Consider the following 70939-nt stretch of genomic DNA (forward strand, 5'->3'; position numbering starts at 1 on the left):
GAAACAGGATTGAGAGAAATTTCTATAATACAATAACAAATCAAAATGAGGCAATTCCACTCCTCCCATGGAGCCAACACCCAGTTTCAGGGCCAAAAAGTTATGGTGGGCTGGCATTCGGTGCTTGGAGGACCCACCATGGGGGGAACATCAAATCCCTGTGCCCAGAAAGGCTTGGGAATGTTGCACCCACACATCCCACACCTTCCTTAGCACCAGGGACAGCATGGAAGTGTCCAGGGCCAGGTTGGACAGGGATGGAGCAACCTGGGCTAGTGCCAGGTGTCCCTGCACAGGGCAGGGGGTGGCACTGGAGGAGCTTTGATCCCTTCCAACCCAAACCATTCCATGATCCCACGATTTCTGAACTCGGCCTTTGGTTCCCATTTTGGTTTCCAGACGTGGTTTTTATGCCAGCACTGAAGTTCTGCCCATAAAAAGCTGCATTTCCAATCTGGAGAATATTGGGTAGAGACAAGTTTAATTTTTCCCTCGAATAAGAAGATCACTAGAAAGCTGCTCTTTGAGCCAAGTGCTTTAACAACACCCCAACTCTCATTTCTGTCATTTGCTTGTGGAAAAAAAAGAGAGGAAACAATGTCTTTGGCATTGCTACATCCCCCCTGACCCCCCCATTGTAACCTCCCATGGGTTTTACACCCTCTGTTAGGAAGATTTGTGTTTAACCAGGTTTTGTTCATGATCCCTTTTTCACACACTAAAATAAAAACAATTTAGAAGAAGAAATAACAAAGTAAACAGCAATTCTTGCACCATCTGCCTACCAGGGCTGAGCCATCTCGTGCACGAATCCACGTGCAGGGAGGCAAAAGGACTTTCCTCTGGCTTTGCTTCTCATGGAAGTGGGTTTTAGCCTGGGCATCAGCCCCAAATTTTTTTAAGCAGCTGCTGATTCTTGTTGCTTCTTCCTCCAGACAAAGGGCCTGGACTGGGGGCACTGGGTCCCTGGTCCTCCCTGTGCCCAGGATGAGCTCCTGTGATCCCAGGATCCATGTCCTCCTGGCACATCCCACAGGCTGCTGATCCCTCTGAGAGAGGGATCCCAAATCAGACTCTGCAGCAAAATACAATCACACAAGACCTGTGGTGGCCTCTGGTACCAACCTGTCCTCAAAAACATCATGGGAGAGATGTGGCTTTTCCTCTGCAAGAAAGGGAGCCCTGGGTATCCTGGGATAATTAATGACCAACCAGAATTTCTCTGTAAGATAATAATGCCCCATTAGGAACAGATCCCATTTTTATTATCCAATTTTTAGCAGAAATTAAAATTAAGTGCCACGTAGTGGAATTCAAAGTCAGCTAATTATAGCTCAGGGAAGGAGGAGCTACTTGCTGTGGACAGATCAGCTCCATTTGATGCAGAAAGAACCATCTCCATCTCCATCCCTTCCCTCCATCCCTTCCAGGTGACTTTTGCCCACCCCAAGCCCCTCAGGTGTCAGGGCAGTGATTGTCCTCCTCCCTACTTACACCAAACCAAGTTTTTAAAGAGTCTTTTTGAGTTCCTGATCAACTAAGAAATAAATATTCACTTTTTCCTGCAAACAAAGCCTGAGCACTGCTCTTTAACACCCAGGGTGAAAACGCTGATTTTTTTTTTTTAAACACCCAGTTTGTTTAAAGGAAGAATAAACTGAATCACTGAGAAATCTGGATTTTTCCAAAGGCTGAACGTTTCTCACCACTGGAGTTGGGCATTGCAGAGGCTGCAGGTGATTGCAGGAGTTAAGTTGCCACATTAAAAGGAGAAAAATCCATCTCAAATAATATCTTTCTAAGCCTTTTCCAAGAAGAGTTTACCAGGCACCATGAAACATTCCCCAGGAGGCTGCACAACTGCCTCCCACCATGTCCCACTAAAGGTGTACATTCATCTGCTCTCGGCCAGAAATCCTCATTTCTGAGCCCAAAGTAAAGATGGAAAGTTCCACAGTTCTTGCCTTGGGCAGCACATTCCTCTGTTCATTCCCAAATCTGATGCCGAGAAAACCACCCCTTGGTGCTTTTTCACATCTCCAAACCCCAGTTCTCCGTGGAGCTCTTTGTTCTCCTGTGCTCCAGCCCCTCTTCCTCACCTCTCCGGGCAGGAAAACCCTCCCTGCCCATCCCAGGAGAGGTGGATGCCCTTCCCTGGGTTCCCAAGAGCTCGTGACCAGCAGCACAACCACGGGCAGAGTTTGCTGGGTGGCCCTGGGAGAGCAGATGGAAAGGAAGCTGAGCTGGTTCCTGCTCGGAGCCTGGGAGAGCAGGAAGGATGCAAACAGCTCTGGCTGGGAAATCCAGGATCTGGGCAAGCTCCTTGGATCCAATCTGCTGCATTCCTACTTGAGCCCTTAAATAATGAGCACTCTCTGCCCAAGCAGCAGATTTGAAAGCAGCCAGTCAGCCAAAACCCAGGAGCTCCTGCATTCCCACCCCTCACCCCAAAACTGCCTGGGAACCCTCTTGTAAACAGCCCTAAAGCCAGGAATTAAATCAACAAAGCTAAAGGAATACTTTTTCTCACCCAGCTAATTAGTGGGACAAGATACACACAGTGTGGTCTGGGAGCTGCACTAAATACACATCCAGCCATACGTGTCTGTACATTGAATTTAAATAGGTTTAAAAACCATTTAAATGGTTTAACCAGCTCCTTCTGGAGGAGCAGTTCTCATCTGCTGAATATATAATAAAAGAAATAAAATACAGCCATATTTTTGCTGCTTTTTCTGAGCTTTGGCCCTTGGTTGTCTGATCAGGGATTGAGAAAGGTGGTCCAGCCAGACCAAGGGACAAGAGCTGGGCACATCTCCTGCCTCTTCTCCAGGGCACATCTGCAGTGGAGGCAACTCCTCCTGAGCCACAACCAGGGCACAATCTGCCTCCTGTCAAAGAAAAGGTATTTTAAGGTCTGTCCTTGGGTCAGACCTTAAGGTCTCCCATCAGAGGGATGTGTTTTGTGCACGTTGTGTCATCACATCCCCCAAAATCGAGGTTCTGTCATGAATTCTTTAAGGCTTTTGAGCAGCACTGGGCTAACAAGAGTCTTTTCCCTGTAATCTGATTTTGTGAAGCCTGAAAGGGTGGGTAAAACACCCCCACTGTGCACTGAGAGGGTTTTTGTACCCCAGAAACAGCAGATTCCTCATTGCTGGGGATCAGCTCCAGCTCGGGATTTGAAGCTCTGCACTCCCAGAATGCCAATGGAAGGAAGAGCAAAGCTGGCTCCCTGTGCTCCCATCCCATCCCTGGGGAGCTAATTAGTGTGGAAACACTTGCTGGAAGTGCTCAACCATCTCAGAGTGCTGGGCCTGGATGAGATTCCAACTCTTGGATCAAAAGCTCCGGGGCAGCTTTGACAGCCTTCCCCAAATTCCCAGGAACAGACTCCAAGATATTTAAGAATGCAATCACTAAACTGCCTCACTCAAATATTGGATTAAGCAGGAGTTGTCTCATCCAGCCCCCCATGCTCAGTTCTGTTATCCAACGGAAAAGGAATCCGGGATGGGGCTGTGGGCTTATCAGTCTGTAGGAAATGTTAATTCCTCTCGATTTTAAGCCTGGAAAACTGTTTCCAAGCATCCAGGAAGATGGGAAAACATGGCTCCTGCTTTTAAAAGGGGAAGAATGGAAAACCCAGTGAGCCTCAACTGTGTACAGGTGGGATTAAGGTGGGATATTGGGAAGGAATTCTTGGCTGGGAGGGGCCCTGGCACAGGTTGCCCAGAGAAGCTGTGGCTGCCCCTGGATCCCTGGAAGTGTCCAAGGCCAGGTTGGAGCAATCTGGGATAGTGGAAGGTGTCCCAGCCCTGGGACTGGATGGGCTTTAAGGTCCTTCCAACCCAAACCATCCCATGATTCTATGATAAGATGGGGATATCAGCTCTAATTTTTCCAGGGAAGGTGGTACATCCAAACCCATGTTTCCTGGTAGGACACATCCTGCCCAGGCAGCAGAGCCCCATCCCAGCTCCCCCAGGACTCACCACTCACTTGCAGCCTCAGATTTTCCTTGTCTGGACGGAAATGAAGAACTCCCCTTTCATCTACAAGACAAAAGCCTTTGTGTATTCGAATAAGATTTTATGCTCAATTATTATTTGATAATGTCAAATTATCAGATTATTTTAAAATAAAACCATTTCAGTAATTCCAAATTATTAAATAATTTTAAAGCAAAACCATCCCCTATAGAAACACCTGGAAAATACTGGATTTAGACATGAAAGCACCTGGAGATGACTTTGGATTCTCCCACCCCCATCAGCACTTCAGGGCCTGTGAAATCCCCCCTTCAGTCCTACCTGCTAATTAGCAAAACCCAATGTCCAAAAAAACCCCATTTGAACGGCTTAAGGAGCAACTGGTTTTTCTCCAAAGAAAATAAATTCCCTGGAATTTGGTGTTTAAGAGCAGAGGGAAGTGGCTGCAGCCCCAGTTTGGGCTCAGCCTGATGGATGTGCAGGGAAAGATTTACAATGCAAAGCAAAGAAGGGCTGATTAAAGTGGGATCTGCAGCATTTCGGGGCCTTAATGAGCCGTTGGAGAAAATTAATTTCCATGTTTTAATATGTGCAGAGACGGGGAGGAAATGTGAGAATTTAATTAATCCGGGTGTAAAAAAAGTTATTGGCTATAATTGTAAGTAAATATTGCTTAATTATTCTTCTAATACCAGCAACTCATTTAGGACTCATTTCCCCCCGTTCCTGCTCCTGGTTCTCTCTGCTGAAGATTTATTGGCCCAACTGCAGCTTCCACTCTTTTTTTGAAATAATGGTGTATTTTCTGTGTTTAAAACCAACACATTTGGGGCACAAACCCCCTTTCCTGTCATGGAGCTGTGGTACAAAGCCCAGCCTGGTTGGGAAAAGCAGCAGGAATAATGCAGATTCACATTAATTTCTCCCTCAAGTGGGTGCTGTCATTCCTACTCCTTTATTATCATCCATAATTAACTGCCCTGCCCAGACCTCTTGTATCTATTCTGCCCTTTCCGATTTTATTGGGAATTTTTCCACCATTTAAAGCTTCTTTTTTCCACTCAGGAGTTTTCCCAGAGCACTGACCAACAGTCCTTCGAGTGAATTCTATATTTTAGATCCTCCTTTGTTTCCAAATATTTTATTTTGAATGTTCTTGCACTGTGGAAGCTCTTGGAAAATAGGTTTGTCTTTCCAGGGAGAGCCCCTTGCTCCTTTAAAACCCAATCCTAAGTGACTCCCACAGAGCTTAAATCAAATCCAGACACTGCATCTGTCAGCCTGGAGTAGGAAGGAATGGGAAAATTCCCAAATACCCTCCTGCTTCCTCCTGACACGACTGCAGTGCTTTAAGATGCCCTTTTTCCAGCCTGTTCCTTCAGGAGCACTGGGATTACAGGAGCTCAGACTCCAAAGCCTTGCAAGGGAACATGAAGGATTACGTATGGGGAAAGGTTTGTGGTTCATTAATAAAAGATTTGGGGGTTTGGCTGCTGTTGAGGGATGAAATCCTTGAATAATTGAGTGTATCCAGCCCTGGATAAACGTGGAGGGCAGGTTTGCCATTTCCCCTGGAGCTTCACCAAAACCAACTGCAGGCCAGCATTCTTCTGGAATTTGGAGCCAGAATTACTCTGGAAAAATTAATCATCTTATTTATAAATTAAATCTTTCACCTGAAATAAAAATAGGAACAATTCTGTGTCCTGTGTCAGCCCCTTCCAGGGTTGAATCCAGGCAGGAAATGCTCCTCCAGGTGTTCAGGAGCTCCATTCCTGCTGCCTTGCAGTTTCTCATGGTTTTGTTCCAGTTAATTATGGGTTTTAATTAGTCATTAGTGGTGGCTGGGGAACGAGATAAATGGTCTCTTCTGATTTATAAAATTTCAAGGATTGCACCAACCTAAACAAAGGAAAACCCGGGATTAGCACTAATTGCGGTGGGAGCCTGGGGGGGCATCGAGGGAGCATCCCCCCAAAAAAACAGCCAGGAAAAGGAGCTGTGCTGCCAGCACAGCATTCCAGACATAAAGGAAACTCCCAAAAATAAGGAGCAGGGCAGATTTCCCTGCATTCCTGGAGCACATCCAAGCAGCAAAGCTGGGATGCAAATGGGACCCCGGGCACCGCAGGAATCGGCGTCGGCTCCATGTCTGTGCCTTTCAGGGAGACTTTATGATCCAAGAATTATTTTAAATCAAACCATTCCACATAGAAACACCTGGAAAATACCAGGTTGGGATGACAGAGCACCTGGAGATGACTTTGGATGCTCCCATCTGCATCAGCAGGATCTCAAAGATCCCCGTGTCGGATCAAACAAATTGTCCCGGTGGCCACGTGGAATTAAACCATAAAGTGCCACCAAATTAAACCATAAAGCGCCACCAAAAGCTATCCCAAAAATCCACAGGGCAGGAAAAGGCAGCAAAGTCCCTTTTTGCTGCAGGATGTTCCTGTATTCCCTTTTTTTTTAGCCATCAGCCCCTTCCAAACCTGATTTACCACGATGGCTGTGAGCGACACCAGCACTCGATGCTTAGGGTGGTTACACCAGAAACAAAACTGTTTGGAAGAGGAAAAATAAAATAAATCAAGGGGGTTTTGATGTCAAAAGCAAATTTTTTAGGGGGTGTTATTTTTCCCAACCAGAAACTTGTCTCCTGCCCGGCCCCCATGAGTGCTATCCCCCACCACACATCCATCCTTCCCCATGTCCTTTCTCATGTGCAGCAGAAACAGCTTTTGGGGCAGGAAAAAAAAAATGAAAAATGCAAATGCTCCAGAATAGAGTCTCACCTTAAACAAGAACTTCCAGGTTTGCAAGATCTACAGCACAGATGTTGCAGTCCAGAGTAAGAAAATGACATTTAATTTATGTGAATTTTTTTCTTTACTAAATCCAACACGAGATACTTAGAGTAGAAAATTTTAATAAATCTGCCACTCTGAGATCGCTTTTGCCTGAAAAAACTGATCATTTTTGCCTGAAATTTTGGCAGAGAACCCCAAAAATCCCTGTGAGGAGGCAAAGCCCCTCTTGTCTCACAACAGCACAGCAATGAACCCACTATTTTCACTTCCCATATAAAAGGTGAGTCCCTCTGCAGGTTTTCCAGGAGTCAGAGGGAGGTGGAACAGGAGACAATCCCTCAACAATCCCAGCATTTTCCCCAGCTAAAGCATCAACAGTGGGATTTCACAGGACTATGGAATAAGTGCCAACAGCAACTAAAAACAATTAAAACAATTTAAAACAATTTCACTTTTCAAAGTCTTGAAGAAAAACATCATGTTATTTGTATGGAATTCATGTTTGGTTTTTTTTGAGATTTACTTGGCTGAAAGAGGCTTTTTCACAAAACCTCTCAGCTAAAGACACAAGCACTATATAAATATAAATAATCCCATTTTAAAAGCCTGTCTTTCAGCCCAAGGAAGCACCAGGACTCCTTGGAAATTCCCCGAGGTGAGACTGGGAATATAAAGCCTTGGCTAATATATAAGAGCTGTCTTGCACGTGGAGAGGAAAGAGCCATTTATGGAATTTTAACAGGCAGGAAGACTAACATGGCTATTAAAAGAAAAATGTGAACGCTGGGTCTCTCATCAGGGACTCGTTTAAATGCAATTTTTGCTAAATTAGCTGCACTGAGGAGCCAATGGAGGAAGGGGAATGGTAAACCCAGAGAAAACAGCACTTCTTTGGGAGCAATTCATATTAAAGGACTCCTGTGGGTAAGTCTTTAACAGGTAAACATTTTTTTTAATCCAATATATCCTAAATCAAGGCCAGAACTCAACATTTCCTGCTGTTACCTGGCAAAGTGAGGTTGTATTGAACAATTCCAAAGGCATCATGTCCATCTAAGCCAAGAGGGAAAGAGGTTGGGACCTGTTAGTCTGAGCTCAGACACGTTTGAGACTTCAACAGAGATTTTAGAAGGCAAGAACACCTGGAAAACGGGATATAAAGCAACATGGATTTACCAAATGACTCTAAATTAGCACAGCACCTTCTTTTGATAAATTATTGCTTACCCAGAAGAAATGTCTGCCCTGATAAGGCCAGGGTGGATGGAAAACTCTTTTTCTTAGTCCTTAAGAACTTGCCCCAATCCAGCTGTTTGTGGAGGACAAACATGTGCTAAGAAATCACCAGCAGTGGGAATACCCCATTTCAAATGATGCCGTGGGAAGCTCTCCATGGAAAACAGGAAATCCCAGAGGAGGAGGAAGGAACTGTCACCCACAAGCTTCAGGGAAATGAAAGGGATCCTCCCCAGTGCCCTCCTGGATGGGATTTGTTTTTAACTGGATCATGCTCCTTGGCAGAGGATCCATAATTAACAGGGAGATGACGGAGGAACTTTTTGCAGGATGCAAGGACAGGAGGGAAAATCAGCAGAGCCAAAGGAGGAGGAGGAGGAGGAGGAGGAGGGATCACGGTTTGGGTTGGAAGGGACCTTCAAAGTCACCCAGTTCCACCCCCTGCCTTGGGCAGGGACACTTTCCATAGACCAGGTTGCTCCAAGACACATCCAAATTGTTCTTGGATGCTCCCAGGGAGTGGGAAGCTCCCAGCCCATCACCCAGAGCAGGGAGCAGGAGGGTGCTGGCACATCCCCACTGTGCCAGCAGGACATCAGGGCTGGGCACGTGCCAGGCACCACCTAAAATCCAGAATACCATGAATTCTCAAACATAACTCACCTGGAGATCCATTATCCCCAGGCAAGGCTTCTCCCAGTGCCTCCCAGGCTTGGCAGCTCTAGGGGGGCACCCACAACACACAAACACCACCCAAAACCCCCCTGACAACCACAGTCCAACAGGGGCCTTCCCAAAAACTCTGGGCTGAAGGTTTGGCTTCATTTCCAGCCTGCAGACACCTGCATGACCTCAGACACCCTGGTGAAGAAGGGACACCAAGAGGGGAAGCCCATGGAAGGACACAGGACATCCCCATCTGCTGGAGCACAGAAAGCCCCAACTCCAAATCCACCCCGGTCTCAGGAGGTTTTTCTGGCTAAGGCCACACATATTCGAGCCCTTCCACGTGTTTCCTGAATTAGGGCTCTGAAAACAAGCTTTCAAATATCCTGATTGTTGGGCATTTCAATTATATTTATAATAGATTGGATTTCACTCTTAAGAGAACATTTCCCCTCATCACTTTCTGAAATTTAGAGATGGCAACACTTGGAGACAAAAGGGTTTGTTCAAAGCACTGGACAGTTACTAATGATAATCACATAGAATTAAATTTGCAACATAATTAGCCAGTGACAGGTCAATAAAATCCCTAGGCCAGATGGCTTCTTAATTGAGTTTTCAAAGAAATTTGGTAATTATAGGAACCACCCTCAGATCTCCTCAACTTTTCAATGCAGTTGCATAATACCAGGTTATGCAAGAAAGACACTAATGAGTTTTAGCAACCTGGACAAAGCCCTTTGCATCCACTTCTGTCTCTCACTCCATCCCCCTGCCCCTGCAAGGAGCTCTCCCGTTATCCAAGGCTAAAATCCATACTTTAATCCATGTAGATCAGCCTGGATTAACAGCAGAGGCTGCTTTCACATCACACCCCTGAGTTCTTCCCAGAGCGAATCTGTTACTACAAATTTTGTGATGGGTTAAAAAAAATAATCATCATTTCAGCTGGGTAAAAACTGGGTGGTTTGAGTTGAATACAAACCTGTAAAATCACAGCACCTCTCCAGAGGGGTTCGACCTTTCAGCCATGAATGTCTCAGTTGGAATTGTCCTTCCAAGCCAAGCCTCCTGTCCCAGGGCTGCAGCTCCAGGTGGGACAGGAACGTTCCTGACCCCACCTGAACGTGTCACACCAGCAACAATTCCACTAACACAGAGCAAAACCAGACATGAGCAATTCACTGCACCTTGTTTTACGATATAATGGATGAGGAAACCCTGAATTTATTATTTTTCATGTAAATTAAATGTCACCCAGGGAAAAACTGTGATTTCTGCTCTAATTCAGAAAAATACTGATAAGCCATTTTTTGAGCTGCAGTAACATCTTTTCTAATTCAAGTCTTGCTCAGCGTTCAACAACATGTAATAATCTCCCATTAGGACATTCCCCCCGAGGCTCTTTTGATTTCTTGAACTAAACTCAGCTCCCAAGCTGGAACCTGCTGCTCAGCACCTCCCACCAGCACAGCAGTGGGCTCTCAAAGAAATATCTCATCTAAATCAACCCTTTTTTAGTTTAAAACCACTCCTCCTTGGCCTGGCCCAGCAGGCCCTGCTAAAAAATCTGTCCCCACCTCTAAATGAAGTTGGAGGAGCCACAGGAATAAACATAGGAATTAATGCACGCCCACAAATTAATGTGAGCTCAAATGCAGGCTCTCTAATTGTTCTCCCTGCCCAACAGGGTGCAGGGTCTGGAGGAGAAGCCAAGTGAGGAGAATCCTGGAGAAGACTCAGGGGAGACTCCTCAGGGTCTGCAGTTCCTCAGAGGGGTAGCCCCTCTCTCTGCTCTGTGTGACCCAAGGGAATGGCTGGAGCTGTGCCAGGGGAGGGTCAGGTTGGATTTTAGGGAAAGCTTCTTCCCCCAGAGGGTGGTTGGCACTGCCCAGGCTCCCCAGGGCAGTGGGCACAGCCCCAAGGCTGCCAGAGCTCCAGGAGGGTTTGGACAACGCTCTGAGGGACAGGGTGGGGTTGTTGGGGTGTCTGTGCAGGGACAGGAGTTGGATGGATAGTCCTTGGGGGTCCCTTCCAACCCAGCATATTCTCAGCAGCAGCTGGAATAAAACGTCCCCCTAAAGCCCAATTAAAGCCACAGCCCCTCATGTTTGGTCTAAAATGCTGATTTTGGACTTCACAGCCTCCCCAGGAATGAACTCTTGAGCACACAGGGAGCTCCAGGGCTGCCCAGCTTGGACCCCTGGCCTGGAGGGACCTGCTCCCAGCTCTGCTCCTCAGCATCTCCTCCAACATCCACCCTCCAGCACTTAAAGCCCTGTTTAAAATTACCCACTGGCATATTATCCACTATATTCCTGACTTTCTACCAGCTCCAGTACTTACAGTGAAGAATCTGCCCTTTCTCTGCACAACTCTCTTTACAGAGTCCTGGATTATTTTTTATTATTATTATTATTTTCATTCTGAGGCTGCTTTATCATCTCCCCACCAGACTGGCCTGCTGTGCCCGTGTTGTTGAGCAATCCCTCACCAAGTTAGAGATGAAATCATCCGTTGGAAGGATTTGGATGAGAGCCACAGACAAGGGGACAAAGTCTCTCCAAAGTCAAGCACAGCAAACCAGCCTTGGGAGGGATTAATTGCTTTCAAAATTCATAGACAACAGAGTGAAGATGATACATCAAATCAGAGATTGACAGAATTGAAAAGGAAGGCCATATTTAAAAATAGGCTCTTCATTCTGTGCAAAGAGAGAGTTGGGGATGGGGTTGAATTAAAATGTCTGTGGATGGTTCTGAACAGAAACCACCTCGGAGGAGAACATGCAGAATAAATGTTAAATAACCAGTTAATTCATGTATCAAAGGAAACTGTGAGAGCTCCTTTATTACCTTGATATCTTAACTCATTAAGGAACCCACCTCTTCCTCGGTGCTGCATTTATTGGGGCTGACATTCCATCAATGCCAAGGTGAACTGAGATCTCACTCCCGCAAATCCCCACAGCTCTCATTAGTTGATGATAAGGGTTCCTACACAAACCTACAAGTGTCTGGAAGGAATAAGATCCCTGATGAACTGTGGCTCATCAAATTATTTGAACAATAAATCTCTGCCTGCCTGGTGACAGTTTGACTGTTGTATTGAAACAGGGCTTTATAAAAAAATGCAAAAGCCCTGTAATGACAGCAAGTGTCACTGACAGACTGAGGGACAACAGAATTTGGTTCAATTCACATAATTTGTAAGCCAGTGGGGAAGATCAAAAAGCAGTTTATGTTCATCCTACTGCTTCCTGTCACATCATTTATTAACTTTTCCCTGGGAACAGAGAGGACCTGCCCCCCATTCCTGACTCTGTTCCCAGCCCCACTTCCCGTTTCCCAGCACTTGATCTGCTTCCCAGCCATGGAGGTGCCAGGAAGGAAAGGAAAAACATGCAAATGGGCTCCTGCTGCCAGCCCAGGATGCTGGAGCTGCAGATGCCACTCGGGGCTCCCAGGCCAGCTGGAGTCAAACAGCACTGAAACATTGGGCAGGAAACCCATTTCAATCCCCAAAAAGTGAAATCAGTGCCCTGTTAAAGATAGATGTGCATGGAAATTCTTTTTTCATCAATTTTAAATGCTTGCAATGCAGCCACAACCAGCAGTGCAGACGAGCAGCACTTCAGTGAGATCAGCAAAATAAGGATGAAAATAAGCCCCCAAAGCCAAGCTGTGATCTCAAACACCACCAGCATTCCCAGTCTCCTGATCTGCCTCTGTCTCCTGAATAAATGTGCATAAATTCTATCCCAGGGAAATAAAAAGCTGCATATTCCTTCAGTTTTCCCCTCCAGAAGGAGTCCTGCACATCCTTCAGCACCTCCCAGCCAGCCCCAAGTGCAACACGAGGCTTCAAAAGCACTCGGGGAAAAAAGTTGTGGGAAAAGAATGGGACAGAGCAAAGGAGGGAACAGAGTCTCTGTCAGGAGGCTGTTTAGGAAACCTCATTCAGAGCTGGGAGGTGACAACAGAAGGTTGGGTGTTCCAGTGCCATGGAACCATGGAATGGTTTGGGTTGGAAGGACCTTAAAGACCACCCGGTGTCCTGCTTGGACACCTCTCACCATCCCAGGTTGCTCCAAGCCCCATCCAACCTGGCCTTGGACACTTCCAGGGATCCAGGGGCAGCCACATGTGTCCTTCCCACACAATATTTTGGATCAGGCCTGAGTCCCACTGGTGATCAGGAAAATCTTCCTGCCTGTCACACACGCAGCCTTGGGGCTTTTATGTTTGGAATCACAACTAACACAAAACCATCCCTTTGGAAGCTTCTGAATGAAAATGCATTTTGCATACAAGGGGGTCCATGAGGAATTTTGCCCAAGCAAAAAGGAAAGATTGAGTCTCTCTAGAGTTCTTTAAATGCTGAAGTCACTGGAAAAGGACAGAAACCAAACACTCTGAGAGCACCTGAATTTCCACAGACAGCCTGGATGTTTTCTGACACCTCTCCTTGTGTTAAGCAGGATTCATCCTCAAGTGATTCACTGAAACCAGGGATTTTAAGTACCTTTAGCATCACTAAAATCATCAAGATCAAAGTCCTCACTCAACACAACTGACTCCAGCCTCTAAATCAGCATATGCTGCTCTCCTGGGGCAGTTTCATCTCCCTGAGAGGTTTTATTCCCTTGATGCCTCTTCCTGAACTTTCTCCCCCTCATTTTTTTTTTAAATTGTTTTTCAACCTTCAAAACTACCCAATTCTACAATTTTTGTCCATTAATTACAGAGCAAAAATAATAATCCAGTAGTTTACATGTATTTTATATGGTTTTCCAGAAGCTGATGCACCATGAACTGTGGCTTCCTCCTCAGCCAGTGTGTCCCACACCAAATCCTCACTGGAGAGATGATGAGCTACCTTTCCATGGGAAAAAGAGTAGAAGGTCTTGGGACCACCCAAATGTCTAAATTACTTCTTTCATCTACAAAACAGAATTTTTGTCCCTTATTAATTATTTTTCATGAAGTCTCTTCCTAATTTCTCCACTGGTTTAAGTCAAGTTTAAGTCAAGTTCTTTTGATTTTCCTCCTCAATTACACTGAGCAATTACCCCTCCAGTGGCCTCCTCAGCCACATAATCATTCTTATCTCCCTTTTGTCCCCGGATCTGATCCTTTTGGCTTTTTTGGAAGCTCACTATTCCCACAGTGCTGCAGCATTTCCCAGGAATGCAGTAGCAATGTGTCACACCAAGGACTGCACAGACATTCCCCTTCCAGCTCATTTACCCTTCAGTTCATTCCAGGGGTGAGGTGCCCTTATCTCCACGTGGATCTCTCACCTCTCAGGGGTCTGGAAAGCTCTGCCATCAAACCTGGGTTTGCTCTGATGTCTGGATTTATAATTCCCCCTCCCAGCTGAAGCACATCCAGTCTCTCCTCTCACAGCGATTAACTCTGGGGCAGAGCCCTCACCCAACAGAGCTGAGCCATTTAACTGCCAAATCCCACCTGGAAAAACCACCCCTTCCCTTCCCTCATAGCAGCTGACAAGGTGAGGATGAAAAATGTGCATTTTTAATGCACCTCAAAGCTTTGGGAGCCCTCAGGAACCTCAAAAGGAAACTTAGTCCTTACCAGGGAGGGGAAAATGCAGAGGGGGGGTTTGCACTGGGACAGAGCTCCTGAAACTGGTTCCAAAATACACACACAGCTCTTCACTAGAGCATCATTTCAACCTCCAGCCTGTGGGACATGGTCCAGCCTGGACAATCACAGGACAAACAGGACCTTGGTAACACATCTGCAAAAAAACCCCACATTACAACAGCTGTTTAATGGCAGCAACTCCTATATTTAAATAGAACCCAGAGTTGACTTCACTCTTTTAAAACAAAGAGCATGTTCTGCCTGTGGTGACAAATAAAACCTCTTCGGAAGCATTAAAGCCATGGTGGAAATTAAAAACATTATTTCCAAGCTTCTACATTTCCACAAGTTTCTTGTTTAAAGGCCCAACGTGTAAAAGGAGTTTTTTAAAAATATAATTGATAACTCAATGTTCATAACAAGGAATTTTGTGGGAGGTCAAGAGTTCATGAGGGAAATGGGATATTTATTCCAAAACAGAACTATTCATCCATCAGATCTTGTTTTCCACTGCTTAGTAAGTGCTAAAAAAAATTACCATTCTGCCTCATTGCTCACATCAAGTCCATAACTTTCAGCATCCACAAAATTCAGGTTTAATTCTGCTGGAAAAAAACAGTTGCAAGCACATCAGCTCCTTCAGAGTGTTGTTGTGCAGAGGAACAGCAGCTCCTTGGTCTGTATTTAACACACTTGAATTGAGATGCCTGAAAAAAAAAAAAGTAATTACAGGAAAAAAGCTGCAGTCTCAAAACCCAGGGGGTTTTCATTCAATATTTAGGGAACGTTTTTACAGAAAAATTGTGTTTCACTGTTTTCTGTTCAACCATTTAGTGCTTTCTCTTCTTTTTCCCCCCTATTTTATCACTGAACATGAAGGACAGGAGGAAAGCAATGACACAGGAGATCCCCAGGAGAGCACACTGCCAGGATTATAATGGACACCTCTCTGCCTGCAGCCAGTTTTCCATTTCCACTGGGCAATTTTAGCTCCAAACATACAGAAGAACCCCAAGAAGTGATTTGGGTGTGTAACCCTACGAGGCACAACCACCCCAAGCATCACCCTGGGACACCTTTCCCACCCAGGACATTCCCACTCCTGTGGGCACAGAAGCTTTGACATTTCAAAAGCAAACACTGATCCCAAATACACAGATTCTGGGATTATGATCAGTAAAAACCATCCCTTCTGTTCTTTACCATCCAATAATTCTTCATCTGAAATAATAATTCCATGAATTGTTTTAAGTACAGTGTTGGATCCAGGAAGAGTTTGGAGTCGCAGCCAATCCATCAGGTAACTTCCTAATTGTTAGAAGGATTTCTGCCAAATAAAAGGTGTTCTTTACACTGGTTAATAATGTTTCTCTGCCCTATATCTCATTAAAAGCATCCTGTTTGCTGTATTCCTTTGTTAATTGTTGGTGTTTTCTCATCCTGCTCCACCCCAAGCCCGCTCCTGTGTCCATGGACATCCAGCCCTGGGAAGAGGCACAGCCTGGGAAGGCCTTTCCAGGGCAGGGCTACATTTCTACAACCACCAGAAGTGGGAAAAAAAAAACAGATTACACCAATTCTGCAATTTCTGAGCTGTTCCCAGGGGTGTGAGAGCAAACAGGAGCTGCTGCTCCCTCCCAAAGGAGGAATTGCTGCAGTGACCTCCATCCTTCAGCTCTGCAAGGAAATTGGGATCATTCAATGTTGTTTCTATAGATTTTCTTTTCCTTTTTTTTTTTTTTTAACCCACAAACCCAGCAATCAACTGATCCAAGAGCTCCACACAGAGAGAGGTTTGATTTCCCACCACACAGAGGCACTGCCAGGTTTTAAGGATAATTTCTCTGAAGAGCTGTTTGTAAGGCAGAGGTGAAGTGCTGCAGCAGGAAGCAAATCAGACACTCTGCTCACCTGATTTTCCAATTACACCTTCCAGCCTTCCCCCTCTTCCTTGATGTCACCCAACCACAACAGGCTGCAGCTCCTGGAGTCAGCCAGGAAGAGGTTTGGAAACACGTGGTGACCTGCATCATTTCCATCTTAAACTAAAACCCTCCTGGTGCTGCTCCCTCTCCCAACACCAGAGGGAAGACAGACCCCAAAGAAGCGGCTCCAAACTGGGGCACGTGTGTGTGTCTGCACACAGAGGGGGAGAAACCCTCATTTTCAGGGAAACCACAGAAGGAAAAATTACCTTGGACCAAATCGAACCCGTTTCTGCAGCCAGACAACAACCCCACAACTTCCCCCCGAGTCAGGTGCTCTCCTCGAGCCACTCACCTGCAGCAGGAAGGAGGATTCTGAGGAGGGAATGCACTTCAGGTGAGGTTCTGTTTGCTGTTCTTGGTATAGGAATATCTTCTGCTCCTTAGAACCACACGCCACCAAATTAATTTAATCCTCCCAAAGCCTTGCAGGGAAATAACTCAGCAATGGTGGGAATTTACAGAAGGTGTAAAAGGCAGCTGTAATCACAGATATCTCAGCAGCAGCAGCACATAATTTCTGTGTCATCTTTCCATCACAGCTCCCTTGATGCCTCCTTGAAAAACAACGACCACATCAGTCATGGCAGATTTAATAGCCAGGTAGATTCAGGCTGGAAGAAAGGCAGAGGCAACTTCACGTGTGAAATAGCAGTGTTTGGGTGATTTGAAAATGCTGGTTTTGTTTTTAAACGGCGTGAACAACCCCAGGAGGTTCTTGCAGGATCACAGACCCTTGTAAGAAAAAATTATCTGCATCTCAGGGTTTTTCAAAAGCACTTCCTCAGATGCAGTTATTAAAATGGAGCTGCATTTTCCACCCTGGCTGTGCTTAGTAAAGAGCAGTGAGTTCATGGGTAGTTCTCGCCTCCCTCAGCTCCGAAGGCACCGACAGGTAACCAGGGACAGCACGAGAAGGAACGGCCTCAAAGTGCACCAGGGGAGGTTTAGGCTGAGATCAGGAAAAATTCCTTCATGGAAAGGGTTGTCCAGCATTGGAACAGACTGCCCAGGGCAGTGGTGGAGTCACCATCAGTGACAGTGTTCAAAAACCACGTGGATGTGGCACTTGAGGTTTAATGGTGAACGAGGTGGTGGGGCTGGGCTGATGAGCTCAGAGGACTTTTCCAAGCTTAACAATTCCATGATTCCAGGATTAAAGCTCAGGACTTGTTGCCCTTGTCCTGGGGACACCTTCCATAACACTCAGGTGGGATTTCCTGGGGGATTTGGTGCCTTTCCCTGTAGGACAAGCCTTGGTGGGTGCAAAGCTCAGCTCAACCTGCACCGAGCCCAGAGGTGGTAAAGCTGAGCTCAACCTGCACCGAGCCCAGAGCTGGGGTAAAGCTGAGCTCAACCTGCACCGAGCCCAGAGCTGGTAAAGCTCAGCTCACCCAGCAACTGGGGCTGCCTTTAAATGTCAGTTTTAATATTTAATCACCCTGGATGGCCTCAATATTTACAGCATAAGCCATTTCATTGGGAAGTTAAATATATAGCCCAGATATTTAAGGGAACTGATTCAGAGGCACAGAAATGTAATTGCACTTAACGTGACCTGGGAATGAAATCACAGCTTTAGGGGCTTTTCTTTTTTCCCTTCTGCAGGATGTTTAAACCCCATTTTTAATACATTATGCTAAAGGAGGCTCTGTCACTGTGTTGCCTGAGTAGATTTCACTAATGCTGAGTGGTGAAAGCAACCCAAATCCCCCCAAAAAAACCCAAAAGGAACAAAGCAACCCAACCCCCCCCAAAAAAAAACAAAACCAAAAAAGGAACAAATTAAAAGTTTTTACTTTACTATTTATATACTTTATATAGGTTATATGTATATAAATTATATATATTGTATTTATATAAATTACAGACATTATTAATTATGATCTATATAATTATTATATGTATGTTTTTATGCTTCACATACCTTATTACTTACACATTTTACTATGCTATTTATTTTGCAAATTAGCACCTGTCTGCTGAAGCAGTCTATTAAAAACGCATTTCCCAGAAAATTAAAAATGCCTTCCCAAAAAAAGGAAAAAAACCCCATAAAGGCAATAAAAAGAGCAGAAAGCAAAAGAAAGGCAAGAAGGAGAAGTAACATATATATTATTTTTGTAATTGTGAAGATACAGAAATATCCTGATATAAAACATTAATTATTTGAGTAGTTTTCTATTATTTGTATCATGGAATCCCAGAATGGTTTGGGTGGGAAGGGACCTTTAAGTCCATCTCATTCCACTCCCTGCCATGGGCAGGGACACCTTCCATAGACCAGGTTGCTCCAAACCCAATTCCATCCATCCATCCATCCATCAATCAATCAATTAAAGTCCTGTATATCAAACTATTTCAACCTTCCTGCTCCCCACAGGACAATCCCTCTTCCCAAGAAGAGGAAAAATCAAGGACTGAAGCAAACACCACCCCCCCCCCCATCTGTGCCAACACAGGGGCTGCACAAGGGTTTGGGAATGATTTCCAGCCCGGGGCTTCCCCCAGCAGTTTAGCACAGGACAGGAAAAATCCCAGCCAGAGGTACCCCAGAGTGGATCATTTTTCCCCCCAGGACAGGAAAAACTCCAGCTAAAGGTAACCCAGAGCAGCCCATTTTTCTCCCACCTCTGAATTTCCACAAGAAATATATCCCAGCCTTCTTGCTCCAACCCAATTTATGGGTTGCTTTGTCCCATAAATCCCTCAGGAATGGCAGGGGAGCAGCCAGGTTTTTTTGCCCTGAGGGACAGCACCATTCCCAGCAGGATGTGGGAGGGAGCTGAGCTCCCAGCACGGAGCCGGCCCTTCCCACTGCCCTGGAGGAATCCAGACAAGAGGAAGGAGCACAACAGGAGCCCTTTTTTCCAGGGATAACAAATGGAAGCAGAGGGGTATTTTTTTTTTCCTCCTCCTGAGCTGACAACCCAATAACACAAAACCACAGGCACAAATCATGGCTCCAAATAGGGGGATGTCTCACTCTGCCACAGCTCTGCTCCCTTTGGGAAGCTGCACGGATCATATGGATGACACCTCTCAGCTTATGCCACAAAGAGTCATTTTTTTGGGGATCAGAAAAAAAAATACCATCACATTTTTGACCCACTGTTCTGCCACAGCTCAAGGAACATGTTTAATCTTTTCTTCTCCATATCAAAGCCAAAGAAGTCCAGTGGAGTGGATGATTCCTATATTTTTGGGGAGGTAGGGAAGGAATTAAGGTTCGTGGAGGAGCCTCAGACACGCTGGGCTGGACACACAGGACCTCCCTGGAAAAATCACTGCAGGAGCTGTAACAGCAACCAAAGGCTTCCAAAACCATTCCCAGTATTTGTGAGGAGGGGCTGGGAAACCACGTTATCACCTCTCACATCTGAGAGAGGCTCAGGTTGAAAAACAACTGGAAGCGACTCTGGATGATTTACTGTCCCTGGGGTTTATTTAATGGGGACGTGGAAAACTCTCCAATGGTTCATCATCCGTGGAAGCCCAGGCATGATCCATGTTGATATCAGCCCCAGATTATAATGCAATAGGAGAAAGTGTTATTGGAAGGAGAATGGAAGCTGGAAATCTTGGCTGGGCCATCAGTCCTGCCTGTGTAATGAGTTTCTGGTGCAGGAGGGGTGAAATTGGGAGCCAAAGCCCAGGGATAATTTATCCCTTGTTTAAACACATCCTGGCAACCCAATTATTATTTTCAGGATGGCAGAGTTTCCCTTCTCAATGTGTTACTGAACAAGAGCTTTCTCTCGTTTCCCAGCCCAGAGCAGAGGGTTGTTCAGTGAGCAGGGAAAGCCAGGGCACAGCACCCATGGGCACCAACACTGGGGTGGGATGGCTGATCCCAGATCCTGCCCCTCCCTGGGATAATGGTGCTCCTGGTCACCATGTGCTGCACGGGGTGTAAGAGCTCGATTTGTGCTGCTGCTGCTTTTGAACCTGAAGGTAACAGAGCTCAGCAGTTGTCAGGGTTATATTCCCCCAAAATGCACAGGTCTGCAGGGAAACTGAATTCCTTGGTCTTCTTGGAAGAAAGTTAACCTTTAAAAACACCCACATAAGCTAATTAATTAATTAATTAATTAATGAGGTTGATTCATGAGAATGACACAGATCCCAAAGAGCCAGACCTTCTGCAGGACACAAACCCCCAGGGCAGCACAACACAGCCCCAACACATGACAGAACCACCATCCCAGACTGGTTTGAGTGGGAAGGGACCTTAAAGCTCATCCAGTGCCACCCCCTGCCATGGGCAGGGACACCTTCCACTGTCCCAGGTTGCTCCAAGCCCTGTCCAACCTGGCCTTGGGCACTTCCAGGGCTGGGGCAGCCACAGCTTCTCTGGGCAACCTGTGCCAGGGCCTCCCCACCCTCCCAGCCAAGAATTCCTTAAAATCTAATCCAAACCTAATCTAATACACAGCCCAAAATTAACTTTACTCCTCAGTTTCTCAATTTTCTTTGTATAAACCAGGCTTTGTACCATTTGATTACCAGTTGTTTGAAGCCAGGACTTTGTTCTTGCTTGTGCTGGTCAGAACAAGAGATCCAGAGCAAGGTGTTCCCACCTGAGCATCACAGGGTCCTGCTGGGTCCACATCCATGGGAGAAGCTGCAATCCCCTGGAAACCAAAGGCACAACCTCCTCTGGCCTCCCCTAAAGATGAGCAGTGGACAGAAGTAAGAGAAATATTAGCCAGCCCTGATATTTCAGCACAGGATAAAAATATAAGGCACATTATTCCCCTGCAACGTTACTATGGTGATTGCACTGAGCAGAGCTGTAGGTATGAACCAAAGCTCACAAGCAAGATCCTAATCTGCCCATTAAACAATCCCAGGGTCGGGAGATAATAATCAAAATAATAATCAAAAGGCAGCAGCACAACAGAGAGACTGTCAGAGCTCACCCTCTGCACGGGAAGGTCAAACACAGCACATCAACTCCCTGAAAACCTGCCCTGGGTGGCCAAAATCATCACTTCTGGTGTGGCAGGAATGAAAAGCTTTTTGCCAGCACTGCCTCATTTCCTTGGGCCAACAGAAATGCTGGGCATGAACAGTGTGTTAAATCACATGCAGGTGGCCTGGGTGTGGTAGATGGAACCATATTAAATTACCATTTCTGAAAGGTAAAAACACAGATCTGCACTTGGACTCTGCTTCCCATACTTTAGAAAGGTGGGGGGAATTTTTCTGATCGTTTGGAGCTTCACATTGTTGAGAGTTTAGGAGCCAAGTGGGCACAGTCTGCCAGTTGCTGCTGGAGATCTTTTTAAGTTTGAGAGCTTCTGCCACACAAGGAAGAAGGGGAAGTTGTATATTTGGCGAAGTAGAGGTTGGAATTTGATGAAAAGAAAAATCCCTGTAAGTCATTTTAGTCTGTGTTCTCTGGTCATTTGGCTGTCACGTAAATAAATCAAAGCCCAAAATCTTTTGAAATACTCCTGACTTCTTTTCTAACCACTGGTGAAGGGAGAAGCTGTTAGAGTGGTGGAAAAATTATCTCCCTATTTATACATCTGTCCTGAGCAGATGTTGGTAAAATACTTGTATATGATACAGCCACTGCTCTGAAAAATATTTACCAAGGGGTAAATATCTCTACAAAACTCCTGGGCAAATTTACAGGTGTCACAAATCCTTCCTCACCAGGAGCAGTGTGTGGGCACAGAGAGGGGGAAACCTGGGCTGCTGCAGGGGCTTCTGTGTGTCAAAAATATAGAGAAAGGAAAAAGCAACTAAGCTCCCAAAGCTCTGGTAGAGCAAAGGGTCTCTTTGCTGAGCTGTTTATCTTATTTTTGAAGGGCCTTATTCTTCTGATCTTTGTTTCATAACTCCTCTTTTCCCAGCTCACAAATTCCATTGGCTTCTCACCCACTGTTGGACATCGAGAAGTGTGAACCAGTGGGAATAAATAGGAGATTTGGGGATAGATGAGATTAGAGGATTATTAAAATAGAGGATTTGGGGCTAAATTAGATGACCATTAAAAGTCCTTTCCAACCCAATCTGTTCTAGGATTCCACAGTTGTCCTGGGAGGAGCAAGAAGTCTGGATTTGGTCACAAACTAAACTGGGATGGGGAGGGAAGAGAAAGGTGCTGCTGGTTTTGTTTAATCCAGATCCAAACCATTTACATCTGATCCATGGAAGAGCATCACCTTGAGCTGGAAAACAGCTCCTGGGTGAGAGGGGAGAGCACAACTGGCAGTGCTAAAGGAGCCCAAAGAGAAAACACAAGAGTGAAACCAAGAGATTTTGTTGGAATTACAGCCTAAAACACAAGCAATGACCTACTATTTTCTTGTCTAACAGAAGCAACTGCTCTGCTACCTTAAAGAATTTCTTTCCCCAAACCTCTGTCCCCCCCATCTCTGCCCCTAATCAATTTTTTTCCAGGGAGATGCAGGTTTGGAGTGCCTAGGCTCAGAGTAAGGAGCTTCCTCATCCTGGGGAGACGACACCAAGCCAAGGATAAATTCCTTCCCAGCCAAAACAGATGTGATTTCATTACCTGAGTGACAGAAACCTCCTCACTGTTTACACCAGGCCTGCTATTAAAGCAATTATTGGGGATCGATGCGAGACAGCAGCAGGATTTAAATCTTGCCAAGCAGCCAGGCAAGGGAACAGCTCCTCCAGACAGGTCAAACTCGTAACACTTTGTTCCCAGCAGAGCAAACAACAACCTCTGGGAAGTCCTTGGCAAGGGATCTCCCCAGCTGGACCATATGGATGCTGCTCACATCCTTCCCAGCATCACATCACAATTTACAGGCAGCTTTTGGGATGATGCCCTGGAAACAACCTGGGCTGTGGAAGGTGTCCCACCCATGGCAGGGGTTTGGAATGAGAGGAGCTTTAAGGTCCCTTCCAATCCAAACAAGTGTGGGATTCTGTGATCCTGGGAAATGCCAGGTTCTGTGCTTCCCAGCTTTCTCCCAGGAAAGCTCAGGAGCTCAGCCCATGGCACTTCTATTATTTTAAATCCAGTTCCTGCTCTGCTGATCCCAGGCTGGGCCTCACCTTCCTATTTCAAAATTCATTTCTCACCTAGAGGGGCTCTGCGAATTCTGAAGTATTCAAACCTGCACACCCAGCTCCAGCCCAGAAACTGGATCCAATATCCCTGGATTTGTCCCTCCAGCTCTAACATGGAGCATGGAAAGCTGCTTGCTACCATTTTTCAAATGCTGCTGCAAGTAAAGATGACATTTCCCTGGTGTTGAAGCTGCAGGTGAAGGCAGGACAGACACCTGGTAATTGGGAAAGGGGAACTATTTCTATTTGGGGGCTGATGGGGGCTCTAATTAGCTCAGAACACTTCTTACAACAGGACACAGTGAAGACCCTTCTATTTAACAAAGAGTCACAACACAGGTAGAGGAAAAGCAGAAAAATTCGTGGGATTCCTGTGCAATTCCCAACCAAGAGGATTTTATCCTGGAGGAGGACACCCTCCCATCTGGCACAGGGTGTCCCTGCAGGGCTGGACACCCACATCATTTCAGGTGTCAGACCAAACCAGGGGTGTTCTGGGCTCCCAGGTCATGGAAAAATCTGTAGATGGACAAATGCCCGGGGATGAGCTCCATCCCCCCAGGGCTGTCCAGCCTTTCCCTCTCCCTGCACCCACCTTTACTCACACACTTCATTCCACGAGCAGCTGCTCAAAACACACCTGAGCCAACCCCCTGGCCCTGCTCAGGAGGCCACAAGGATGAATTCCTCCTTTCCTGCCCCCTTTCCCACTTATCTCCAAGCCCCAGGGATCCCAGCAGCCTCCAAACCCTTTCAAGTGCAGTATCAGCCCATCTCAGACACGGCACAGGCAGCGAATCCCTTCCATGGGAAAGATCAAGGAGCCTCAAATGGAATCCCACCGGGAGCTTTTCCAGGCTACACTTTATTTTATGATCCTTCTTAAACCAGCCCTGGCACGTTTTCCAACCAGTGACCTTCATTTAATCCTGCCAGGCTTTACAGTTTAAACCAAGATGCAAACACCACCTCCCTGGGAGGGTGAGGGTACCCAGCGTTCCCAGGAATCCCCCACAGGATCTTCCCTCCTGCCACCTCAAGCCAGCACCCCCCAGCTCATCCCAGCAGGACACTGCAGCTCCAACCCCCCCAGTTATCCTTCCCAGCTCGTTTTCCACTCTGACACTCAGCAGATGTCCACCAAAAGCAAGATCCCGGTGCCTGTGCTGTGTACAGGCAAAATTCTCTTTGCCCAAGCCGTGCAGAGAAAAAGGGAGCAGGGGAAAATTCCCTTTAGGAGCCCCCGGTACAGCTTTCTGCCAAGCAAAGCATTTTCCTGGAGAAAGCCGTGGCCTAAGGAGAATGGGAATGATGGGAGGGATGATGGATATCACCCAAACACAACAGCAATGCAGCAAGGGGAGAGGATGAGGGATAGAGTTCCACCAGAGCAGATGGTGCAGATGTTCCCTCTCATCCATCTTCCAGATGTTCCCACTCCAAAAGGAGCGGGCCCCCAGTTTGCTCCAGTTGAAATCCCCCCTTCCAGCACACCCAGGGCACAGAGGGAGCCCCATCCAACATGTCACCCTGCCTTGGGGGTTATTTTTCCAGGGAAAAAAAGCTTTCCTCTGGTTTTTATCCCTGCAGAGGTCAGGAGGAGACTCCTGATTCCCGACTCCATGGGTCAGCACAGCAGCAGGATGGGGATGTGGCACCACCCACCCCTCCCATGGCCTGGCATCACCTGGGCTTCCCTTCCCTCTCACAGAAACCCTGGATAATTCCCACAGCGATCCAGTGATCCAGCCATCCAACCTCCCAGGAAACAAGGGAAACAAAATCAAAGCTAAGCACCACCAGCCCCTGTTCCAAAGCTTCCCATCAGCCAGTGACGGAGGCGAGTGACAGCATGACCCAACTTTAATGGATGCTGGGAATATTCATGTGGGCTCTGTCCACCTGCACAATCCCACTTTAACAGATAATGGGAATATTCATCTGGGCTCTGTCCAATTTACTGCACTTAATACCCTGTGCCTCCTCCACACGGATCGATTTGGGCACCGGGTTTATGAGCAGTAATTAATATTCATTCCGAATGAGATTCCCAATGCATGAAGATGTTTATTATTTATTCATCTTTAAGGCTTGTTAGATTAATCTGGTTTAAATTACCTCCTGCTGCCAGGCACAATTATTGTAATTTATTAGGATAATTCCGGTGCTTTATTTCCCTCTGCTGCAGGAGGTGGGTGATGCTCCTCCAGTGCTCCCAGAAAGCAGCTTGTGCTGCTGCTGGAGCTGCATCCCAGGGATGAAAACCCCCTTCTCCAAAGGGGTCAAACTCTAGATTAGGCTTGAGTCCACACTGATCCTTTTTTTTAAGCAGATAGAAATCATAAATCATGGAATGGTTTGGATGGAAGGGACCTTAAAGCTCATCTCATTCCACCTTCCATTCGCCCAGGTTGCTCCAAGCCCTATCCAGCCTGACCTTGAGCACTTCCAGGGATTTGGCAGCTGTATCTTCTCTGGGGAAAGTCTATGCCAAGATATAGAAATCCTGCATCCCTCAACATCTTCCTGCCTCTCTTTCTTGGGTGTAAATGGCTCCTCCTGAGACATTCCTCAGACTTTCCAGGAAAAGTGAGGGAAACATGGAAATACAGCCTTCAGCTCCCCGCCGAGCAAACGACCTCACCTAAATTTCTCTAAAAAAACCCGTATATTTGCTTAAAAGCTGCAGTTACCACCATCACATTTAATTGATCCCCTCAGGGGCTCAAAGCCAGACAGGCTTTTCTGGAATTTAATTATTTTCCACCAGGGCTTCCGAGGTAAAGGTGCAATTACAGCAGGGAAGGCTGTGCTGACTCCTACAAACTTCATAAGGGGCTGGAGCGTGTCCGGGGAAGGGAATGGAGCTGGGAAGGGGCTGGAGAAGTAGGAGCAGCTGAGGGAGCTGGGGGGGCTCAGCCTGGAGAAAAGGAGGCTCAGGGGGGACCTTCTGGCTCTGCAACCCCCTGACAGGAGGGGGGAGCCGGGGGAGGTGGGGCTCTGCTCCCAGGGAACAAGGGACAGGAGGAGAGGGAACGGCCTCAGGCTGTGCCAGGGGAGGGTCAGGTTGGATATTGGGAGAATTCCTTCATAGAAATAAAAATTTCCTTCATGGAAAGGGCTGTCCAGCCCTGGCACAGCTGCCCAGGGCAGAGGTGGAGGGATTTAAAATCCCTTGGATGTGGCACTTGGGGACATGGGTCAGGGGTGGCCTTGGCAGTGCTGGGAATGGTTGGACTCAGTTACCTTGGAGGGTTTTTCCAACTCCAAAGATTCCATGGCTCTGTTCTGCCCTCCCAGCAATGCCAAGGCCAGCACATCCCCAGCAGGGTGCAGAAAGGGGGATCCCACTCACCCAGGGTGGGCTTTGGGCACGTCCTTCCCACATCCACAAAATCAAGGAATCATCCCCCCGCCCGACAGGCTGGGAATCAACGAGCTGCTCCTTTAAATGACACCACTTTAAATCATTTTTTCTGCCCTTTGAAAGAGCCCCTCACTTCTCCTGAAGCCAGGGAAGAGCATCCAATGTGCTGATGCAGGAGGAATGAAGCAGAGCCTGCTTTGAACCCCCAACACCCCCAGCACCCCTAACGATTCCTTCCCTCCCAAAATGACTCCGCTGTGCAAACGCTTTTGAACTGAAGTGTTTAATCAGAATCTCCCCAGAGTAAAAGCAGCCACGAGGAAAAAAAAAAAAAAGACCAACTTTTTAATAGAGAAAGAAAAAGGGCCTCTTTGGAGTAAAACAAATTATTCTCTAACAAAGAATGTCCCGGGGACAGGAAGACAATGTCGAGCTTTGATGCTACAATTCTGCTCTGGAGATTAATTCAGAGCTCAGGTTTTACCCCAATTATAAATCTCCCACTGCAAGGAAGGAAATAGAATTTAGTCCTCACTAACAGCACACTAAATTTGAGCCATTCTCTGGTAGTTTTCAGATACAGGGCTTAAGAGCAACCTTAACAAAATGATCTCAGTATTCCTTTCATCAAATCTCTATTCTGTGTTATGCCTTTGAGATCCAGGCCCTGCCCTGTCAGCTCTGAGCAAATCAAATCAGGTATTTCCATCCTCCTGCCCTTTAGAGAAACCTCAGTTTCCTCTCCTTTCAGGAACAGTGGGGGGAAAATGCTGGAGTCACCAGGGTCAGTCTCCCAACAGGGAAAAAACCAACCATTAAACTTGAATCCAGCCAGTTCCACAACGACTCGGTGACCTCAGAGCTCTGCTCAGAGCTCCGACTGTGTCCCTGTGGTCTCTCCACCACACTTGGGGATGGAAACATTTCATCTCCATGGATAACCAGGCAATGGTTCCCTTTGCAGCACAGCAGGGAGGCAGCCCCAGGGCCATCCCTGCATTTGAAGCCCCACATTTTTAGTGAAACTACCAAAAAGCAGAAGAAGCAAATGACAGCAGCACAGAGCCAGGGGAACATATCCCTCACACTCCTCCAGTCTTTCCTTGGAAATCCAATTCTCTGCTTTTAACTCCTGGTTTTCCCCACTGGGATGTTTGACCCAGCAAACACAAACCACATCCAGGCTTTTTGACACCTGGCACGTTGCTATTTTAAACACACTTTCAATAAACTACAAAAAGTTGATGCTGTTGGAGCCTGAAAATAAACGAGCTCATTAAAAAAACGCTGGTACTTGGCAGGATCTCTGGTGGCCAATCCCAGCCTGGGGAGGGCTGGAATTTATAACTTTGATCCCCACAGCTAAACCATTTAATCTGATCATAAACATCAATCACTGAGTTTTATTGCAGCATTTTGCAGCCTGAGCAGAAAACCTCGACAAATTAGGCACCCCCAGAGTGACTCTTTGCAAATAAATACTGACTTTAATATTCAACAATATAATTCCCCGGGATCAATTTTTTTATTTAAGAGCTACTGGAGCTCAGGGAAAAAAAAAAGAAAAGTTTCTAATTATAAAAATATCCACCAAGGGCAGTGTAACAGCATCTGGTGAGCAGGGGCAGCTCTGAGATAACACAGACCTTCGGGTCTGTTGTGGCATCAGGAAGTTATTGTGTCCTGATATTCCATGTGATTCCATAAGTCACCTTTAAAAACGGTGCAGATCCCATTGAGCTCCAGTTGGCTCCAGATCCTCATCCAGCACTCGGCAGGCAGGGAATGGAATGGTGGGAATGACACATGGAGCATGTGGGAACTTGCCAGGACAAATCAATCAGAGGGAGCCCGTTAATGAGCAAAGATGCCAAACTGCCATTAATTCAGACACTGTCCAAGCCAAAGAGCCTCTGAAAAGGAAACTGAAATAAGGATTTTCCCTGTGAAGCACTGAAATCCAGCTCAGAGCTGGATGTGGCACTCAGGGGAGCAGCCAGAACATGCTGCAATGGGCTCCTGGAAAAGGGCATTTTCCACTGAGGATATGTTAGAATTAAATTCAATTATCCCTGTCCAAGATGAAGAACATAAAGACTGTCCCAACCTTCTTCACACACACCTGGAAGATCCAAGCAGGTAGGCAGCAGTGAGGGCATCAGAATCTGCTGGTCACACTGGTTTTAACTGGGTTTCTGCTTCAAGGAAGGACTTTTAAATCTAAATTTTGTTGTCCAAGAGTTCACATAATAGAATTATGATCTCTAGGAGGAAAAAAAAAAAAAAAGGTCATTTTTGTCTTCACTTACCACTTCTATTTTTCCCCAAACAGACAAGATAAATGAGTCACAGAATACCCTGAGCTGGAAGGGACCCACCAGGATTGAGTCCAACTCCTGCCCAGACACTCCAACAATCCCACCTTGTCCCTGAGAGCATTGTCCAAACACTGCTGGAGCTCTGGCAGCCTTGGAGCCATGACCACTGCCCTGGGGAGCCTGTGGAAGAGGAGAACAAGGAATATTGGCCTTGAGATGAGTGTCAGGAAGGGCTAAAAATGAGCTTTTACGTTTGTTGTGTTTTAAACCAACATCTACACCAACACCAGAGAAATCTGAGCAAGTGATAAGTTCAGTGGTGGTGTCACCATGCCTGGAAGTGCCCCAAAACCATGTGGATGTGGCACTGGAGGACATGGTTTAGGCTGGTTGATGGTTGGACTTGGTGAGACCTTTTCCAACCTTAACAATTCCATGATTCCATGACTCTATAAAACCATTCCCCGCGTCAACCTCACCCTGAGATCCTGGGAGGTGACTCCAGCAGCAGCTGAGCCAGTCCAGGGACCCAGGCAAGCCAAAACTCAATCCATCACTATTTATTGATCCCTCTTAATTATCTCCCCAGAGCAAACTCAACCCCGGGGAGCTTTGCTCCCATGAAAAATGGATCACCTTTGTCCCAAGCAAGGAAAATACACGAAGGCACTTAAATTCCTGCCTTTCAAGTCCTGCAAATCCATGAATACATTTCAATTCCTGATTACAAGTATTGCAGCTCCTCAAAGTGAACTTTGTCTCTGCTAAACTCTCCGGTGTGTTTATAAAACAGCTTTCCCAGAGACTCACACCAGCAATTTTGGAAGCGTTGCATTAAATCCAGACGGTGTTTTTCATCTCAAGACAGGAAAAAATGCATATTAATCCCCCAGCCAAGCCATGCACTGAGAATTTTAAACATTTCTGTCAGTCTGGGTAAAACCCTGATCCTTTTTTTTTTTTTTTTTTCTAGATGAGCCACTGAATCCTTTTGGTTCATTTGGAGGCCATTTGCTAACTTTATTAGGCAATATTCAGATGATGGATATCAAAAGGATATTCACTGCAAACCAGGCTTTGTTTCTGAGGACAGTAATTAGGTTAAGCTCATGAATAAACCCTTTATAGCAGCAGCCTGTACGAAGGGAGAGTGAAAAAATGCAGGGCAATAGGAGAAAGAAAAGAAATTCTTTCGTGGTCTCCATCTGAGTCCTTTAAACAATTCATACCTGAATAGAAATGTCACAAAAGGTGTGGATTTGGCACTCTGGAAGTGATGCCATAACCATGGAATGGGTTGGGCTGGAGGGACCTTGGAGCTCATCCAGTTCCATCCACGGATCCTTCCACTATCCCAGGTTGCTCCAGCTTGGCCTTGGACACTCCCAGGGATCCAGGGGCAGCCACAGCTTCTCTGGGCAACCTGTGCCAGGGCCTCCCCACCCTCCCAGGGAAGGATTTCTTCCCAATATCCCACCTATCCCTGCCCTCTGGCAGTGGGAAGCCATTCCCTTTGTCCAACCTGCTTTGGAGTGTGGATGCAAGTTTAGGATATTCCAAAACCCCAGGATGTGCTTTCCCCTATTCAGCCTCCCTCTTCCCTGAAAATCCCAAAACAGTTCCAGGACATGGAATGCCCCAAGCCAGGTGAGCTCTGCTGTCCCTCATTTTAGGAGCCATTCCAAAAGGGGAATTTGATGTGATTTCCCCTCCAGCAGAACAAGGTGTTGCATTCCAGCACCAACAGTGGGAGGTTTTTCCTCGACTCAGCTTTAAAATAATATTGACATGGCAATCAATACATTAAATATCACTGTATTTATGTCAGAATCCACTGGCAGGGAAATAAATCCATCTAAATGCAGAGCTCTGGGATTTAAATGGAGCCTGGGAATGCCACAGCTTCAGTTTTCACTCAGCTCCTCAGATGTGTATCCATCACTGCTGACAGATTTCATACACTGGGATATCACCTCTAGTCTCACTAAAAACTGCTCTAAGTGGATTTTAGATAAAAAGACTGGGAAATTTGCTTTAGGGAGCTCTTAGGAGCAATAGAGTTCCTGACAGGCTGGAATGTCAAGTTGTGCTTTTAATCTCATGCTCGTGGTGGGTCTGAAATGCAGGATGGGCAACGAGGGGCACCCCAAAATTTGGGTTAACAGGTTGATTTACCCAAACACATCGACTGTGATCCACAGAATCACAGGCTGGGGGAGGTTGGAAGGTCCCACCTGCTCCAGCAGGGCCATCCCAGAGCACGTGGCACAGAAGAATCCAACAGGGAACACCAGGAAGGCATTTTAGGACACAATTTTCTCCACAGAACTCATCTTGCCCAGCAAATCTAAGCTCGTTTGTTCCCACTGCTGTGTTAGGAAAAAAAAAAACAAACCACACAAACCAAACCCCAAAACTATGTATCTAAAAGCATAAATATATATTACATATTTATATATGATATATACAAAATATAAATATATAAATATTTATTAAATATTTATATAAATATATATAAATAATATTTTTTAAAAGACCTAATGATCACCTGTAGACATTCACTGGGCTGTGAATAAAGCAGATTTTATTTTAGAAGTTCTTAAGTCTTCAGTGTCAAGTAATTTAACCAAAGTCCCACTAGGATGTAAGTGACACCTGGGATTTTCCCATGGATCTGCCCCATTCCTTCCCTCACCTCCACTTGGAGTGGCCCGTCCTGTTCCTTCACCATCCCAGTGAGAGCAGAACTGTGGGAGCTCCAGGCTGAATTCCTGCCATTCACAGCTGCTTTCCAGGCACAGACAGAGCTCTGTCAACACGTAAACAAGGCAATTAATTAAGGCACTGCAATAACATCACTTCAATAATTTGAGGAGCAGCCCGTTGTTTACAGAGCCACAGATGCTTGATGAAAACCCCAGGAAGAGCAGCTTTTCCCTGGGCAGAGGAAACAGGACAGGAACTATTTCCTCCCTTCTGGTTCCTGCAAGGCCCCACCTTTTGCTTGCAGCACAAAGAGATTTCAGCCCCAAATCCCAAAGGGATGAGGAGGTTTTTCTCCAAAGGTCAGCTCCAGCTACAGGACCCAGATGGAGCTGCTTCCAGCTGGGACAGACAAAGCTGCTCCAGGCACCCCAAAACCACTCAGTAACACATGGAATAACCACAGAATTCCAGGATCACCCAGGTTGGAAAAGTCCTCCAAGGTCACCAAGTCACCTGTGCCCCATCCCCACCTTGTTCCCAGCCCAGAGCACTGAGTGTCATGTCCAGGCCTTCCTGGGACATCTCCAGGGATGGGGACACCAAACCTCCCTGGGCAGCCCCCTCCAATGCCTGACCACCCTCTCCAGGGAGAAATTCCTCCTGATGTCCAACCTGAGCCTCCCCTGACAAAACACAACAGAAGACCCAAGAATTTACCCACCTTGGAAATCAGTTCAGCTGAAGGGAACGGAGGGGTTGGGGATGGAACCACCTGGTGGGGTCAGGACTTTGTGCAGCAGGAACTTCTCCATCCTCCTGGAACCCACCAGGGGCTGTGCCAAAGGAATGAGCTCCAAAAAAAAGTGACATTACAAAAACCAAGGAGGTTTTGTGATGGGAACAGCAAGGCCTGGGCAGGGAGGGGTCAGCAGAGCTCCCTGTGCTGGAATACACAGGTGGGTGTGTAAGAAACCACCGAGCACACAGAATGTTTTTCCATGCAGGACATAACTTTGGACTTGGACTGGAAAATTTAGGATATTTTTGACCAGTCTTGGCTTTTCCATCCAATCCAGGGCTCAGAGTTTGCTGCACATCCACCAAAGAGACAACACAATGGCTGTGGGTACATCAGGTGGGACAGCAGCAGCTTCAGGGAGCTCTGCCCTGGGCTGGGTCAGAGTTAACCACCAGAATATCCAACAGAAATATGGGAAACGGGTTTTTTTTCCATGGAATCATAAAATCACAGGATGGTTTGGGTTGGAAGGGACCTTAAAGCCCATCCAGTGCCACCTCTGCCATGGGCTGGGACACCTTCCACTGGCCCAGGTTGCTCCAGCCTGGCCTTGGACACTTCCAGGGATCCAGGGGCAGCCACAGCTTCTCTGTGCCAGGGCCAAGTCATGTAAGGAAGTGCCAGAAGAATGGATCCTTGAAGTGCCAGCAGTTGGATCCTTGAAGGCTCTTCATCCCAATCCAGAAAACATTTCCTCCCCAGCAGCGTTGCAGTGCTGACCTCTAGTGACAGATATCCCAGAAAAAGGAAATAAATGGGAAGGGATAAATGTCCCTCCCCACCTCTGCCCCCCAACCACGATCTCACCCACCTCCCCCAACTTCCAAAAGTGCTCCCAGCCATTTGGGCACTGGCTGCCAGTTAATCCATAAAGCAGATTATGAAGGAAGTGGTGCAATAATTCCAAAACCAAGCAGATTCTGAGATATGTAAGATCAGTAAAATATTTACATCACTACCCAGGGAGGGCTAAACCCCTTTTCCACACTCAGATCGTGCCTGGAGGGGGTTTGCAGCTCACATGGGAAGTTCCCCCACTTGCAGAAGTCCACCCCAGGATTTTAGCAGGATGCTCAAGGGAACAGAATTTAGGAACTGAAAATAAAGCTCAATAAAACATTAAGTCCAGGGTTTCTGCTGTGTCACATGTGAAACATCGACCTGCAGGTGACAGCATAGGGGTTCTACAGCCACACTCAGAATTAGGAACAGGGAGATGCAGAAGAACAAGAAATTAATTAATTCCCATCCTCTCCAAGAAAAATGCATCAGTGGGGGAACCTTTCCCTTTAATTCTCCAAGATCCACTTCCCTCAAACTCTGCACACTCTCAGGTGAAGTAGGAGTTGGGTTTGCTCAGAAAATCCCTGTGTGGGTCTCACCAACCACCAAAGGCAACAACCCACCCCTTTTCAGTCCAGAAAACACAGGTGCCAGTGTCCATTTCAGGTTTTTATTAAAAAAGACCCAGAATTCCCCAGTCTCCAGGGAAACAAAGCAACATGTCCCAGCCATGTCAGAGCTGTCAGAGGTCAGGTCTCAGGGGGAGCCAAGAAAGCACCAGTACAAACCAGCACAGGTCAGGGCACCATTCCCCCTGGGCAGCAAGTTCACAACCTGCTGTTTGTTTCCCTAAATTGTCCCTCAGAATCCAGAATTATCAACCAAAAATACTCCTGGTTTAGTCCTTCAGGGGAGATGATTTTAGTTTTTAAAGAACATAAAAGAATCTCCACTGAAAACTCTCTTAAAACAAAATCTTAAGGCCACGAATTCCAGGTCTGCTTAAATTTACTGTAGGAAAAAGAAACACATATTCTACACATAAAGTAAAATTTTTATTACCTCAAACTATTTCTCTGCAGTCAAACAATTTGCCAAAGGCTCCTGAGCATTTTGTGGCTGGAATCAGCCAAGGAACACATCCCTGCACACCTTGTGCTCCACAAAGCCACACACTCTTGCTTTTTAAGGCAAGATCAGCTCAGTTTAGGAATAGCTTATCCAATTACCTTGATGAGTAATTAAACCCAAGCAAAATGCACCCTGGAGGAGCTCCCAGGAACTCCCTGCTCAGCACTGAGCCCTCCAATGAAACTAAAGGAAAGGGCTGAGTTTTACCACGAAACTGGAAACTTTTCCTACTGGAAGCAAAATTCAGTTCTTGCATTTCACTCTTTTCACAGGATTTTAGGTAGAGCTTCTTAAAAATCCAGCAGTTTTCACATTATTCAGGACTCACATGAGGTTATTGCTAGGGGTAGCTCTTCCTCAACTGGAACTCTGCACTGGGGAGTTTCCTCTCAAAAATGGGAGGTTTTCCTCCCGTTTTTCTACAGGAGGAACCAGAGCATTTCCAGGAGTAGCAAAGGTGTCCCAGGTGAGAGGCTGAACAAGCCCCAGCTCCACCAGGGCTCACCTCACAGCAGTTCCACAGCAGATTTTCACATTTCTGACCCCAAAGAGGTGCAGCCTTGGCTGCTGCTCACAGACAGGAGGTGTAGGAGGTTCTCAGGGCTTCCAGCAAAGAGCCAGATGGTTCCTCATCAGGGTTTCTGCTAATTACCCCCAGTGCCAGGAGGATTTAAGCTGGGTGTTTAAAACTAGGCTCTAGTCTTGCAGCAAGGCACAGGAGCATCGTCCTGCTCCTGCTGGAGGTTGTGTCCCAGGAAACTCGATGCATTCCTGATTTTCCACAGGGACAGGCTGCTATTTCAACACGCTTCTGTGGGCCAGGGTGGATAAATAGGAGGAGTAATTATCTGGGAGCTGCAAAACAATAAAATTAAGACATCATGGATCACGAGAAGTTGCTCCTCAACTTATTTGCTTGGCCAGCCATTGGTTCATTCCCTTCATGAGGTGTTTAATACTATTATTTCTGGATTGCAGGGAGAGGGTGATTTGCTGGCTCTTAGAAACAACATCCAAGTTCTTAAAATAAAGATCTCATTGTTCTATCCTCCTTTCTAACCCCTCTGCTGCGTTATTGATACCTGAGCTCCCAGTCTGGAGAGGTATTTATTCCTTAAACTAAAGTCATCAGCTTTTGGCAGTAATTTAGCCAAGTCATCTTCATTCTGACGTCTGAGTCTCTCCTGTTCTTCTGCTCTGGAAAAGAAAACTGGTTTAAGACATTTGCACTGGCAGTGCAAACCCTGGTGGATGCAGGTTTATTTTTAATACCTATTTTTAATCTAAATATCAGATTAAATGACACTGAGATGTGTCTGGGTAACTCCAATTCCACATAAAGAAAGAGAGAGGCTGTTTTCTGCAGTTTCCTTTTATTCAGACTCCAAGATTTCAGTAGAAAGAGAAACCTTCTGGTTTTTTTCCCCAGATTACAACGTGCTCAGTGAGCTTCTGTAACAGTTTTTACTGGCTATTAAACAAGTTTCACCCCTTCAAATAAAGATTACAATACAAACAGAATCAATTGTCAAGAAGGCAATAAGAGACTGCTCAGCAGCCTGCAGAGTTCTTAAATCTCCTAAAAAAAAAGGCAATTTGACCGGAGCATTTGTAGCTCTTTTTCCATGTGAGTGTTAAAGAGAACCAGACCCCAAGCTGTAAATACACTTCAGACAGTGGTTTGCATTAAGACAGTGACAAAAGCAGCAACAGTGACCCGTTTCCAAGCTCTGGATGAGCTTAATCACAACGAAAAATAACATTTTATGAAGAAATCTCCATCCCACCACCATGTGCAGCACAGAAAGTCTGATAGAAAATGTCCTAAGATGAATGTGTTTGTCTTGGATGGCAGAGCACCAAGGCAGAGCTTCAACACAGTGCAAAAGGCTCTAAACCCAATTAAAAGATGATTTGGCATTAGTTAAAACTGGTTACAAAGCTTAAAAAACGGAGGCATTTGCTGTAACCCCCCCCCCAGAGGGTGGATAATCTTCCCCCAGAACTATGTGCAGGGTGCAAACTAAACACTGGCACTCTTCCAGCTGCCATGGAGCTGAGCAGTGTTCCCCACTCCAGGATGCCATTTGCTATTCAACTTTCTTTTCTGAAAAAAAAGGAAGTATTTATCAAGAAAACCAAGAAAATTCGGTGCTGGAGAGTCCTGCCTGACAACACTGTGTTCCAAGGCAGTAAATCCCACAGCACTCCCAGGAAATCCTGGAGCTGTTGCACACACCCCCCACCTGGGTCAGGCAGGGTGGGAAGCAGCTCTGTTTGGACGTAGAATTCCAGGCTTTGGGGGATTTTTGTTGGATTTGTATTAAAAAGCTTTTGGCTGGAGGATGAGACTCCAACTAAGCTGGAAAACTCAGCAGGTTTTAGTTTTCCCGAGTTTTCCCTGAGACTGGTGTGTGAAAAGAACAAGAAACAAAAGCCTGGTGAAGCCCACAAGTCACCTGGATAGACCTTCCTTTGGGAATTTTGGGATTAACTAAAGCCTCACCATATGGACAGTTACACAGTCCAGTTTTAGAGAAGTCCATAAATCCATTGTCTCGTTAGCAAAGTATTAATCAGGGACAAATACAACATATATATTATATAGTAACATACCAAACATAATATATATATATATTATATAAACACATATAGACTGTAGGAGGTACAATATCTGCAGCTGAGCTGTAGTTACCTATTAAAAAGTAAGGAATTCCAACAACATTAAAGGCAAATGAGCTTCAAGATCTGAGACCTGCTGAGGTGAATTAGGGCAGAACAGAAAGCACTTCAACAGAAAAATCCCTTGTTCTTCTCATCCAACCAGCTGGAATTCCATGGATGGGATCAGCTTTGTCATTTCTTCTAAGGGGAGATCTAGTTTTTGATGCCACTTTTAAAACTGGTCTGTGCTAAACCTGACACTAAAGGCAGCTGATGTTTGCTGCTGCCTGGCTCAGGTACCCACCACAGACATGAAGCACAGTTTTGAACAAGAAATACAACATTTTTTCAACACATTTCATTTGGAAGGCGATTGAAATAAAGGAAAATAGCACGGAAGAGTGCCAGGAAAGGACACCTGATTACTGCCACTTCCTCTAAATGTTCCTTCAGAGCAGGCAGGAATGTGAAATCCTGCTCCTGGCTGGTGAGAAAGAAAATAACATCCAATCCCAACAGCAAAAGGGACTGACTTCAGACAGGGATCTACTTCACCTGTTCAGGTTAAACATTTCATAAGGCCACTGATATCTTTTGGGTTTGACACTTACTCAGAGGCAGCTGCTTTTTGCAGTTTTTCCCTTTTCTTTGCAGACCAGTTGAGGTCACCACCTGCAAGAGGAGAAATGTGCACCTTGAAACCTTTCAGACTGGTCGTTTTTGGTAGCCTGGATATCAAAACTCACTCCAGGAGTTCTCAGAGCACTGCAGGAATCAGGGCTGTGATTTTACAAAAGTATAAATTGAGGTAAAGAGAAAGAGCAGCATGTTCTTAATCATGTGAATAAGCAAAGTTTGGACCCGAACTAAGGAAAGAGCTCAGTTTTTATCTTCATAGATTCAGGTACAGTCAAGCTTGATCAGAAAAAAAAATAGAGATTTTTTTTCCTAATAAAGAAAAACCTGCCAAGTATCCTCCACAGAATTCCAAGGTTTAAAGTGTCCAAGTGAGCCCAAGGGACAGGTACCCTTGAGAACTTCCATAATTATGATTAAAAATGCCAAAAGCAGCTGCAAACACTCACCTGTGAGGTGATTCACAAAATACAGCACAACCACAGCTATCAGTGACACTGGAACAGAAAAGGAACAGTTTTAGCTGACAGTAACTGTACAACAAGGACAGAGGAACAGCTTTGACCTACACCCAAGTAACAATTAAAATTTTTCATGGTAGTTGTAACCAAGAGGAGGTTTTTTCACCAGCATCTCTTAATTACTTTTGAAATTCCCGCCGAATCTGGTAATTCAGAAGGGATTGTTTTAGTTTTAGTTATATTAATAAACAGCCACCATAAACATAAGCTTTGGAAGTATTATTTGTCTACCCTTTTATTACAATTTTTGAAACACAAACCATTACACCAGGTCACCTCAAGAAACCACAAAACACTTTACTAAGTTTGAGTTACTTTCAGCATTGACCCAGTTGAAACTTTAAGAGAGGAGTTATTACTGGTTTAGAGGAAATATTAAGAAATAAAGCTCAATAAAGCCTCCTGAATGCAAAGATCCTGTTTTCAAAGTGTTTAATACTTACAGCAAACACAAGCACTGAAGAAAACTTCCAGAAACAAGTATCCTCTTGTGTCCAGGATCGTTCCAGCTGCTATGGCAATCACTGCCAGCCCCAGGTTCTGGATGGACTGCATGCTGAACACAAACACAGCTTGGTCAGCACTTGGGGGAGATTTATTTTTTTAGGGAAAACTCCTTGGTGGCCCTGAACTACCAAGGAGATGAACTTCCCCCCATTTGTCTGGCACGTGACTGCACAGTTTTGCAGAAGTTTCTGTGCCTCTCCCACCCCCACATCCTCAACTGCACCAGACTTCCTGACCTGCAACAAACTGGGGGAACTGGGACCCACTGATGTGTCACAACTGCTGGATATTCCCTGGCTCAGGAGTACAGGGGCAGGGTCACTGCAGAGAATCATGGAATGGGTTGGGTGGGAAGGGAATTTAAAGGTTACCTGGTGTAACCCCCCTGCCATGGGTAGGGACACCTTCCACTAGCCCAGGGTGCTCCAACCTGGCCTTGGACACTTCCAGGGATGGGGCAGCCACAGCTTCTCTGGGCAATCTGTGCCAGGACCTCCCCACCCTCCCAGCCAGGAATTCCTTCCCAATATCCCACCTATCCCTGCCCTCTGGCAGTTTGAAGCCATTCCCATTGTCCTGTCACTTCATCCCTTGTAAACAGTCTCTCTCCATGTTTCTTGCAGCCCCTTCAGGTCCTGGAAGGTCACAGTCAGGTCACCCTGAAGATCTCCTTTTCCAGGCTGAACAATCCCTACTCTCCCAGCCTTCCCTCAGGGTTCTCCATCCCTCTGGGATCTTGGTGCCCCTCTGGAGTCCCCCAGTGGCACAGACACCCCAGTTCAGGTACTCACAAGCCATAGGCAGTTCCCAGCTGGTGCTCAGGGACAACAAAGGCCACCATGGGCCACAGGGCACAGGCCAGCAGGGAATAGGACACTCCCAGCAGACACTGGGGACACAGGGACAACAAGCACATGTCACATGAGATGCATTTCTGCTGCAAAGTGCTCATAAATTAACATGTTGGTCTTCCCCTTCTCCCAAAAGTGAAAAGCAGAGCTCAAGTAACACTTCTTATAATATCACTGTGAATAAATATGCACATTTAGAAGGAGAGAGAACTTCATCCAGGAGTGACCCACAAACTAAACTCTATTAATTAGCATTAAAGAGTCTATTAATTAGCACTAGAGTGGAAAAGATTAATGCTGCAACTCCATAGAAACAAGGACTTTGTTTTTAAACCCTGACACGGGTGAGCACCATAAACCTCAATTCACAAGCAATTTTTCAGGGAAGCTGCCCTAGGAAGGGGAAATCAGTAATGAAGGTTTTCATTGAGGTTTGCCAGATCCAATACAGCACAGGGGCAGTTTAAATAATACTAATAAGTTTCAGGAATATAATAAAATAGCAAGTTTTAGGAGAAAACTGAGCATGTAGCACAGTGATTTAGTTACAGAGAAAGGAGTCTTTTCCACCTCAAAACACACACAATAATTCAGCATCAACTCCATGGCTTGCTTTATCACATTTAGCTATAAATCTCCAAGAAATAGTTACCATTGCTATCCAGGGGTTCCAGAAGGTAAAAGCCAACATGATGTGAGAGGCCAGTGTGGTTATCACAGCACACAAAACCCAGATGATGTTCTTGCCAAGTTTATCCACCAGAAGGCCAAAGACTGGGGACATGGGGGCTGAGATGATGTACACAATGCTAGAAAAATACAAATTAAAGAGCTGAGCACTCTCTGGTCATGGCAGCTCCAGGTGTTACGTGATACAAGTGTCTCCAGAGAAAATACCAAATTCCCCTGCTACATGTGAGGCCATAAGAGAAAAAAAAAACAAACACCAAAAAAAATCCCAAACAACCAACTCAGGAATTCTGAATTCCCAAAAGGTCTGAGCACATGAAAACACTCAGCATCCAAGGAAAGAGTGACATCCTCAGAGCTCTGGGAATCACACAGCAGCAAGTCTTTTCTTGTTGGGGTTTTGTCACACCACAAATTCATCCTCAAACTACAAAAATTTAGTGTTGTTATTAAACTGCTTTTATCACTCAGAAGAGAATCACTAAATATCAAAATAAAACCCTTCAGACAGAGCTTCTTCTTTCCAGTGTGAACATCTAAGACTTTTCAACAAAAATATACCCACACCTCTCAGTTATTCCCTGGGTCATGGGAAATCTATTTATCCACTTAAATGCACCAGGAGACCCCAAACCTCCTCCCACTGCTCAGGGCCCAAAGATCCATCCTACACCCCTAGAAAGTGTTACTTATTAAATCAGCTTAAATCAACCCCAATCTACCTGTTAATTGCACTTGCTTCTTGAGGTGAGAAGCTGAATTTCTCAATAAAGAAAACCCTGAAGGAAGAAAAAAAAAAGATTTAGGAAAATGCACAATTGAAGGACAAGAAATAAATATTAAGATAGATAAAGACACAGGAACCTAGTTTACAAGAAAATTAAGTATAGCTTTGACATAAATATCACAGATTCTCATTTATAATGAATTTAGGAGCTTTTTAGCAGATTCCACAAGTTTTTGTGTAAGGACCATAGAAATTACACTTTGAGGAAAACAACCAAAGTACAAAACCAACATGGAACCCAAATAATGAGACATGAGCTTATAACTACAGAATGAATTCCACAGGACACCAAATTCCACCCCAAACTCACACCATGTTTTAAACCTGTGTCTAGTTTTAATCAGGAAATAAAACATTCCTCAAGCTTTTTTGTTCAGCAATGGTATTTCCCACAAAGCTCAGCAGAAAAATGTCAAGTTTTTAAGGAATTAGCTAAAATTCTGCCCAGATTCCAGGGGAATGGTTGGATAAGTGAGTGGCACTTACTTCCCAAGTCCTATGAAAGGAAAAACTGCTGCATAGTAACAGACACAGATGACAAATATGAGCCACAAGGACAAGGAGAAATCCTTCACATCCGTGAGCTTGATCACTTCACCTGCAAGAGACAACACTGTGTCAGCCAGCACAGGCAAAATTTGGGATTATCCACACTTAATAAACATCCAGGTGATCCCAAGTCCCTGCTAAAGCACATCCCTGTCACCCTCCTGTCCCAGTTTACACAGTGGGAGTCACTTCACACACAAGTGTTCAGTCAACAGAGCCAAAGCCAAGAACAAACTGTCTCTCCCCCACTGAGCTGATGGATTAAACCTCTGAAAGTCTTATGCAGCAGAATTAAATATACTTTGTCAAGGAAATGTTTGATCAGCTGCCAAAACTCCTGTCTGGAGCCTCATCCAGGTTGGATGAGGTTTGGAGCAAGCTGGGCTGTGGAAGGTGTCCCTGCCCAGGGCAGGGGGTGGAAGGAGATGAGCTTTAAAGTCCCTCCCAACCCAAAACAGTCTGGGATTCTATGATATGCCCTTAGTTGGATCTCAAATTTAGGGTTTTTTTAAATGCTCTAAATTGTCCCACATAGAAAACTCAAACCACCACACACTGACAAAAAGGGTTCCTCTGTGTTTTTCCACATCTATAAAGGAAATAAGGTCAAACCCACCAAAACAAAGGAGCAGTGGCAATGGCACAGATCAAGCAGTGTGAACTTTGAGTTTTATAAATAAAGCAGATGACAGCACTTCTGCCTGTTAAACTGCTGTTTAAAACTGTAAAACTTCCCTCTGACATAAAAATGAGCTAAAAATTATAACAGTGAAGATGTTAAAAATGAGCTAAAAATTATAACAGTGAGGATGTTAAAAATGAGCTAAAAATTATAACAGTGAAGATGTTAAAAATGAACCAAAAATTATAACAGTGAAGATGTTAAAAATGAACTAAAAATTATAACAGTGAAGATGTTAAAAATGAGCTAAAAATTATAACAGTAAAGATGTTAAAAATTAACTAAAAATTGTAACAGTGAAGATGTTAAAAATGAACTAAAAATTATGATTATAACAGTGAAGATGTTCAGCAGCAGCCATGGATTACCCCAAATGCAAACCTGCAGAGTGCAGAGGAACTGGAAGGGGCTGCTCCAGAAGACTGAAGCCCAGGGCAGGTCCAGCCCCACCACTCACCTGTTTTCCCTTGCTCTTTACAAAGCAGTTTCTCTGCTCTCCTGTCCAGGTAAGCCAGGATTAATGCACAGGTCAGGGAGAAGAGACAGGTGACACCCCCTGCAAGAGGGAAACCCCACATGGTCAGTTGACAACTCGAGTGTAATTTGGCTTTCAAGCCCAAATTGTGTAGTTTTTGTTAGATCTGTAAAGTTTAACCCCAGCTTGTCTCATGTACAAGGCTCAGCACCTGAACAGCTCCAAGGACAAGGTGTAAAACTGAACCCTCCCACGTGACAGACACCTGCCTTGGAGCAGAGATGTGCAGCTACATTTATTTTATTTAAAACATTTACCACCACACCCACTCAGCACAGGCAAGCTCCTGAGCTGCACAGAACACAACAGAAACAAAGCCAGGCCTTATTCCCAACACCAGGGTCTCATACCCTGGCTCTGAGGGAAAGGAACACACCCAAAAGCTGTTGAAATCCCACTTTTACACATCAGACAGCTACACACAAGATCTGATCCCCCTCACAACATTTTTAATTTAACACCTGCAGTAACCACACACTCAGCACAAGAATATGAAACATGGATAGAACAGTATTTGAATTGCTCTCCCCAGTCTCAAATATACTTGTCCTACTTTCAAGTGGTTAATAAACCATCAACATGCATGCAGGGTAAATTCAGGAAGCCAAAATCAAAAAATATTACTGACCTATCATCAGAGCCAAGCCCAGAGTGCTGGGACCAGTGTAACCCAGGAGATCTTGAACTCTTGAGTAGACCCATCCCATGATGTTCATGTTCACTGTGCTCCCCTGGGCAGAACAGACTCATTTGAAGAATAACTGATTTCACAATTATATTAATTCAGAAGGAACATCAGGCAGATCTACTTATTGAACAGGTTAAGATGCTAAACAGGGAACTTAAACACCAGGAACAAGGATGAAATTATTCCCTGCTGGTTTGTAACAAAGTAATCACTGTAACAATAATAAACCATCACTAATTAAATTTTACCCAACCATTACAGTGTTTCCATGAGGAGTTTAGAAGTGCCATAAAACCCACCTCACACAGTGCATCAGCTCCTAAATGGATTTGAATTTAATATATCAGAGCAAACAGGATTCCCACCTCACAGACAGCCTCCCCTCCTCCTACCCCCAGAGAAGGGATCCATGGCTGCAATCCCAGGGCTCACACCAGGGAACTCCAGGACAGCTGAGATGAGGGAACTGCTGAGGAGCAACAGCCTGAACAGAAACCAGCCCAGCTGGGACCAGCTCACTCCTTACCCAGGTGATACAAAATATCTGCAGGGCTTCAGCACAGGACAGGGGGCTGAAAGGAACCCCAAAAAAGAGGCACAACTCCACTCTTCTCTCTCAGCTGGTCTGTCAGTGTAAACCCAGCTAGAAAACCAGCTGTTTAAGTGATTCCAACAAACCAAATGAGGCTGAGATGCTGTCACACAGTTCCTACCAGAACCAGCAACGGGGACAAAACCATCCTATAACTGCCATAAAGACTGGAGTTTCTTAGAGCAGCACCTCAAATCATTCATCAGAGCTTGCAGTAGTCCCTGAGCCTCAAGCTACACTCAGTTAAGCCAACATTTTATGATATGCCAAGGAGCAACTAGTCAGGGGAAATGCAGCACTGCCATGGGCAGGGACACCTTCCACTAGCCCAGGTTGCTCCAAGCCCCATCCAACCTGGCCTTCGACACTTCCAGGGATGAGGAATCCACAACCTCTCTGGAAATGTGTGCCAGGGTCTCCCCACCCTCACAGGAAGGATTCCTTCTCAATATCCCATCTAACCCTGCCCTCTGGCAGTGGGAAGCCATTCCCCCTTGTCCTGTCCCTCCATCCCTTTTAAATAGTCTCTCTCCATCTTTCTTGTTGGCTCCCTTCAGGTCCTGAAAGGCCACAATCAGGTCACCCTGAAGCTTTTCTTCTCCAGGCTGAACAATCCCAACACTCCCAGCCTTTCCTCAGGGAGCTCCATCCCTCTGATCATCCTGGTGCCTCCTCTGGACTCCTCCAGCAGGTCCATGTCCCACCCTGAGATCACCACAAGCCTTCTGACAGGTTCTGAGACACCCCATTAACCCATTTCCTCGTGTCTCCTTTGTTCACCTCAAATCTTCAACAGTTTAAATGTCATTTATAACTCCAGCTCCCTGGGGAGCATCAGGAATGGTGTTTTCCACCTGCCTCCCTGCCCTGATGACCCCACAGCCCTTCAATCCCATAAATTAAAGGCACAGTTGGACACTTACAACTCTGGCCATGCTGAGCTGTAACCCAAACACCAGGTTTAACTCCTTCCCTTTAAACCAGCTCACTGCATAGGTGTTCTGGGCCACTGCCAAGGACTCCCCACCAATCCTACAAAAGAAGGAAGGACAAAAGGAAACACATGAACTGCAGCAGGCAAAGCAACAAGGTCCATCAGCTGCTGGCAGGCCCAAGGTGACCGAATTTCAGAGAAATTTTAGTGTGCACAGGTCGATTTAATGCACAGACACAAGGCAAGGCAAATTAAAATTCCAAACAGAACTGCAGTGCCTTAAGAGTAATTAAAAGTATAAGGGATTTTAAGTATTCTAGGAGTGATTATAACTGCAAGACTTGCAAAGTCCTATTTTTTGTTTTCTAACTTTGTTACAGCAGGAATGCCACTGTAGCTCAGCTTTACAGAGGCCTCAAAATGCAAGAATTTTGGTTCCAAGTGTCAACCTGGCAGCAGTTTTGTGGGACACAAAGATGGGCCTCACCTCAGGGAGCACAAATGTGCTCTTCTACACTTACCCAAATATGAACCTGCCCATGTCCATCAGCCAGACAGTGTTAAACAGAGCTCCCAGAGCAAAAACCACCTGCAAACACACATGTGAGGAAACATTGTAACTGTGCCATTCAACATGGGACAAAACAGGACTATCTTCAACAGGAACAAAAATGCTTCTCCCCTCCCAGACCTGCAAAATGACTTCACACCCACTTCCTATTCCTGGGTTTTCTTGGCTTTGTTCCTTCTGCCTTATTCAAAATCCTGCTGGCAACACAATATCCAACCTGGCCCAGCCTTGACTGCACTCAGAAAACACCTCTAGGGCTCAAATCACCTTTATCATACTTAACATGGTAGTTTCAGATCAAACACATAAAACATTTGGTTCTTTCTCATTATTTCACTCATTTTTCAAGCCAATACAACTCAGAGCTCTCCCATTTCAGGTCTCCTCACCTGTCTAATGAACACACCCTGCAGACTCAGATTATCCTTTGCACTCACCTGCCCAACACACACAAAGATGCTGAATATTATAGTGCCCAACCTGGAAGAGAAATAAAATCACTTAATGCAGAGCTGGAGTCTTTTTTTTCCCATAAAACACCTACAGCAGGGAAACAACAATAAAAGGTCTCTGTAATAAATTGTACAGCTCAACATTTTCCTTAGAAAACAGGGAGAACAGCCTGGTGTTTTTGGAGTCAATTTATTTAAGCCATAAAGAGAAGGAAGCTCATTTATGCTGGTGGAAAATTCCTAAATCATCTGGGAAAAAATATATTGTAACTTACAAAACCTTTGTATTATAAAGCCTAAAGGCCACGTGCAGTTTTGGTTTGGCAAAACCACAGCACAGGAGTGACACAAACCTCACACTCACCGTATTCCAAACACTCTGTCTATGAGAAAACCTCCAAAGAAGCAAAGAACCACATTGGGCCAGGAATACCAGGCATAGAGAGCCATGAACTGGGCTGTGTTCACCTTCATGTCCTGCAGGATGGAGGGGGAATTAAAAGAAGTGATTACTTGAAAGGCAATTGCAGGGACACAGAGTAAGGATCTGAGGACAACCACACAGAAACAAGTGAACTTTCTGACCTGGCCACTGTCTGTACTTCACAGAATCCCAGATTGGTTTGGGCTGGAGGGGGCCTTAAAATCCATTTTGTTCAACATCAGGGACACCTTCCACTAGCCCAGGTTGCTCCAACCTGGCCTTGGACACTTCCAGGGATGGGGGCAGCCACAGCTTCTCTGGGCAACCTGTGCCAGGGCCTCCCCACCTTCCCAGTCAGGGATTCCTGGTCACTGTCTCTCATTTTTAGAAGCCCCTTTTAAGCCCCCAGACAGTCACTCACCCTCTGAACCTGTGTCTGCAGAGCTGCAGGGTTGTCGTAGCAGAAGTAGCTGCCTGGGAGGAGAAGGGATGGCTCAGAGCTCTGCCCAGGCACCCCAGCACCCCCCAAACCCTGCCTTGGAGTTCAGACCTGTACCTATGTTTATTTTATTTAAAACATTACCACCCCTCCCACTCCCGAGCACCTCCCAAGCCTGAACACTCCCCAAACCCGACACCCCAAATTCCAGACCCCAGCACTCCAAACTCAAGCCCCTCACACTAGAGTACCCCAAATCCAAAAACCACAAACCCAAGCACCCCCTACCCCGAACTCCAAATCCAAGTCCCTCGCACCTGAGCACCCCTCACCCAAGCCCCCGGACCTGAGCACCCTTCACCCCAAATCCAAGCATCCCAAACCCGAGCACCCCCACCCTGGCACCCCAAATCCGAAACCCCACACCCGAGCCCCCCAAAAACCCCGGTACCCTAAACCTGAGCCCCCCAAACTCCGAGCCCTCCAAACCAGAGCACGCCCACCCTAAACCCCAAACTCGACATCCCCCCCCACCCGGCACCCCACACCTGAGCACCCCAAGCACCCCCAGACCCGAGTCACCCCAACCCACCTCCCCACGCTCGACCCCCCCAAACCCTGGCACCCCAAACTCGAGCCCCCCACACCCGAGCCACAACCTCAAACCCCAAATCCAAGCCTCCTCCACCCTGGCACCCCAAACCCGAGCCCGCCCCCGTCCCGCACCGAAGCCGAGGAAGCACATGAGGGAGAGCACGATGAGGCGGTGCGGGAGGCGGCGGGGGTCGCAGGCGGCGGGCAGGGTGCGGGGGGGCGCCGGGGATCCCCCATTTCCATCTCCACCTCCGTCCCCATCCCCGTCCCCGTCCAGCAGCGCCCGCTGCTCCTCCGCCGCCATCGCTGCCCGGTCACGTGAGCGGGGGAGCACGTGAGCGACGCGTCACGTGCGCGGTTACCATGGCAGCGGGGACGGGGGGTGAGGCCTTCGGGAGGGGAACCGAAATAAATAAATAAATAAATAAATAAATAAACTGATAAATATTGAATAAATAAATAAGCGTATGGACAGATAAATGGATACCTAAACGGACGGACAAATGAATGAGCAAATAAATATATGAAAGGGGAAAGTTTGAGGTCCAGACTGCAATAAACATCCAGGGAAATGCAAAAGCTCGTGAAACTGCTCCGTTGTCCTTCCGTTGGATATTAAAGTCATGGAATCACAGACTTTGGTTGGAGTTGGAGGGACATTAAAGATGCTGCTATTCCAAACCCCCCCTGCCATGGGCAGGGACACCTTCCAGTAGCCCAGGTTGCTCCAACCTGGCCTTGGACACTTCCAGGGATGGGGCAGCCACAGCTTCTCTGGGCAACCTGTGCCAGGGCCCCCCCACCCTCTCAGCCAAGAATTCCTCCCCAATATCCCATCTAAACCTACTTCTTTTCAGTTTGAACTCATTGCCCCTTGCCCTGTCACTCCCATTCCTGACCAAAAGTCCCTCTCCAGCTTCCCTGTAGCTCCTTCAGATACTGGAAGGCTGCTCTGAGGTCTCCACACAACCTTCTCTTCTCCAAAGGCATTTTACTTGAGCTGTTTGCTCCAAAAGGTTCTTCCCATGTTATCCAAACCCTTGAAAAAGATACTGATTCACTGTAAAAAGGGCTGACCCTCCACCAAATTTCGTCTTCTTGCACCAAAGATGACCTGACTCCTGTGTGTACGTCAAGTATTTTTATTTAAAACATACTCTTTTTGAATCACATACACTCTTAATGAGGCAGAAATCCTCGTGATTTAAGCCCAAGGATTTATTTTCCTTCTCAGGGTGGCAGAAAGGGCTGAGTTTTACCTGAGATGCTGAACCAAGCCATCCACTTTCCAGCTACTCTGTAATCAATTTGATCAGGAACCACAGAAGAAGGTCAAAATAACTTCTCAAAGCACGCTGGAATTGTGTAGTGAACGAGCTGAAAACTCCTACTGGGCATAAAATGCTTCTTTTCACTCAATATGTGTCTTCTCAGAGACCTGTCAAAAGAGAACTATGTTATTAAATTAGCAGGTCACCTTTTCAAGTGCTGGTTTAGATTCTATGAAATCCAGACAGCTCTTTCACTTTACTCGGGTTGCTCTGAAAAACATGGTTTTAAATTACAAGGCTTCCTTGGAAAACAGATTGTACAACAAACTCGAGGGTTTCTGTTACAAACCTGAGAGTTTGTGTAACAACCTCCTGTACTTCTGTTACAAACTCGAGGGTTTCGCTGCCACTTGAGGGAGCTCAAAGGTAATTTGTGACCTGCAAAGCACCTGGAGTTTTATAATCACAATTTATTTACAGAGATAAAAGGGATAACTTTGGAAAGAAAAGTTACATCTAGCAAAGGCTTGTGGATGGAGGTTAAATGTAGGGTTGTTTCCTGGCTAATTAGACAAATTATTCCAGGATATCAGGGTCACACCACCCCAAACCAGCCTCCCACCATCATTCTCAGAAGGAAAACGCTGAGGAATGTCAGGATCCAGGGCTGGTGAGGGAGAGGAAATACAGAGACAGAGGTAACAGCACTGACCTTTCTGTGGCTCAGAGCTGCTTCCCAAAGCCTCTCCTGCTCCATGTCCAGCATCATCTTCACCACAGGAATTTCAGAGATGTTACGTTGTGGTTTGAGGACGATACCCCTCAGCAACAAGAAATTATAGGCATCAAATCCAGGCTGTTGCACTCAGCAAAGTTAAACTTCAATCTGTAGAGTGCCAGAATATCATCATCAAAAAAACAATCCTTGGTACTATTTTCAAAGTCAGTTCAGAAGCAGAGAGAAGGTAAATGTAGATAATTGGTAGCTGAAGCTGGAAAAGGCACTTACACACTTTTCAATGCTTTATTGTTGTCTTTAACACTCCTTTGATTAATACTTTGATTTTATTCTTTGAACTATTATATGCTCATATGAATTTCAAACCAAGCTAACATGTAACTCATATGGGCAGTGACAAGTGACTTTGGCAACAGGATCCCACAGACATTCTCTCCTTTAACTTGTGAGCAGTTTTATCCTTTATTTAAAGGAAGATCCAGAAAAGCAGATTTTTTTTCTTCTGAATCTCAAAAAGGCTTTTTCACCCCGAAGGAAAAGCAATAGGAAAAGCCACACAGTGAACAAACATATTAAATTGCTATTTCTGATGTGGGATGATAATATTTTGGGCAGGATTCAGCTGTGTGTGCCAGTGGGAAGCATGGAAGTGATGAGCATTCAGAGGCTTTAGGGATGTCCTCACCAAAGCTTTTGTTGGGTTGACTTCATTTAATCAATTAACCAAAATCTCCACAATCTTTCAGGCTGCCTTGGGGATCAGGATTTCATCCTGTGTGCTTTTGTCACAGAGTTTTGTACACTAAAGACCCAAAAGTTCACTCTGCAAAAGTACTTTTGAGAGCTTCTGACAACTTATCTGTGCCAAGTGGGATGACAAAGGATTCCTGGAAAAAATAAATACTCAGTCTAGAATGGCTTCCTGACTCTCTGCCACGTTACCAGGAGGATTTTAAGCACTGGTTTATGATCTTCTAGTCCCATTTTAGTCTATTAAGTCTCTGTAGCATGACAGTCCAAGGCTTCCTTACTGGAAGAAATTCAGTGGGTCACTCCTGTATCAATATGTAACAAACATAAAATGACAGAATCTCCTTCCTTTTCCTGTATAAACAGTGAGACAAAGCCATGGCAGCCCTTACAACCTCAAAGGGTTAATGTTGTTCAGATCTCCCTCTAATTTCATTATTTAAACTCAAGAATCCTGAATTTGTCTTTTTTATTTCTGTGTCACCCTGAAAACTTCAAGCTCATGGTTACACTAAGTCTTGGATTTTTTTTTTGTCCTCTCTTCTTCCTGCTCTTGGGAGACCAGAAATCCATCTGAATTTGCTTATTCTAAGTGAATTTTGTATTCTTAAGAAATAAATGGATGAGTGTTAAAGTCCATGAATCCTTGTCATTCATCCTTAAGAGTATCAATTACATTAATGCCACTCTCCCACACTCTATTACTATCATACAAAGATATGCAAAGAAGGAAGGATTAAACTATTTAAGTTACTTTAAAAGCTACTTAAATAATTTAAAAAATTATTACCTTCTGTTACTCCTAATCATCCACTGAGGATAATTAATTTGGCACCAAAATAGCCAATGTTATGGGGAGGATTCCTCATGTGGAGCAGAGCTGGGGCTGTGCCAGAGCTGTGCCATGAAAGGTTTCTGTGCTTTCAGTCATTCTGGAGGGATTTTCCACAAACCTGAAACACCTGCAATTTTATTATATTTATTTTCAAAGGTGTCAGTGTGTTTTTCATGTCCTTTTCATGGCCGTGTGCTTAAATATTTCATATTAAACAAGACTGGGGTTGTAATTTATTTTGTACACTTTATCAGGCTCTTTACGGGAGAGTAAGAAATTACAGTTGTGTGCTGGAATATTTAACAGCAGAAAAAGAAGATTTTTTCCATTTTTATTTGCCATGCCACCCTTTTTTTCCCAGTCCCTTCCATCTTCACCTTGGATACAACCTTGCTGTGCCTGGGGCTTAATGGCTGAGATGTTCCCCGTGAGTTAAGCCCCAGATGATTCCCACATGCATTGCAGGTGAGGGTTTATGTCACAAATAAATACAGGAGATTGCTCTTAAACTCCTGCTTTAGGATGTTTATTACACATGCAATTGCTGTCTGCCCATAAATCAAAGCACTTAAAGTGCCATATGATCCCAAACTCGGGGTTTAACAGCAGAAAATGGAGCAAAATGCGTGCGGGGCTTTATAGGGGCCATAAAATTGTTGTGCTTGTGGCCTCACCCCTTTGCATTGCCCAGATCAATCAAGTGCACTGAGCACTCAGGACAGTAAATATTGCCATGAAACAACGATTAGCTTTCAGGGTTCAGCTCTCCTGAGTTATCACTGTCTTTGCTGAAGACGCTTCCAAATTGCAACGAAGCCGGAACCGCGTTTAACGCCATTAAATACATTTTTTCCTCCACCATCATTACACCATTACCCATTTTCTGAAAGGAAAACCCTGTGCTTTGCCCCCAGCACGCACTGACAGCGTGTGATGCAGGATCTGTCGCACACAGCCACACAAACAGTTCTTTAATCCCTCCATGTGCTAAGGAATGTGTTATTATAAAGTTCTCTGGGATCCGTCCCGCTCGGATTTTATTGGGCTTGTGCACTATCCCCTGTAAACTGCTGGGAAAAGGCTGAGGAAGCCTTTTTGCACATAAATCTCTCTGACACCGAAGATCTCAGCCTGAGGAAGCTCCTGTGGTTTGAAGGGACGCTCTGCCAAAGCAAACAGCTCCTCCCTCTGTGCTGAGTCACAGCAGGGCTGAGTGTGGGGTTTATGGCTCCTTCTCCTACAGACACTCCTCAGAACTATTGCCCCCCCCCCGTGCTTCCCAGAATTCCAGAGCTGTTCCCTGGGGCAGGGGGGCACCAGGCTCTATGTCCAACAGCCAAATCAGGCCATGCATTCAAAAATACGAGAATGTAAAAGCATCATTAACAGTGTGCAGCTGCTCAGCCAAAGCAGGAATTTCAGGGTTTTGTTGGTGTTCCAGGCCAGGTTGGACAGGGCTGGGAGCAGCTGGGTCTGTGGAAGGTGTTCCCCCATGGCAGGGGGATGGAACAAGATGCTTTTAAGGTCGTTTACCCCCAAACCAGCCTGTGATTCTGGGAATTCAGAGCTTTGGGCTTTGGGGACTCTAGCTGAATTATTAGATAACACTTGGCTCAGTGCACAACTTTCCCTTTGTGCCTGCAAAGGTTTCCTCAGGATACACACACTCCTGTGTTTACACATGTTCCTGTGTTTGTTGTTAGCAGTGGTGAATTTTAAAAATCTCCAGATTATTTAACAGAAATCCTGAACAACTACAGATATCTGAGAGCTGCTGAACCAGAGCATTTACTGCACAGTTTGCCTTTGGGAAAACACATTCTCGTAACATTGAAACTTCTTAAAACTCTCCTGCTTTTTCCAGCAGGATGGACATGAAGTGTTTTATAACTAAGCCCAGGAATTTCAGAGGGAAGCTTTGATTTTGATTAAAATGCTGCACGTTGGTGTGACAGGGCCCTGGGAATGAAGGAAGTTCACACCCTCAGCAAGGGCTCTGCTTCCCTCCTCTGGCTGGAGATCAAGTGAGAGCTCTTTGTCACCAGGGCTGGGCTCCTCATTCCTTTGAAATGAAAGTGTATGGAAATGCAGGAATGGACAGGAGAAGGGAATTGGTTCCCTCTGACTCTGTGGTGGGGCTTGCAGTGCCCCCTTCACAGCCCTGTCACCACACAGATCCCAGTCTGTTCCTGCCACCCAGGCTGTCCTACATTCCAGGTATCCAACCAGAATCCCCTCTTCCCACCTGCAGCACAAATGCCCCTGCTGTGCCCCCGTAGCTCTGGATCATCTCCCTTAGTTCCTTGTATTCCCAAAGCAGATCTCCTCTCAAAATCCCCTTTTTCCCCCTCCAAGGCTGAGTATTTTATGCACATCCAGCAGTTCCTCATCAGGCATTTCCTCTGCCCTCAAGTGACTGAACTTTGCTGGAGGGTTTCCAAGGCCTGGGGAAGGTGGAGTGGTTTTATTTCCTTCTCTCTCCAGGCTGGAGTTGAGCAGAACTTTCCAAGGAAACATCTTCATTCAGCAGGACCTTGTGCCCTGAATTTTGGGATTCAACCCTTTGCTGATAAACCCGATCACTCACTTTATCTCCCGGCAAGTGAATTCCCACCCCTCTGTGCAATTCCTTCTCACCGTCTTTCCTTGGATTTGAGGAACTACTTTCCCCTTCTGACCTGGGAGTGTGTTTAAAACGTCTCTTCCACTGTGGAACCTTCTCCTTGAACTCCTATTTGAACACAACCTGCTCCAGAGCTTTTTCCACACAACACCCCTGGTAACTGTTGCCCCACTCTGTCTTATCCAGCAACTGTTATTCCAGGAGACATCCTGCCACCCATTTTTAGTTTCCTGGTTTATGGTCACTTCCCCTTTGCTCCATTGCTCCCTGAATTCTCACTCTGCCTGCAACACTTCAGCAGGTGGCACAGCATAAGCAGGAATTCTCAAAATTCAAGGATTTTCCATGATTGTCCACAAAGAGCAGCAAATAACTGAGACAAGGGGGGGGTGTAGTTTTTTACCTCTCAGATTCTAAACAATCAAAATTAAATTCTATTCCTGTAGTTAATGTGGTTGTGTCAAATATTCTCACTCGCTTGAGTGGTTTCAAAACAAAAACAAGAAATGAAAATCACTGTTATTCCAATAGTTCTCAGTTGTCTCCACGTATCCAGGTTTATCTCTGAGAGTGGGAGGCTTCGTTTTACAACCAAAGAAAGTGATACCACGGGGGGAAAAAAAAATCACAAGAAGTTCTAACTTAGAGGAAAAAAGAGAAGGGTGGGAAGGGGGGAAGAATAATTCTTTCCTCATTGGCAAGGAGATGGAAAATAGCTGGAGAGGGGAGGAAAGCATTTCACAAACTGATTATTCAAAAAAAAATGAGGACAAGATATTCTGCCTAAGTATTTGCTAAAGTAAGGGGCTGGAAAGGGAGATGAAATGCACAGTTTTCTTTTTTATTTCTCTCAAAGAGGGAATGAAAAATTATTCAGCCCAGCAAAAAAAACCCCTCACTTGTAATATAATTCTGAAAATATACTGTTTCATTTGAAAGCATCTTGCTCAACACTTGATTTCACAGTTTCATTCCTGGGAGATTACAATTCTTTGCATTTTTATAGCTCTGAGTTCCCCACCTTGTGGTTTCCAAGTACAAACAACTTCATAAATATTATTCATGGCATTAAAGAAAAAGAAAACGAGTGGATTCCTGTTCTTGCCCATAAATGACAAGTGAATAAATACAAGTTCTACAGGTGAGTAACTGAAATATTCCCCTCACGTTTCCTGGCACCACAACCAGGTCATCAATATGGTCATTCCAGCTTTGTTTCTTGGGAAATTGTACCTTTGGAGACCTACAGGACTCACCTCCTTTCCACAAGGGAGGAAAACCTTCCTGCCTTTCCAGAAGGCAGGAAAAACTGTGCTGTGTGTGTTCACCTCCCAAGTCCTGTGTTCCTGGCTTCTCCATGGTGCCTCTGGAAAGGAGGAAAAGAACAGAATTCTCTGAAAATAACCTTATTGGAGAATAAGGAAATAAGCAAAGCAAAGTTCTGAGACGGTTTTTAGTGGAAATTATGCTGTGCTTTAGAACTTTTCCCTCCCAACTTGGTTTATTTATATATTTACCTCTTCCATTTAGGCAAATGCTCAGTTACATCCATCTCTTACCACCAGCACAAGGAATGGATCCCAGAGACATGGGAAGGCCACTTGGGACTTTACCTCTCCCTGCTTCCACTGGGACCAAAATTCTCAGTGACATTAATATTTAAAGGACTGTAGCTGGACATAGAAACCGTGATCTCCCTTGGATGGGAAGGCGAATCCCACTACATGGATATGACCATGGATATCTCCTGAGGACTCTGCTTTGGTCACACCCAGATGTGCTGAAAGCCTTTTAGGATCATGGAATCATAGAAAAGCTTGGAAAAGACCTCCAAGACCACCAAGTCCAACTGTTAATCCAACACCACCACATTCACCACTAAACCCTGTCCCCAAGTGCCACATCCCCAGGATTTTTGGCCACTTCCAGAGATGGTGACTCCACCACTGCCCTGGGCACTCTGTGTAACCATGAGATGAAGTCTTAGATTAGAAGAAATTGGAGGAAAAAAAAAATAGAAAGTTTTCTTTTTTTCTCTTATCTGGAAAGCAAATACCGTCTTTTTTCCTGGAAATTTGAGAGCCACAACCACAAGGCCTTCAAAGAAAATACAGCTCTTGGTTCAATTATCTGCCATCTCACAGCAAGTGCCAGGAGCACAGCTTTGGGAAGTGATAGGGAATGGAAAATGGAAAGAGAAAACTCAACTCAGGAAAGGGAACAGATCGAAATCCTGCTTTTGAGAGCAGTGCCAAGTAACAACATCCCATCTTGGCCCCGGAGGGACCTGGAATGTTTGCTGCCCTGTTACACACTTTGTTGGCAAACTATAAACTCACACTTCATCCAGCTTATCCTTGCACTCCAAACAATGAGTGCTTTGGCTCCAGGATCTCCAGTTAAATTCCCTGCTATCCAATTTGCATACAGCTCCTGGGGAGTGACTCCTAATTTCTATGGGAATGTGTCCCTGGGGGTCTGCTAACGACTGGGGTATTTATTTTGGTTGGCTTTTCTGGGTTTACATCAGAAGAAGAAACAAATGATTAGTGCTTTTATAACTTCTTCAAATCTGATTATTCCAAGGAATTAGAGTCAGTAGATGCACTGGAGGGGGGGGGGACACACAAGGCACATCCAAACCCTGCTCTGGTGGGTGCTGGGGAGGAGGGGTGGCACCAGCAGGCACAACTGTTCACCCCGAGCAAAATCGTGGCTTTGAGAGGCAGGGGTCCAAAATCTGCACCTCTTGGAGTCAAAAATCCCATTTTCCAAAGTCAGTTCACGTGTACCAAACTCACCCTGCAAATTGATCATGACTCAGAATCTTTGTATATTTGTTTTGCCTGGTTCAAGCTTTCTCTCCCTGTAAAGGCTGCCTGTTCCTCTGCCCAGCCCTGCCTTTCCTGCTGAGCATTCCTGCCTCCATCCCAAGCTGTCCCAACAGAACTTCACCTCCTACTCCACTTATTCCCGGCCCTGACTCCCATTTTACTGCACTTTCTGCTCAACAAGCAGGAATGAAGGTTTTTATAAGTTTTTTATAAGCTTTTTATACTGACACCTGAGAGAGCAACACTGCCCTGAGCACATTCCCAGCCTTTATTCCCTGGGAATATTTCCCAGGCAGCCTCACAGCCTGTGTGCCCCATAGGAGAAGTTAATCTTCCTAGAGGAGTGAAGGGCTGGGATTTTCAGGATGTTACACCCAGGAGACAACATTCTGAGAGCAGCCATGGAGGGTGTCCAGCAGCAGCCCAGCAACCTTCCCCAAACACCCTGTGCTTCCAGGAAATGGGAAAGAAACAAGTCCCACGGGACTGGGAAGAACTGGAGATGAATCACTGCTCACAACACAGGCCTGCAAGGAAGTCAAAGAAAAACAAACTGCTTCCAAGTGGCAGAATTGGCTCCCTGGGGGGTGAGGGGACACTTGGCTGGGGGGTTTATCCTGATCCCAGTGGATGCAGGGACTCGGTCACAGTTTGGGGCTGTAAGGAAAGAAAACATTGGCAAGACCAATGGCTGGTTGTTAAAAGTCCCCCTCCCAAAGTGTCTCTCTCCTGAGCTTGTGGGTGCTCCTGCAGTCCCACCTGAGGGGCTGCTGGTTGTTCCTGTCCTGTCTGAGAAAAGGTGGAAGCAACTGAAACACGGGGAGAAAATCAACTTAATGGCTGCAATTCCTGTTCTGATCGACAGCTACAAAGGTGCTTTAGAGCCTGGACACTGCTGGCATCATAAACACCTTGTCTTTGGTTTAGGATAATGGGATGGTTTGGGTTGGAAGGGAATTTAAAGGTTATCCAGTCTAACCTCCCCTGCCACTGGCAGGGACACCTTCCCAGGAAGGATACTAGCCCAGGTTGCTCCAAGCCTGGCCTTGGACACTTCCAGGGATCCAGGGGCAGCCACAGCTTCTCTGGGCAACCTGGGCCAGGGCCTCCCCACCCTCCCAGCCAAGAATTCCTTCCCAATATCCCATCTCACCCTGCCCTCTGGCAGTGGGAAGCCATCCCTGTGTCCTGTCCCTCCATCCCTTGTCCCAAATCCCTCTCCAGCTCTCCTGGAGCCCCTTTAGGCCCTGGAAGGGGCTCTCAGGTCTCCCTGGAGCCTTCTCTTCTCCAGGTGAACACCCCCAGCTCTCCCAGTCTTTAGTCTGAGAAAGACCCACTGCAGCCAACTACAGGAAAATGCCAAAATATCTTTTAAAATTCTGCCTTTTTATTTAATTTGACAGACTGATCAGGGAAACCTGAATTGTTTAAAGTGTCAGCAACACTTTCCTGAACCAGGCCCTCCTAAACCCTTGCCCCTTCTTTGCTTTGTTGGCAGAAGGAAACAGCAAAAATAACAGAAGGGGAAAATTCCTTTGGTTTGATTTTCAGTACTGATCTTCTACCATCTCATATTTTTTTTTTAATATACAACATTTTTCTGTTTACCTTCTCTCATTTCAAACCTGCTTTGTGATGTCATGTCATGATCTGGTCTCCTCCTTCATTATTTGTACAAGAAAATGATTTCTACCCCACTAATCACGAGCAATGAGATCATTCCTGCCAACAATCTGTTTGATTTAAGAGCAGGTGCTTGTGACTCTTTCCCTGGGACTGCCAAGCATTTCCTCTTTCAGTCAAGTGAGATATTCACACCACCCCTCCCCTCATTTAAAGTGTCTCGTTAAGAAACAGGAGTTATGTCTAAATCAAATTTACTCTGCTGCTTTAAATCCCTGCATTCAGTACAACTGTGCAGAGGTGTTTATTAAAATCCAGAAAGCTAGAAAAAAAAATTCATCAAAATTAATTTTAAATCATAAAAAATCATTAAGCATTAAAATAATTAATAATTTCAAATAATGAAATCATTAAAAAATAAAAATTTTAACCTTTTCAGCTGTTAAAATCAAAGAATTTTCACAAGCAGACCTTCTGAATGCAGCAAGAAAAGGGACCTTAGGCCTTAAATGAGGTTTCCTTGTGCCCTCCAAACGTGTCTGTTGGAATACAGGTGTTTTCCACGTGCTGACAGTTACCTTAGTGAAGAGGCTCCTGGATCCAGAGGCCTGAAGTGCAGCCAGGGGATGTGCCAAGGGCAGGAAAAGGGCTCCATGGCAGTGGGAGCATTTCCCATGATTGTGCTTTAAATATGCTCTGCACTCACTCCCCTCCTATTGTTTTCCTCCTTCCCCTCTGGAAGCAGGGTCAGCCAGGACTGGATAAAAAAAGACAAAGCAAAATGTCAATATAGGCTGGAGTTTTCTGCTTGGAAACTGCAATAATCATTGTCTTGCACAGGAAAAAGGGAGAGTTCTCCCTCTTTTTTCGTTATATAAGAATTTCCCTTGACTCTTTTAGATTTGTTTGGACAAGACCAAGAATTAAATATTACCCCTCAATTAAAAAATCCTTCAAAGGGAAAAGTGGATGAGATCAGGGATTCAGGAAGGGAAGCTTAACCACAATATTCACAGCAAGGCTTCAGTCATGGGTTACACTTATCTCACCAAATATTTCTTATTTTATTTATTATTCACATAGACTGGCAATGTTTTGTTTGTGAACGTGTCACCAATAAAAAGGTACCTGGCTATGGCTGTTTTCCATTCCTGGAAGTGTTCAAGGCCAAGTTGGAGCAACCTGGGACAGTGGAAGGTGTCCCTGCCCCTGGCAGGAGGTGGGATGAGACGGTCTTTAAGGTCCCTCCCAACCCCAGCCAGGCTGGGATTCTCTGATTCCATGAACATCTGAATGGACCAAAGGCTTCTTTTCCAGAGCAGAATTTAAGCCTTACATGACATTAAATACTTCCCATTTTCACTTGCTTTGTTTCTCATAAAACCTCTCAATATAAAGCAAAAAATACTAAATATTAATGCCCATTCCAGCATTTTTGACCACAGGGACACAAGCCATTTTCCCCCTGGAATGGTGAGCACAGCAGCTCCCCCTCCTTTGGGATGTGGTTGTTGAGCACTCAGCTCGAGGCAGTGGAGCTCTGCCAGGCTGCACAAACCCACCCTGAACAGTGAGGAAAGTGGAAGAGCTTTCTCCTTGTAGTCCCTCCAGCTGGAATTAATGCTGCAGAAAATTCCTGCTTAGTGCTCCTCTGCTCTTCTTCACAAACTGTTTTTTTCCCTGAGCTTTAAAAGTCCTTTAGTCAGTCTTGTTCCCGGATCAAAGCCCCTCTGAGATCACAGCCCTTGGCTGTCACTTGGATTTTTTGCAGGATAAACAGAGTTCCAGTGACTCCAATGCTCATGAAAAGCACCCCCTTGGCCACGCTGAACCCTGGGCTTTGTAAGAGATGTTATTTCTCCCCCTGTTCTTTAACCCTCAAACCTCAAGGACATTTTCATTTTGCCTCCCCCACCGTCCTGCTGGTTAAGGAATAAACCCAATGGTTCTTATACATGGAGGTGAGGAAACAAGGCCATGTTTGTCAGCACACCATGACTAATCAAGGGAAAAAAGAGCATTTTCTCCGAAGTTCTGGGAACACACAGTGATGCAGGAAAGGACAAAGGAGGAATTATTCCTAATCAGATCCCAGAAAACCAGATTATCATGAGATGGGGCAATGATAAGATAACCCCTTGACCATCTGAGAGAGGTGCTGAGAAAACAAACCACTCATTAGTATGTAAATGAGATTATATATATATATATAAATTACCTAAAGACAGTTGCTCCAGTGATTTTATTCCATTCATCTAATACTCAGAGTAAAAACATAATTCTAGTTGATTTTTAAGTTGCTGAGTAGTATCTACAATAACCAACTGTGAACCTCACAATGAGAACAAAGCACAGCAGGGATTTTAATTTGTTCTTTGAAATATTTTGAGAAGATCCTGAAGAGTAACTCGCCTTTCTTGCTCTCAAGGTGGTCCATCTGCTTCAGAACTGCATCACCTGGTGTTACAGAAAGTCCTGCAGAGAAGTAAATTCAGGGATCTGCACGTTGTCATCACACCATTTTATAGCTGTGAGCTGAAAATTGGGTAATAGAGTCACAGAATCATTAAGGCTGGAAAAGACCTCCATGAACATCAAGCCCAATCTTTGAATAATACATATATATACACTACTGTTAATGCAGGTTATAGTGTTTAACATTGAGCAAATCATTTAAAAAGTAAGTACAACATTTGGTATGAGAAGAAAAAAATGCCACAGACAAATTAATAAATCTCTGAAACATCTCCATGCAAAAAAACTTCTTCTTCCCAGAGATTTAACTATAAATTCCATCTGTTTTCCAGCCTAAATACCACCCCTAGATACTCAAGGGAAGGTTTCAATGAGGAATATTGGTGTGTGTTTTATCTTTGGTCTGAGAGATGCCAGAAATCACAAAATAACAAATATTAGGAGCACCTTTTAGGTCTGTTCAGTGACAGTGCAGGATTGTCCCCCCCTGGGCTTCTGAGAGTGTTTTGGTCATTTTGGGTTTCAGTTACAGGCACCAGGGATCTTCCAGCCCAGCATCCAGAGAGGGCAGATCCCTGGAAACAATCACTGCAGAGGGAACAGCGGGCACAGAGAGGGGACAAATGGGAGGGGACAGTGAGCGAGACACCAAAAATGTGCCTGGTCTCTGCTGGGCCCTTCCAAACATCACCCTGCAGGAAAGGTGGTTTGTGAGACAATGCTCTGGAATTCAGCAACAATTCCCTCACTTGTCCTCACCTTCTCTGGGACAGACCCTGAGTCATCCCCTTGTTGTGCAAATATTTAATTTCTTTAAACACGGCAACCAAACACTTCAGGAGTGATTGTTGTGTTGCAATCACTGTTTAACAGTGACATGAACTGAATCCTTACAAAATCAGTGTCAAAAAAGCCCGTATTTCATCAAGGGGGTGGTTTATAGCTGTCAGGTAAGTAAATGTTGACTCAAACAAATTAAAATTGGGTGGGAGGGGAGAAGTGGTGTCCCAGCATCCACCAGGATCTACCAGCAGGAATTTCATTGAAGCAGTGCTCGAGAGGCTTCGTTTTTGGGACCTGGAGCACTGGCCAAACATCTCTGGAGAGGCAGAACTGCTGCAAGAGCTGTCCAACAACCACCACCCCAGCTGAGCTCTCTGTGGCAGCCACAGAACACTCCAGCAGGCCCATTCTCCAACCAGCATTTCAGCTCGAATGGTTGCTTTAATGGCTGTTTGTTTTTAAAACAGGCCCGAGCATGTGCCCCAGATCCACTTGTTACCCTTAAACAAGGCAGGGGGGGTGACTGCAGTTTATTAATAGGTGTTATTTATTGCTCCTGTTTATTCTGGGTGATGGTATCTCTGGGTATGTGAGGGATTTGCTTGCTGCTGGATTTGTTTGAATTGTCCACAACAATTTCTCTGTTCCATATCAGTTCCAGAAGCAAAAGAAAACAATCCAAATAAGTTTGCAAAATGCTCTGTGTCTCTTTTTCATGCCAGAGTAACAGTGATAATCTGCAATTATTTACCCCCCCCTGTTTACAACACATGTCCTTTCACTTTCCCTGGGCTTAGGTCATTTCATAAATATTCTGATTTCTTAGCAAAACTTAATTTGGGGAAGTACAATGAAAGAGGATCCTGTAAATGCTCACGTGCTCGAGAGTTTCTGTGCTTCTCTGTTTCCCTGGATCCCCAAAGGGTTTCTTCAGCACAAAATGTTTGACACTGTATAAGAATTGATTTGATAGATTAAAGATATGGAAAATTTAATTAAATTCCTTGTGGCTTTGAACACCTGAGGGAAAGGGGGTACAATGGGACATTAAAGGTGACTCACACCATCAAACTTTTGGACTGGAGGAGCCTCCAAGCAACAAGAGCAGAAATCCTAATGGAGAGTCCACTGGAAAAGTGGGCACAGTTAAGGAGCTCTGGAACTTATTTGTGCCTTTTCAGTTTTACAGGATGTGGGCACACATTGTAAAACCAACATACAAATACACAAACTAATGGAAACAGCCCCAACCAACCTGCAGGTTTTTGGCCAGAAGGGGCAACCAGACCCTCCTGACAGACATAAATATTGTCCCTGACACGTCAAGTGTTTGGGGTGACCCAATTGTGGCCTCCCAGGACCTGAAGGAGCCAACAGGAAAAATGGAGAGAGACAATTTACAAGGCCCTGGAGTGACAGGACACAGGGAATGGCTTCCCACTGCCAGAGGGCAGGGTCAGATGGGATACTGGGAAGGAATGTGAGGGTGGGGAGGCCCTGGCACAGGTTGCCCAGAGAAGCTGTGGCTGCCCCTGGATCCCTGGAAGTGTCCAAGGCCAGGTTGGAGCAACCTGGGACAGTGGAAGGTGCCCCTGCCCATGGCAGGGGTGGAACTGGTTGAGCTTTAAGGTCCTTCCAACCCAAACCATTCTGGGATTCAGTGATCATTCCTGTTCTGACCCAAAATGCAGCATTTAAGCGATGGTTTTCATGTCCTTTCACTTTTCATTTCCTACTCTAACAGTTCTGGTCAAAACCAGAAGTGTAACAGGAGGCCAAGTGAAAGGCCTTGGTGGTAATTCCTGTCACAGAGATTATTTCTAGGCTTCAGCTGCTTTCTTCTTGTTTATCTTTTCCTACTTCCCTATGGAGCTATTACAAACTTCCCCATAGGCCAATCATATAATAAACAGGTTTTTAGAAAGCTTGTTGAAACATAAGAGAATTATTTTGGCTTTAACATGACTTGCCCTTTTGTAAAAAGATTGGGGTCTGTCTCTGCTGACACCGAACATAAATGTTTCCCTTAAAAAAAAAAAAAATCTGTCCATGATTTAAAAACAATCAGAAGCCAAATTACCCTGAAAAAAAATGAGCCACACTAAACCAACGCACATATTTTTGTGCCTACAGGCAAGGTCAGCCCAGCAATGCATTAGAAGATCAACTATCCTTGATTTATCCAGCAAAATATTTGGAAACTGGGTAAAAATAAGATCTTGGGACTAATTATGGAGACTAAATAAGCCACAATTATCGATGAGGATAAAATAAAGCCCTAAACAATTCAGTTAAAATCAAGTAACAGAGCTTGTTCTTAATTATAGCAAGATGGTGAAGATAAAAGTGGAAAAGTTGCACAACAAAATAAACTGAATTTTGTCCAAATTCATTGTATGACATTACAGTCATCTGGTTGTGATTATGAGCCAGCGAGGTCTGTTCTATCCAAAGGGTATAGAAATAGCCTTCAAATATGAAGCAAATTAGCAATAACTGGCCTCTAAACAAGCATTTGATGTATGAAAAGAGAAAATGCAAACCTCAGAATGCTTTGTGGAGCAGCTGCCTGAAACAACCCTCATTTCCATTTCCATTTCCAAAGGGTCCAAGTCAGCTGTGACACAAGTGTGGTGCAAACTTGGGATGCTTCCCGGAGTGTCCTGGTTTCTGAAGGGGAACAGAGCAGGGAAGAGTGAGAGAGGTTCAGGAACTGACACCAGTCCTCTCTGAGCCTGGACCAGGTTAACTGGGATGAGAGGGAAAAAATGCTGAAGAGCCTACATACACCAGATTGTAGCTAACTAGAATGTATGGAATCATGGAATGGTTTGGGCTGGAAGGACCTTAAAGCCCAACGAGTCTGTGGGCAGGGACACCTTCCACTAGCCCAGGTTGCTCCAAGCCCCATCCAACCTGGCCTTGGACACTCCCAGGGCTGGGGCAACCACAGCTTCTCTGGGGAACCTATGCCAGGGCCTCCCCACCCTCCCAGCCAAAAATTCCTTCCCAATATCCCATCTGACCCTGCCCTCTGGCAGTGGGAAGCCATTCCCCTTGCCCTGTCACTCCATCCCTTGTCAACAGTCTCTCTCCATGTTTCTTGTAGCCCCTTCAGGCCCTTAGCTCACCCTGAAGCTTCTCTTCTCCAGACTGGACAATTCCAACTCTCCCAGCCTTTCCTCACAGCAGAGCTGCTCCAGCCCTCTGATCAACTTGGTGTCACCTCTGGACTCCTCCAACAGGTCGGATCACTCACTTCAGCTCCTTTTGTTCAGATCTTACACACTGTAGAGCTTCATTTTCCTGGCACCCAAGAGCCTGAACCAGCCTACCCTGAGGCCTGGCTGCTGGAGGATGCACTCCCAGCTTTCAAGGGTCAAAAAAACACAGGGCTTAAAAAAAGTACCTTTTCTAAACGTTGTGGAGGCGCAAAAGCTGTGCTTGTCCATGTTTACAAACTATTCTTGTCCGTGTTTACAAACATCGCCCCGGACCTGTTCAGCATTTGAGCTTTCGTTTTCCCCGGGTCAAATTGTTTTGTAAATCCAGAGTCACGTTGGATCAACAGCAAATTACAGCAGCATAATCCCTGCAGAAATGTTAGGAAACTGCCCCGGGATTGTCCCCGCTTTGTGACGCGGGTTCTGTGCCCCTGTCACCCCGACCCTGGGCTATCACAGCCCCTTTGTTGCCCTCGGGAGGAAGGAAAGAGCCCTATCACTGCCCGCGGGGCTGACCCAGAAAGCAGGAAAAGGAGGGGAACCCGAGGGAAAGGGAAGGGCACCGAGAGTCACGGATGGGGTCGGCACCGCAGGGCTCAGCTCTGAGCCTCCGGGGGCTTGCAGGCTTTTCCAGCGGGAGAGACAAAGCTGGATTTACAAGATTTCACCTCTTTTTAAGCTCTTACCTCTCACTTGAGCCTCTGAACTCCCCCAGAACCTAAAGCAGCCGAGCTGTGAGTGTGAAGCCCGTGTGCAGGGTGGGTTTAACTCCTTCCCTGGGGCAGCTGCAGCTCAATGAGCACAGGGATGGGAGCGGGAGGGGCTGGACCCTCTCAGCCCTCACCTCCTGCCACCCCACCCTCCTCACATCCTGCACCGAAGCCTTTCTCACCGCTGATCCTGCTCCACCTCCCTGCTTCCCTTCCATGGACCTGCACTTCCCCTGCTCCCAGGAAATCCTCGGGGCTCATCCCGCATCCAGGGTGTGCTGCGAGGGCACGAAGGGAACATGGGGAAACAATCGGTACTGCCCAAACCCCTCCCGTGTCAGCTGAGGAGAATCGCTCACCCTTACGGATTTCATTTTAAAGGGAATATCAGAGCTGTCATCACAGCGAGGGTAAATGAGGAAAGGCCGGATCTCGGCTCCTTCCAGCCAAACAGAAAATATCAGAGACACACATGGCAAGTGTCCCAATAAGGAAAAAATTAGCCTGGTCCCTCTCCTAAATTTTACACCAGGCAGGGACACCTTCCACTAGTCCAGGTTGCTCCAACCCCAATCCAGCCTGTCCTATGTGATACAGGGATGTGAAGATACCAACTCTTAATTACAGACTTTATTTCAGGAAGAAAAATCATGATCTCAAACAAAATTAGGACCGTTTATTGAGCTGCGTGGCACAGAAAACAGCGTTATAAAGAATGATATTATACCTTTATTGTGATAGTTGTAATAATGTAAAAATTGTAGTAATTTCCCTCACTGAGGGAAGCCTCAGAAATACTGAATTACAAGTTCTATGAAAAAGCATTACAGTAATAAAAAGAGACTTAAAGCTCCACAGGAGACAGTTTAAGTCTTTAACCAGAGTTCTGATTCACTTCTCTGAGGTCCCAGCCCAGAAATATTCCCCAATACACGTCCAGAACCATAAAAATAGACTCCCAGCTGCACATGCAAATACCCATTTGCTTGGATGGTAACAGAGTAGATCATTAAAACCCAGCATTTTTAACAAAGAAAGGGTTGCAGCCTTTTACATTTTACCACATTCAGTGTTTCCAAGAGATGCTTCCAGGAGCAGCAAGGCAAGAAGCCCACTTGTATCCCAAAAACCATCTTAAGGGAATCTGGCCGCTGTCTCAGTTCATTTTCTTCCCGTTACAAGAGATATGACCACACTGGTTCCAAAAAGCTTCACTCAGTGAGATTTATTTCAGGGAGGAATGCTTCCCTCTGCTTCTTGTGCACAGTTTTTGGAATATTTCAGCTGTGTCCCAGGGAAAGCACGTCTGGGTCTGAAGGAGCCTCTGTAATTTTGGGAAGTGTTGAGTTGTTGTAACGCTGAGAAGGAGCTAAGTGTGTTTTTCCACATAATTACCTATGTTTGTTCTGATCTGTGTCCTTATAGTGGCACATCTGTCTGGGAGCAGCAGTTTCTCCTCACACAGACGTTGCTCTTGGCTGAGGGGTTGTCTGAGGACCCCCAGCCCCCCTCAGAAAACCTGGACTGCCCTCAGAACCCCCAGTGCCCCTCAAGCCACTCAGCTCCCCTCAGACAACCCCCAGCCACTCTCAAGTCTCCCTTGTATCCCCCTCAGACTTCCCTGGTCCCCCTCAAGCCCTGGCATCCCTCAAATTCCCGTCTCCCCCCAACACCTATGGTCCCCCTCCCTGGCACCCCTCGAGTCCCCCAGCTCCCCTCAGAACCTCCATTCCCCTCAAATGCTCTTGGCTTCCTTCAGTACTCTGGCACCCCTCAAACCCACTGACTCCCCTCAGAACCCTCAGTCCCCCTCAAATCCCCCTGGCTCCCCTCAGTACCCCTGGTCCCACTCAGGTCCCCCTGGCTCCCCTCAGCACCCTGGCACCCCTCAAGTCCTGGCTCCTCTCAGACAATCCCGAGCCCTTCTCAGGTCCTCTCCGTCTCCCCTCAGAACCCTCACCCCCTCTCTACGTGCCCCTCGCACCCCTCATCTCCCCTCAGCACCCTGGCACCCCTCAAGTCCTGACTCCTCTCCAGCCCCCCGTGGCTGCCCTCAGATCATCCCCAGCCCCTCTCAAGTCCCCTCCACCTCCCCTCAGAAACTCCGGTCTCTCTTGGGCACTCCTGAAGTCCTGGCTCCCCTCCAGCCCCCCTGCAGCCGCCCTGGTTCCCTCAGCACCCTCCCCTTCCATCTGCCCCGTCCCCCCGGCAGGTGGGAGGGCTGAGGGAAGGGGAGTAGCCCAGGGACAGGACTCTGCCCGCTCTGACAGCGGGCGGGGACGGGCCCCCCGCTATTAGTACAGGACCTCCGCGGGGCCGCCCCAGTACCTCCCGCACCATGCCCGGGCTCCGCACCGCGCCCGGGCCGCCCGCCTTCCTCCTCCTCCTCCTCCTCCTGCTGCTGCTCCCCGCTCCCGTCCCCGCGGACCCCGGCGCCGGGTGGCAACTGAACCCCGGGAGCCGCCGGGCCGCGGCGGCAGCGAGGGTGGCCCTGCAGTACCGCAACTTCAAGGCGGGATCGCCCGGGGGGCTGCGGGCGCTGGGGCAGGTCCGCAAGGCCACCGTGAAGGTACGGGGGGAGCGGGGGCGGTGCGGGGCCGGGAGGGCGCGGGGCTTAGAGCGACGCCGGGGAAAGTGCAGTGAACAGCAATTATTATGTTGTTGTTATTGTATATAGCTGCAATTAGCAGTAATTATTATATTAATTGTTATATATAACTGAGGTTTGCGCGGTCCCGCGCTGGGCACCGGGGGTGCCCTCCCGCCCCTCTCAGGGGCCGCTGTCCCGCTGCCCCTCCCTCAGGGACACCCGGGTCCCCTCAGGGCACCGCTGTCCTCCCACCCCTTCCTCAGGTGGCTCAGGGCACCTGGGTCACCTCAGGGACCATTATCCCAACTCCCGTTCCTCAGGGACACCTGAGTCCCCTCCAGGACCACTGTCCCACCATCCCTTCCTCAGGGGCACCCAGGTCCCGTCAGGGGCTGCTGTCCCACCGCCCCTTCCTCAGACCAAGAACTTCATCTAAAGGCGATGCAGTTCCCATCAGAAAAACACAGCTTTATCTTCCAAACAGCACGGCAAATTGAGGTGACAGAGAGGGGCAGGAGTCCCCGAGAGAGGAGCAGCTGCAGGGGCAGAGCCTTCCCGTCATGGATCCTGCCAGGGATGCTCGGGGTGGTGCTCGGGGTACGCGGACCCTGCTCCCCAAAGGATGAGCCCCGTGCTGTGCAGCCCTTCTCCTCCTCCAGCTTTGGGGTTTTTTTTACAGCTCGATCGGTTTCTGAAGGCAAGAAATCAGGCAAAAGCTTCTGGGGAATGTTTGTCCCGGGCTGTAGATCCTGGAAGGAAAGCATTGCCTTTCTGGAGAGCCGAGGGGATGAGATTTAAACCCAGCCCTGGGATCCTGCTGCTGGGCAGCTCTCTGAGCAAGGGCTGCTTGGTTTGGATTCCAAAGGGCCAAATGCAGCACTGGATTCCACTGGATCCTTTCCCTGGCTCTGGAGACCTTACAACACTTGTCCTTCAGCATCTGCACGGTGTGTGCAATCCAGGCCCTCTCTCCTAAAACTGGGGATGTCAAATCTTCCCTTTCAAGAAAGAAGTTCTGAGCCAGCCTAAAAAGTTTAGGATGTGCTGTTGCAGTCCTGATCCTGAATCCTTCCCATAAATCCCACTTGGCAGTGGCTCCAAAACAGTTTGAAGCCTGACTTGCACGTGATATTTAACAGGTCAAAATAATTTCCAATTAAATCTGACAAAATGCAAAATACTGTGAAAAAAATCAGACTTTGGTGTAATGCAAGGCTGAAAGACAGTGTTAGCCCTGCCTGGGAATTCTGCTATGGATTCATCTGGAATCATACCCTTTAGGTAACTCTGTTCTCATCATCATTCCCAAATGTGCCATTAAATATAACTTATTAGGTGCTGAGTATGAACTTGCTCGTGGGACATTCAGTTTTCCTATGAAATTGCTGCAGACACCCCTGACAGGAACCTCCTGTGCTGTTTTATACTTCTTTCCAAACGGACAAATGCTCCTTCTGTATTTCCTGGGCAGTTTGCATATGGATATATGGATATATTTCCATATATAAATACTTGTGCCTGGCTGAAGAACAAGCTGGCAGCACTGCAATTCCCTAGGAAAGAGACTATCAGCAGGAAGAGGTTGGTGCAGATCCCCTTCCCAGCTGAATATTTGTGAATATTTGTGAACTGGTTTGGGTTGGGGGGAGGGAAAGGGATTTTCCTCCCACTCAGCCACCTGACTCCTAATACAGGAAGGAGAATAGTTTGTTATAGAGAAGTGAAATTCCTCCTTATTTCCTCCCAGCTCTGGATGAGGAGCTCACTGTAACCACTCTCTGCAGTTTAATTCCCCTTTTTCTTTGCACACGCTGTGAAAACAAGAGGAGAAAAGTGCTAAACGTGGTCACTTCCTTCTTTTCTGTCCTCCACTGGAAAAAAATGACAAGAATTTCCTGGAAGGAATGTGCTGTATTAGGTGAAGGCAGGAGACAGAAATGTTGGGGTTTGGGGGTTTTCGGTTTGTCTGGGTTTTAGTGATTTTTTTAAACAAGGCAAATTTCCTATTGGTTACTATATCAGTGGATCCCATAAAACCAGGATGATTTTATCATGGAATTCAATAATGAGCACTGTAATTTAATCCTGACATTATTAGCCCACTAGCTGGTGAAACTGGTAATTGGAAACAGGACTGGAGACCGTCCCCAGCCTGGAAAGGGTCTTTCATGTTCAGGTAAAATGAGACTTCAGGGCTTTTCTCTCCTGTCAACAACTAGCAGAGAGATGCCAAACATGGAATAATCCCTGCCTTGCTGGCTGCTCTTTGTTTGGTCCCTTCCTTGTTTCTCGAGTGAAGATCCTCTAGGAAACAGCAGCTCGTGGAATTGTTGAAACAGCTGCACTTTAAAATACACTTTAGATAAGAAAAGTCTTAGTTTGTGCCAGCTGAAGATCCCAGAAGTCAAAGAGGGAAGCTTTCAAAACACTGATGTAGCATTTCCCATCCCAAGCTGTCCTGGAAATCAGAACTTAGGAGGAGGTGAAGGGTGAAGGTAAAGCCAGGTAATCTTGTGGCTAAACTGCAGCACTGGATTAAACTGGACTAGAAAATCCCATTTTACAGGTGGATATTTCTCTTCACAACCTCACCTGGACACAGAACAGTGCAATACCACAACTCTGGTTTTAATATTAGAAGTCAATTAAAAAATTCCTTATTTTCTTACTTCCAACAGTGAGAGCCCCCTGTTAGGGTGGGAAAGGCAGGACCTGTGGCAGGGACAGCTCGCCCTCCTCTCTCTGCAGTCCCAGCTTTTCCTGCTTAAAAAAACTGGCTAAAAACTGGATCCAGGGGGAAAATGCTGGTGGGAAACACAGAGGAGGAGAGATGGAAACCTGCAGTTTGGGGTGAGAGAGGGATCCCCCCTTCCTGTGCCAGTGGGGAGTGAGAGCAGTGATTGTA

The 70939-nt window shown here is 46.1% G+C and overlaps 2 protein-coding genes and 2 long non-coding RNA genes across 6 annotated transcripts in view; 1 reads left to right on the forward strand and 3 right to left on the reverse strand.

The window, feature by feature from the left end:
• Positions 1 to 20664: 20664 nt before the first annotated feature.
• Positions 20665 to 29173, reverse strand: LOC113949158. Its single transcript, XR_003528365.1, has 3 exons — positions 28845 to 29173; positions 28437 to 28546; positions 20665 to 20970 (listed from the first exon to the last, which is right to left on the reverse strand). It is a non-coding gene; the product is annotated as an uncharacterized LOC113949158 (long non-coding RNA).
• Positions 29174 to 33978: 4805 nt separating this feature from the next.
• MFSD1 (major facilitator superfamily domain containing 1) lies at positions 33979 to 47905 on the reverse strand. Of its 3 annotated transcripts, XM_027647473.1 has the most exons (17): positions 47710 to 47905; positions 46966 to 47018; positions 46485 to 46597; positions 46106 to 46148; positions 45619 to 45686; positions 45087 to 45195; positions 43512 to 43614; positions 42806 to 42904; positions 41604 to 41715; positions 41053 to 41109; positions 40293 to 40449; positions 39581 to 39678; positions 38726 to 38838; positions 38211 to 38258; positions 37737 to 37797; positions 35544 to 35658; positions 33979 to 35316 (listed from the first exon to the last, which is right to left on the reverse strand). In XM_027647473.1, the coding sequence occupies exons 1-17, from the start codon at positions 47879 to 47881 to the stop codon at positions 35257 to 35259; spliced, it is 1581 nt and encodes a 526-aa protein (XP_027503274.1). In that variant the 5' UTR covers positions 47882 to 47905; the 3' UTR covers positions 33979 to 35256. The 3 variants fall into 3 exon arrangements, with proteins under 3 accessions (XP_027503274.1, XP_027503275.1, XP_027503276.1); XM_027647474.1 differs by lacking the exons at positions 33979 to 35316; positions 35544 to 35658 and adding an exon at positions 35816 to 36568 and having other exon boundaries at positions 47710 to 47904; XM_027647475.1 differs by lacking the exons at positions 33979 to 35316; positions 35544 to 35658 and having other exon boundaries at positions 37733 to 37797; positions 47710 to 47904.
• Positions 47906 to 66150: 18245 nt separating this feature from the next.
• LOC113949123 lies at positions 66151 to 67895 on the reverse strand. The gene is made up of 2 exons (XR_003528363.1): positions 67773 to 67895; positions 66151 to 66768 (listed from the first exon to the last, which is right to left on the reverse strand). It is a non-coding gene; the product is annotated as an uncharacterized LOC113949123 (long non-coding RNA).
• LOC113949121 (ovocalyxin-32-like) overlaps positions 67768 to 70939 on the forward strand; it is an 8716-nt gene continuing 5544 nt past the window's right edge. The window contains exon 1 of the mRNA XM_027647323.1: positions 67768 to 68013. Coding sequence (XP_027503124.1) covers positions 67783 to 68013 — 231 coding nt within the window. The 5' untranslated portion in view covers positions 67768 to 67782. The remainder of the gene's footprint in view (positions 68014 to 70939) is intronic.

This window comes from Corapipo altera, unplaced genomic scaffold (genome assembly GCF_003945725.1).
Source record: "Corapipo altera isolate COAL_440 unplaced genomic scaffold, ASM394572v1 113, whole genome shotgun sequence".
In the NCBI taxonomy this organism is placed as follows: Eukaryota; Metazoa; Chordata; class Aves; order Passeriformes; family Pipridae; genus Corapipo; species Corapipo altera.

Coding starts and splice junctions, on each gene's coding strand:
- MFSD1 (XM_027647473.1), bottom strand. CDS start 47,881: ATGGCGGCGGAGGAGCAGCGGGCGCTGCTGGACGGGGACGGGGATGGG. Junction 43,615..45,086: donor AGCTCAGCATGGCCAGAGTT/GTAAGTGTCCAA, acceptor TGTTCTGCCCAG/GGGAGCACAGTGAACATGAA. Junction 38,839..39,580: donor CTGGGAACTGCCTATGGCTT/GTGAGTACCTGA, acceptor GTTTGTGTTCAG/CATGCAGTCCATCCAGAACC.